This window comes from Bidens hawaiensis, unplaced genomic scaffold (genome assembly GCF_021521415.1).
Source record: "Bidens hawaiensis isolate Kalapana, Puna unplaced genomic scaffold, B.hawaiensis_p1.1 tig00016745_1, whole genome shotgun sequence".
Taxonomy (NCBI): Eukaryota; Viridiplantae; Streptophyta; class Magnoliopsida; order Asterales; family Asteraceae; genus Bidens; species Bidens hawaiensis.
The window spans coordinates 476,674-548,762 of NW_027492535.1; the positions used below are offsets into that span (position 1 = coordinate 476,674).

At 33.0% G+C, this 72,089-nt stretch overlaps 3 protein-coding genes across 3 annotated transcripts; 1 reads left to right on the top strand and 2 right to left on the bottom strand.

Annotated features, from left to right (window-relative positions):
* The first annotated feature begins 20,363 nt into the window (after window positions 1–20,363).
* LOC143551958 (ATP-dependent zinc metalloprotease FTSH 12, chloroplastic-like) lies at window positions 20,364–21,183 on the top strand. Its single transcript, XM_077042289.1, has 4 exons — window positions 20,364–20,408; window positions 20,494–20,601; window positions 20,694–20,774; window positions 20,870–21,183. The coding sequence occupies exons 1-4, from the start codon at window positions 20,364–20,366 to the stop codon at window positions 20,945–20,947; spliced, it is 312 nt and encodes a 103-aa protein (XP_076898404.1). The 3' UTR covers window positions 20,948–21,183.
* Window positions 21,184–34,504: 13,321 nt separating this feature from the next.
* On the bottom strand, window positions 34,505–36,678 carry LOC143551948 (uncharacterized). The gene has a single exon (XM_077042284.1). It carries the CDS (start codon window positions 36,673–36,675, stop codon window positions 34,708–34,710), a length of 1,968 nt encoding a protein of 655 aa, XP_076898399.1. The 5' UTR covers window positions 36,676–36,678; the 3' UTR covers window positions 34,505–34,707.
* Window positions 36,679–65,778: 29,100 nt separating this feature from the next.
* LOC143551950 (putative WRKY transcription factor 48) lies at window positions 65,779–68,950 on the bottom strand. The gene is made up of 3 exons (XM_077042285.1): window positions 68,299–68,950; window positions 67,148–67,291; window positions 65,779–66,696 (listed from the first exon to the last, which is right to left on the bottom strand). The coding sequence occupies exons 1-3, from the start codon at window positions 68,676–68,678 to the stop codon at window positions 66,195–66,197; spliced, it is 1,026 nt and encodes a 341-aa protein (XP_076898400.1). The 5' UTR covers window positions 68,679–68,950; the 3' UTR covers window positions 65,779–66,194.
* Window positions 68,951–72,089: the final 3,139 nt, after the last annotated feature.

Sequence of the window (72,089 nt, forward strand, 5' to 3'; positions counted from 1 at the left end):
AACCCCTGCAACAAATTGCAAATGTGAGTTCCACATCCGGTATCAAGTACCCATGTATTTGAAGAAATAACATTCAGTTCAACATATATAGTAAAGATAATACCTGAGGTATGCCCCGCATCCCTCTTATCTTTTAATGCATTGAGATAGGTCGGACAATTCCTTTTCCAATGACCTATCTCTCCACACTCAAAGCATGGATCTTGCGTCGCAACCTTTTGCTTCTTTTCCTTCGGTTTGTAGGGCGTGATGGCTTTCCTCTTTCCCTTTCCTTGGACGTGGCCCTTGCCCTTAGCAACACTTGCTTTGGGTTTGGAGTTATGTCCCCTTTTCCCTTCATCGATTGTTAGAACGGGTAAAACCTTTTTACCCATTCCCGCTTCGGCCGTTCTTAGCATTGCGTGAAGCTCACCAATGCTTTTGTCCCATCCATTCATGTTATAATTCATGACAAAGGTTTCAAACCTTTTGGTCAAAGAGTTGAGGATCAAATCCGTAGCCAACTCATTAGACACGGGACAATTCAACCTACGAAGCTTTTCGATGTAGCTTTTCATCTTTAGGACATAAGATGAGACGCTTTGGGTTTCCTCCATACGACATGCATGAAACGCTCGAACCGTTTCGAAACGTTCGGCTCTAGCTTGTTGAAGGAACATTTCCTTCAATTGAGTTATCATGTCGTATGCCCCATGATGCTCGAAATCCTTTTGGATTTCGGGAATCATAGTCGCTAACATGAGGCAAGAGGCTTGCACCGAATCTTTGGTGTAGTTGACCCAATCGTTATAAGCCTCCTCATCTTCCACGTTAGGCTCGTCGGGAATGGGATCGTCTAAGACATATAATATCTCTTCTTGTTTGAGAACTATTCTCAAGTTGCGATACCAATCCATAAAGTTATTATGGTTTAGACGATCCTTTTCAAGGATGGTTCTTAAGGATAGGTTACGGGTGTTATGGGTAGAGGTGTTAGCATTGTTAGCGGCCATCTACAAAATTTAACAAAGTTTTATTTTAGTATTATAAACAATTTAATTATTAATACCCTTTTATTCCAAATTTTAAAATAATAATTAAATTCTAGAATCCAACGATAAATCAAATTTCGGTTAGGTGACCTTTATCCCGTTATTTGATTTAACAAGGTAGTCAATCTTGACAATTGCAACCCTTTGCAACTTCTAGAGGTATGGGACCATTCGAAATCCTTATTTCGTGTTGGCATGTTTATCCCATCAACACCATTGGACCCCATGCTTAGGTGACCTTTATCACATGGTTTCCAATTCAAGTCGTCCTACTTGTATAAACATGTAAGATTAACATACAAGTGGTTAGGTGACCTTTATCCCACAAATATGTTAATATTACCCTAAGTATATTAGTTTGCTCAAAATGGTTAGGTGACCTTTATCCCATTTAAAGTTCCCTAATACGTTAAGTGTCATACAAAAGGATGGTGTTAGACTTGTTTCCTTGGTAATTATGAAAAAGGGATTTTTAAGTTTTCCAATATTCTAGTTTGAAAAACATTATGCCATATCCTAACATGCATTTAGTAATATGGCGATTTTGAAAACCAATTTTCAAGGTTCAAGTTATAATAAAACCAATTTTATTATATGTGAGTAATCGCTTAGTTTTAATAAACCCATTTAATTAAACTAATTGACGCGATATTACCAAATATATATTAGAACCCGTTTCATGCTTGTTGTCGTTCCTATGTGACGGTTTGGATATCCTAATATCTATCAACCACACATTACATAAAGTAAAACAAACAACCAAGCATACATATGCAAAATATAGTCATAACCGAGAACCGCTAAGTTTGACCATACTTGTTAGCCGAAACAAGTATAGGTCATAAGTCACACCTAAGGGACAAAACATGACACAAGGATGGAATGTTGACTCCCACTTGACCTTGCATCCAAATGCTTCAAGTATCCTTTCCAAGTTGTTGTGTTCTTGTTGGGCTTGTTAATGGGCTCCAAACTTCCAAAAGTCTTCTTGGGCCCAAGAGTGAAATTTATGGGCCTAATGGGCTTGAATCCCATGATGGGCCGGTGAGGCCCAACAAGCCCAAAATTTCGGTCCAAGGCCCAAATCCACCAATTCTTGCATCTTCAATTTTTACAAAATGTATCCTAATACATATTTTTCTAAAAAAAAGAAAATGCAACTAATCTATTTATTACAAACCAACTTATGAATAAATAAATTACACAAGCCTAAGATTATGAATTATTACAACCATATTGAATAATAAACATAATCAACACATCCAAGGTCTAGGTTTCGGTTATGACACATCCAAACATACCAAATGTTCTAAGCATGCAACCTAAGCAACCAATGCCCAAAATCACCAAATAAAATCGGCCCCCCCCCCCCAAGAGGCTACGGCCCAAAATTTTTTTATTATTTTTTTTTTATTTTCAACATCCAAATGTTAATAATGGTTTCCTAAGATCTTTCCATGCATGTCAAGATCTTACAAATCCATGAGGGGTAAAATCCACCAAAATTTCGGACCCCTTTTTCACCCATGAAAAACCCGAAATCTATGAACATGTAAGAAGCATAAGTCCTTGTAACCGGCTCTTGATGCCATTGTTGGTTTTTATACAAGATTATCAAAGTTCAAGTTAACCATATTTAACATGAAAACGCAACGGAAGCTTAGATTTTAAAACTTGTTATGAACATACCATTATGTTAAAACTAAAACCCAAAGAACAAGGATCAAAATTACAAGAACAAGATGCTCACAAATGTAAATTGTACCTTCTTCTACCTTTAGAAGAACAAGTGATTTGTTGAAGGAGATGGTGGATGAATGACAAGCCTCCAAAGAAGAAGACCTCAAGAGTGTGATACCCCAAGCTATTTGTGACAACACCAAGTAATTGCTAGGATTTATGAACACTATATGAGCTCCCAAAGACTCCCAATTTTCTGCCCAAAAGGGGCCGTGAGTTTTGAGAGGGAGAGAGAGAGTATGAACTTAATTCAACACTTGAAAAATTCAAAATTTAAAGATACAATTGCATGTCTTGGATGTGGAGATAAATCAACTTGTCATCACATGGAGACAAGGCATTTGATTGGGTAAAACCACCACCCCACATGGGTGGCCGGTTTTGTTTTTTTTTTTTTTTTTTGTTTTTGTTTTAACAATTAAAACATCTCCATCTCCATCTTATACTTTATAAAAATAATTTTATAAATCATGCATGCTATCTTAATTATTTAACCAATTAAATAATTAATTTATATAAATAAATTATCCAGATAATTTATTTAAATTATCAAGTGTGTTTGTTTAGAAAACCAATTTTCTAAACACGTAGTGTTCGGTATTCGTTTAAATGATCAAATCATTAAAGAATACATTTGGTGTTGTCTAGCTTGTTATTGGGTATGACCCGACTTGGATCAAACACAGTTAGCCACATTAGTATAAGTATGTGTCTCGGGCATACGTAATTCCAACACATTATTCATTAAATAATATTTTCATAACAAAGAGCATACATATATAGTTACACACACACATATATACGTATTCACAATATTCAATATCTTATCTTTCATTCATTTCTTTGTTATGTTTTCTTTTCTTTTCTTTTATCGAGGTATCGAGTCTAACCTCGACTTAAGGCTTAAGCCTTGAATATAATATTATATTCAATTGACATTACGCCTAACCTTATTGGCGTTTAGAAACCCTAGGAACTTAGGCACACTACAACGCCACTCGATTAATTGTTCCTCCTTGTTGTTGAACACCAAACTTTCAACACTCAACGGCACGCTTTACGAGATTCATCGCCATTATAACAAACACTTTCTTGATCGTATGTGGGTGGGGGTGGCACGAACTTCGAGGAAACGTCGACATGGAAATCGAGGTTCGGGACACGTTTAACGAGGAATTATAGCACGTTTATCCAGGTGGATCTAATATACGATTGTGGTATTCTAGTGAGATGTTAGAGAGAGAAAAAAGGCTGAGTTTTGGTGTGCCAAGAATGAATTCCGGACCCCATCTCGCTACGCGATGGGCTCCTGGGCATCCATCACGTATCGCGATGTAGCCCAGGTGAGTCAGCCCGTAGTCCTGCCACGTGTCGACACGTGGCAGGCGTTGAGACGCGTGGCGGCACGTGGCACAAGTTGTGCCATCGCTTGCCACGTGGCACACGTGTCACAACGTGTCAGGCCACGTCATCGCGTGTTGCGATGACATTGGCTCAACAGCGACCTCGTATCGGCGTTTACTTTATCCAGAAGGTTTGACCAAGCCCCATCGCGGTACGCGATGGGCCTGTCTTTTGTCCCGTCGCGTATCGCGATGGACAAGAAACCAGAATTTTCATTTTAAACCCTAAGGTTTGGAATTTGGCATTTTCAATCCCTTAACTTTGGAAAGTTGATATTTTGAACTCGAAATTTCCACGATGTTACACAATATTAGAATATGCCTTTTAAAATGTTTGCAAAACTATTGATTATAATTACCAAGCCGAGTTAAATAAATTTCATAATTGAATTTGTTAAACGAGTAAAAATGTTAAAAGACCTAACTCACTTTCGTAGGAATCACGATTGCATTTAGCATAATGCAACAAGCCCTTTAAACCCCCCGGTAGCCCGGGTGGACGAGTAAGGTCTCGTGAGGGTTTATAGTGAACTATACCCACAAAGTTCAAATATAACAAAAATATACACGTACCTGAATCAAATGTAGCAAAAGGAACATGAAAGCACGTAGGATATCTGAAACCTCGTAACTTAAAATTCTTTCACCGAAACACTATAAAACTCCGCCTTTTCCGTGTGGCATCCCCACACTTGAATTTTGCTACAGTGGTACACTTGAAATAAAACGGTTAAACAAACTAAAAAAAATAAAATAAAATAAAATACAAATTGAAAATAAAATCCGAGTTGCCTCCCGATTAGCGCTAAGTTTTTGTTAAGGTCTTCAGCTAGACCGTTACCTGGTATGACGTTTATGGTGGTCTAAGCGGACACTTTCCTACCGAATTCCCTATAAAAGCTCGGTTGTTGACACATCTCGACTCCGCTTCTTCCTTCATGTTCAAGATGTCTAATAAACAATTATGAGTCGGTGTGAATGAACATTACCTTCAACGTTCCCACATATGCCCGGTAATTCACACATCGAGCCCGCACCCTCTTTCTTGAGATTAATACACTAGGATTCGATCGTGGTCGAACTGAACATTTTCCCACCGAATTTCCCGTGTATGCTCGATAATTAAAATTTTGTGCCCAAACCTTCTTCTCTGTGGCGGACATGTGTGTAAACTGAATACAAGGCCACTTCACCATATTTTGTTCAAGGTCTTCCAAACTCATTTTCCTCTTCTTTAAACTTGCACCATCACCCCAATCTTCATTTATATGCGTGACCAAAATAGGAGAACGACTGAGATTCAACTGGGTTACTTCAGTCACCGGTTCTTTAAAGGTTACTATGTCTTCAATCGGGTCTAAACATTCAACTTCATGCCCTAAAATATCCGAACTCTCCCCCTTTATATCCTCATCATCAACCACAACTGATGCATTCATTGGCTCTTCAGTAACTAGAGGAATTGGTGTGGTATTATTCTCCAAAACCAGATCCTCAAATTCATTCTCTGAAAGATTAAGAGCCTCTTCTATCACTTCCTCATCAACCATGGCACCACTAGCCAACTTTTCTTGTTATCGTTCAATTTGAGCCACCTCTTCTAATAGTTGACTCACCATTTTATCTTGAGCGTCATTAAACGTCTCCTGGAGTTCTAACCTCTGATTTAAAGCCTGATTGTGAGCTTCTTGATCTCTCTTCATCTCCTTCAGAAAATCCATAATATCTTTCCAAGACACTTCTTTGTTACTCGAAAAATCTTCTTGATCTTGTTGATAATTTCTTTGATATGTACCACCATGATTATAATGTTTAGGGACTTCCTCGTATATTGGTTGAGGATGTTCATGGTAGTAGTAGTCATCTTCCTCTTGATAACTTACAAAAGTTGGCGTATTGGACCTTTCACTATCATACTCTGAATCATCCTCAAACTGGTAACAATTAATTCTCTTCTGAGATTGAGAACTGCTTTGATACGAGTTTTCATGGTTACCTGTTGTTGACCCAAAATAACCCTTATAATCAGATTGAGGCGATGAATAATTTTGGTGCCGCATGTTGCGACCCTGCTGGTTGAAGCTCCTTTTGTTACCTGACTCATAGAATACTTAAGAGTTTGCTGAAGGTGGGCCATGATACGAATGTGTATGGTAGGAGTCATCGTCCTCCACAGCCTTATATCCTTCATGTGGGTGATAGACCCAACACCACATCATCTTGAGTTACCTACACACATAAGACACACAAATACCAAGCGTAAAATCAACGAAGAAATAATTAAAAACAAAAACTAAAAACTAAGCTAAACTAGCACTTTGCGCGTTGATTCCCCGGCAACGGCGCCATTTTGATGTAGATGTCGTGCTCTAATCAAAAACAAGTATTTATGAAGCTTAAATACCTATAACTAGTATGGGTAAGTAACGTCGTCTCCACAGGGAATCAGTGGAAAGTGCAAGTAAAGTTCATTATTATTAAATATTATTCTAGGCGGACAGTCGATGTCAAGCAGTTTATAAAGTTGATTATAAGAAAACACGGTTACTTGGAAAAGTTTGTAAACAATAATGAGAAAACGATTCACTTCAGGTTCAGGTAATGTGATGACCGACTAATCACAGATTCATAAGATTAATTGCGCAGTAATTACTAAACTTAACAGTTGGGTTGTGAGGACAAACGATACCCTAACCGAATTGTTGACACAACTGAACTCCAGTTTACCCAATTACCAGTTTAAAATATGAAAACCAATATTAAGCAATGACTAACGATTACTGGTTCAATTACATAAGAGCTAACCCTACATGTGATGAACACAGCCAGAAAAGTGATGCAAAGTTTGATAATCAAAATCATAAACTGTTTAAACAATCAATTCATAATGTAAAACAAGATTAAAGACATTCAATCAAGTTTATAATCATTCAAAACATAGAATCTGATCAAAGTTAGTTTGCACAAAACCCTAGCCTAAAGTGAATACAATGGTTAGCCTGACATCGGCATCACGAAGGATTCGCTTATCTGATGAGAGGATGAAAGCATGTGATGAACGGACGAACCGAGGCTTCAGAATGATGCAAAATCGTCCTAGGGCTTGTACTTGGTTGCTAGAATAGATATCTCGAATGGGGGCTGAAAAACTGATTATATCAAAGTTAGGGTAATTTTTCCCGTCAGGAGGATGTTAGCGCGACGCCAACATCCCAGGGGTGAGACTTTCGCGCCGCGCTAAAGACTCAAAATTCTGATGATCTTAGAGATACGCTGACATCACCATCAGGACCCTTTAGCACCGCGCTAAATGCGTCTGACAGAATTTTCTTCATTTATTTTGCATAGAAAAGTGTGCCAATCGTCATGAGTCTTCTACATCTTCGCCCGTAATTCATCCTGATAAGCGTTCTTAACGTCAAGTATCCTGAAGCACATAAACACGCTTGAAGTACCCAAACTCACATAATATTTAAACTAAAAGTAAATACCTATAACTAGTATGGGTAAGTAAGGTCGTCTCCACAGGGAATCAGTGGAAAGTTCAAGTAAAGTTCATTATTATTACTCTTAACTCTTGGTGAGCAGTATTCATCAAAACCCATACCCAACCATATTTTCACGATCGTTGCAAAAACCACATACTCACACACAACCACATCCACGAGACACCGTTGCGGTATTCCCGTGATTGTGGCACATTCTCACCTATGCTCCCATAACCAATGTTTTTATAATTGGATGAGGCGAACTGGTCAGACTGGCCAAACGGCTTTTACTTAAAAAAATGTTTGGAAAAAAATTCAAAAAAAAATATTATTTGTAATAGAAAAACCGGTACAACTGGTCCGATTTTCTGATCAGACCGGCCGGTTTTACAGGAATCGATCGAACTGCATAGAACCGAACCAATCAGTAGACCGTATCCCGGTCTCAACAACATTGCCCGTAACACAATACACGTTCTAACTAATGCAATGCTACATTCGAAGCTAAAATGTTGTAATTAAAATTCAGACAAGTGTATAAATAATTTCTTTCCAATAGTAGTCCAATGATCTTTATTCAATTTTGTTATTTGTCTTCTAACATAGTAAATGTCATCAATATTATAAAGAAGACGGGTCAGCGATTAACTAACCAAACAATAGACACAGAACAATTATGTGCAAATGAGAAGATTTTTCAACGACTCCATCCAAATACCATTAAAACTTTTTATTCCTACTTGTGAACCATATAAATATGAGTAATGAGCGACCAAATCACATAAAGTTTCTTCTGTTCTCTTTAAACACTATATTGATTCTATGCCTCCAAATGACCTGCCAAATAGTGACGCAACCGTCTCCAATTAATATTTCTTTTAATTGTACATGTTACTAGACTCCACGCGGTACGTTAACTTTTCAATGAGATTACACAACCAATTAAGAAGCAATAGCAAATTTTCCAAACACGTGAGAGGTATTCTCATTGCTTCATGAGCACATAAAAGATCTACCAATCTACCATTATGAAAATAATAGTAATTAACTGTCGTATGTCGACCTTTCGATAAAAAAAATTCGATATAGAAACTGAAATTCGAAATCAATTTCGATCGATAAAAGAAAACATGAATTTAAGATTATACAGAATTGTTTAGTTTCCAAACAACTAATTGGCATAGAGGCAAATTATATGGCAATTAGTGTTGTTGAGACCACTCGCGGCTCAAACTCGCTCGAAAAATGTTCGCTCGATTGTAAACGGGCTGCTTTGCTCGGTTAGGTTTGTAACGAGCAAAAGTATGCTAAGTTCGGCTCGAATATTTTTAATTTGTTTTATATATAATTAGATATGAACAAATATATAATTATATATGAATAAACATACAAATATACAGAGTACACAAATAAAACATAAGTATACGACTTTTTCCACTCTAAATTTTTCATATTCCGTCAATTGTATAGTTTCATCAGTTCCATTCAAGTTTTCAAAATATTAGAAGTTTATTTACATGTTCATTATATCTCACTTTAAACTTGTTTCTCCTAATAATTTACAACATGTTACACGTTTGTCTAAAACTACTAATTTGTTTACAAAATATATTATTTACAACATTCAAACTTGTTTCTTATTGAAAATTTTAGATTGAAAAAAAAAATAATGCTCGATATCGCTCGATATTCGATTGAAAAATGCTCGATTCAATTTTCGATTGGTTCGAATTTCAGCCGATCGGTTCGGTTGTAAACGAGCCAAACAACGAGCAAGGCAGCAAGCCTTGGCTCGGTTTGGCTCGGCTCGTGAACAACCTTAATGGGGCAATGGGGACTCATTGCTATACATTTTCAAAGAAGATATCGGTCAAGAGAGAGGCATGACTTGTTTAACATGAGTAACTAGATACAATGTGAGTAACGATATCGAGGAATGACCCCTACCATAATAGTAGTAGGACGTGACGACTCAAATTAAACCTTCTTTTAAGGTGAAATGAATGCCGTGTGTAAATGTTGTAGCATACTTGAATTAAATCTTCTACATTCAAATCTATCTACTCAAGATAAGAACCTCGACGCATGTATTCAACATCTTTCAATCGCACCCATGTATTCAAAGCTAAATTACACATACCAAAATACATGATCTACCGATTCCACTTCTTTGTCACAAAAAATAACAACTTTTTGGTCTCTTAACTTGTATAAGCGAAGAAACCAATTCCGCTAAGTAGCATTTTTCACCCAATATTCATACCAAAAGAAGTTAATAATCATATTCCCACCCTCTTTAATAAATTAGAAAAAGAAATAACACCATTATCGTTTTACTTGGTTATGGTTAATACAATTCCAAACTCCTTTCCCTCTCTCCATGAGTAGCTTTAACAAACACCAAAAATCCGATGGATTCCAAATCCATAAACGGCATAATCCTCTCCAAGTACTCCCTAGAAATTAATAGTCTCAAACGTTTTCTCAAAATTAATCTTTAATAAAACAGACCATTTTTCCATTGCTTATACGAATCCATACCTCGTTCAAGATATGGGACCGCCTAAAATTCCTTTGGTACTGGTTCGATTCGTTATGATACGCTGGTAATAAGGTACTTACATACGAGATAGCTACCGAGAAAGAAAAGTAAAATAAAGTCGTAGCATGATCAAAACAATATCTAAAAAAGTTGTTTACTATATGTACGTCATTCTTTTGTAACATCAGTCATTTCGTCTGTTAAACAAGTATATAGATCGAATATTTAACTATCGTATACCTACGTATAGTCATGTTATACAGACATATTTCTTGTATATAGAAATAGTCATCATACATGTACTCACACTTCTCAAACTCGGAAAGCATGCATGTTCTTTTAGACAACTTATCATATAACTTTATGAACACCAACCCTCACAATTTGTTATCCCAACACTAACTTGGACCACCAAAAATTACTAAACTATCTTTAACCATGGTTGTTCATAAATCATAATCAACTAACCCTAGTTACCTCTCCCTCCATTTTCCTTTTTAAGCACCTCACCCTAGCCACACCCAACACAATCTCTAAGAATAGTAACCCTAGCAAACACACTTGATCATTAACCATCACCCATGGCCTTTTACATGGACGAAGAGCAAGCATTCAAGTGCCACAAACACTCGTCTAGACGACGAAAGACCGGAATATGCCCTAAATGCCTCCGTGACCGCCTCCTCACACTTTGCCCGGAGTGCGCAAACACCCGCCCTTGCGCATGTTCCCCTATTCCCACGGACACGTCATCGTCCTCGTCTTCGTCTCCCGCTCGGTTTTCGCTCTTTTCGTTCTCTCGAGGGGGCAGCCGGCATGTTACCGGAACAACCAACTGCTCCGGCGATGCGTGCCCGTTACCAAGCCATCATGAAGGTGATCCATCGTTGCGTAAATCAAGATCGGTTGCTATATCTTTCCTCCGGTCAAGATCTCGACATGTTGAAACCGCTATGAATAATAATAATATTAATATTAACAATAATTATAACCCTTTGCCGCCGAAGGTTAGCAGGGGTAAGATTAATTTCTGGTCTATGTTTAGTAAGAGTAAAAGAAGTGATATTGTTCATGATGATGGAGTAGTTGAGGGTATGAATATTAAGTGTGATGATATGATGGTTGTGGATGAAGAAGATGATGATGATGATAATAATAATAATAATAATAGTTCGATGAAGATGCGGTCAAGATCGGTGGCTGTCGGTGGCGGAAACCGGTTAGCTCCGGCGAGTTCGAAGCATAAAGGGTGGTACTTTCCAAGTCCGATCAACGCATTTCGTCATTCCAAGTCTCCATTAGATGTCACTGTTACGTAACAGTCTTGATTTTTTTTTCAAACTTAAACTTGGTTAATATTCTAAAGAGTTGTCCCAATTATTATTATTATTATTATTATTATTATTATTATTATTATTATTATTATTATTATCAAATTAATAAAATATAACACATTAATTATATTTACTTTCTTTTTTTTTTAATTTTAATTTCTAGTTCTAAATAAGTTTTGATCCATAATTACTTATGTATACAATAATTACCACCTTAAAATTATCCCCTACGTCTTGCTTTGAGATGTTTCAAGCTTACGTGAAGAAGAGAGGGAAAATGAACGTTCGTGTGTTAGATCGTCTTCGAACAAGTTACGTGAGAGGTATAAAAGGGGGAAACAGGAGCGTTCACATGGTAAATTTTTTATGAATATTATTGTAACAAGTTTGTAACTATGTATATATTATTGTAATGTCATGTAAATCCGTAACTATACATTATTGCAATGACACATAAAAGTTTTGTAATATTGTAATTGGCTGCTAATTCTTGTCAAGAATGAAAGAGGACAATAGTTTTGGTGTTTGTGATGTCACGTTTCTTGATCAGGATTAGGAAGCAGTTAGATTAATTTGAGATGGAATTCGTTGACACATTAGTTTGAATATATTCAACTTATATATGATTATGGCTTTTTGTATTATTGTGCCTAGGATATATATTTTTATTTAATATTATATTAACATGTGGGCTGTGGCAACATAAATTATGTAACATGTTACAATCATTGAGTATATCATATGTTATAGTGCAGATTAGACATTAGTTTGAATATATTCAACTTATATATGATTATGGCTTTTTGTATTATTGTGCCTAGGATATATATTTTTATTTAATATTATATTAACATGTGGGCTATGGCAACATAAATTATGTAACATGTTACAATCATTGAGTATATCATATGTTATAGTGCAGATTAGACATTAGTTTGAATATATTCAACTTATATATGATTATGGCTTTTTGTATTATTGTGCCTAGGATATATATTTTTATTTAATATTATATTAACATGTGGGCTGTGGCAACATAAATTATGTAACATGTTACAATCATTGAGTATATCATATGTTATAGTGCAGATTAGGTTTTCCATGTGTTTAATATTTTTTTAACCACATTATATTATCAAGGTGGTACTTGTACAAATAATCTTAAACTATTATAAAGATTTGATGTGATCTTGTCGCTTTTTGTTTTTCTTTACACCAAGTGTTCATCATATTCCCTCTGTAATTTATTTATTAAAAATAGTATATATGAGTTTGATTGTTAAATAATATAGGAGATTAGGAGTTGATGATATATATAGTACTAGCTTTAGAAACCCGTGTATTACACGGGATAAATTAATGAATAAATTGTAATGAATAATTTAATATAAATAAAAAAAATATAATTAAATCTCTTTATATTATGTAAAAAAATGTATTACAAATATAGTCGTTTTATATCATCAAGAATGAGTTGTTCTACTATCGGTATACAATAATGAAGCAATGTCACTGAAAGCAACATTTAAAATAATGAGGTCTTTCGATGTGAAAGATGTAGCAAAGGTCTTTCACAAAAATGTTATACGTTTCATACCCGGCCATAGACAAAAAAGAAACCAGATTTTCCTTTTTAAACAGCTTTAATGTTGTCCTTATAAACGCATTGTTGTTCAACTATCACAATAGTTTTATAATGAATATAAAAAATGAAAGATTTGTCTATGATTTTTAAGACTAAATGTTTGTTTAAAAATAAAAAAAAGTTTATTATAGCTTTCTTCAATATGTATATGTCTCAAAAAATAAAATGTGAATGTACTTTCTAAAAATAAACTCTTTTATATATGCATTTTATTCTTTAAAAAAATATATTCACAATTATTATATTAATATATTTTTATATTAAGTATGTTTATTATATAATTTATTGCATTAATAATTTAATCAATGGAGATTAATACTATATTTAGAATCAAGATTTTTTTTTCTTTTCCATCAATAGAAAGTGATTTTGGAGGGAATTTGATATTGAGAATCAACCTCAGAATAACATGTGTCAGAATTATTTTCTTTTATTAGTATGATTTAACAAATAGAACAACTAATTTTACTTACTTCTATACTACTTTAAAAGTGTCTCATGTTAACTTTTAATGATCTCGTAATACTTTAGAATACTTAATAGTGCCTATGTATGTTACAAGAAACATGCATGGTTTAAACTGGATTGGATTGATTGTTCGACACAAGAACTCGATCTCTAACCGGTTCCATTGGTACGTCTAGGATGACCCGCATGGCCACACTCAGGACTTCGATCAGCCGGTTTTATCTATGAGTGTGCCTGTTCAGTACGTTGGAACAATTTAAAGTAAACAAAGGCTATTAAAATATGTGTTTTTTTTAATATAAGATTTGAATTTAAGCCTCTTGTTCACACATGAAAAGCGTCTATTAACTAACATAATGAAGAGGTAGGTCCCAGCAGAGCCCAGTTGGACCCGCAAGACTCACCTCAAACAGAGACGTCTGCGCAGTTGAACCCGCAAGACTCACCTGCAACAGGGACGTCTGCGCAAAGGCTAAACTCGCAAAGACTCACCTTGAAGAGAGACGTCTGCGCAGAAACCAACTGGATCCGCAGGACCCACCATGCTCAGAGACGTGACGTCCTTACGCGCAGTACGCAAGTTGTTCCCGCAGGAAAAGCCTCCCAATGGTCGACGTACTCCGCCTGTTTCCGCAGCAACGGATACTAGCCATCAGGGAAGGCTACCCGCGCAGCAAGGCTACACGCACAAGGCACTTAACTCTTAAATAATTCAGTAATGTCACCTGAAGAAGGAGTGAGCAAGCCGGGAACACTCCCGCACAAAGCCGGGAACACTCCTGCACAAAGCCGGGAAAACTCCCGCCCAAATGAGCCAGTCCGTACGATACTGGAGGATCTTTTGTACTGTACCTGACGAGGTATTGACAAAAGATCTGACCAAAGATACGACAGCTCACTGACAACAGTATGACGAGCAGCACGCTCTTGTACTCTATGTCACTATCAGCCGCTGCCTACTCACCAACCTGTCGGAGGACGTGCATAGCCTGCAGTTGGTGGAACAGGAATAGTACACAGCCGGCCTGGTCACTATCAGCCGCTGCCTACCCACCAACCACCAGCATGGCACGTGCGTAGCCCACAGTTGGCAGAGCAGGAATACTATTCAGCCGGCTGTACCTGCTTGGAAACCTACCTTCGGCTATAAATACTCCAACACCTTGGAACGGTATTATCATCTCATCTCATACCATCATATCTGCTCTAGTCATTTCTCTTAATATACACTTATATTCAAGAGCAATCTAGTCTGATTCTCACGCCGGAGGGTGGTCACAAGGAGGTACCCCCCCCCCTTCTCAGTGACGAGCTCACGGTGTCTGTTTTGCAGGTCATCTGAAGAACCATCTTTGGCGGACCTAACCCCTCGTGGGAAACATCTATTTAACCCCCAGATTATCCGTAATCTGCCCGGGGTCAATTAGTGTTTCTTCACATAAGATGTTTATGTTGTATCTCTAATTATATATCTAAATTATATATTCTTAAACAAATTATTCTTTTGATCATTTAAACAATAAGTTTCTTCTATGTTAAATATAAAACACTTATGTATAAACACTTTCCGAAGTTAATTACTTATGGTGTCGCTGGTTGGCCAACTAACGAACCCGTGATATGGTTGGTTCGATAACGGATTCAAATTTCAAAACGTTGGTTGCAAAGTTTTATAATGAGTTATTATGGTACATAAAACTAAATTAGGGTAAAGTTCTCTAAACTATATGATTTACTATATTTAGGGTGCATCGTTCTATGTTGATCATGGGAGCAATATCTTTTGGTCAGAAGCTCAAGAAAATTTCTAGGACTATGTGTGTTACATGCACCTCTATATTTGAACTCTTAATTGATCACCCTTTCAACAAGTATTACAACATTCATTGTCCCAAACTCCCAATCTACTTTACACATGTAATTATTATGGTATCTTACTTGAAACTTGAAAGGTAAGGTGAGTCAATTTATGTATGATTGTGTAGCCATACATGTATAAGGGAAAATTCCAAAAATAAGCATTTATGAAAATAAATTTCAAATTTTAGGTGTTATTTGTTAGAAATTTCGAAAATATGTATTATAAACTAGTCGTGATTAGTATATTATGTTAACACATGGAGTAATTTGTAGAACCAATTAAAATTTGTCACATGCACTTAAACTAACCGTAACGAGCATATTTACTAATCATTTACTTGTCACGACTAAATAAGTTTCATGTCTCGTAATCAACGTCCATGAGTAATTGATAAGTCCTTTAGTCGCGACGACTAGTTTACCTGGTTTACATTCCCTACATGAATACTTTATTAGTAGTTAACTCGTAGCAACTAGTTTAACCTTACAATCTTCGCGACTAAATGACTTATGAATTACTCGTAAGCGTTGATTACGAGACATGAAACTTATTTAGTCGTGACGAGTAAATGATTAGTGAACGTGCTCGTTACGGTTAGTTTAAGGACACGTGACAAGTTTCAATTGGTTATACAAACTGTTCGTCACGACTAGATTATAATATATATTTCTGGAATTTCTTGTAAATTACACCTAAAACTTGAAATTTGTTTTCATAAACGCTTATTTTCGAAATGTTATGTTCCCAATGTATAAACCTATAATATATATATATATATATATATATATATATATATATATATATATATATATTGTCACACCCCGACCAAAGGTGAAACATGCCGGGGCGTAACGTATTGATTGGACAGTAGCTCGAAAGACACTAATTAAAGTGACAATAGTTATTCAATTCATTAATATCAAAACAAGTACACAAATTCAATAAACAGAACAACAATTACATCATGTTTTGTATTTTGAATAATATCCTAAGGTAAAACTAAATTCTTCGATCTTGAACTATGTAAATTACTTGTACCTGTAGCATGTATAAAAATAGAGTTTGTCAACACGAATGTTGGTGAGAATACACAAGTTTTAGTTGAGATACATATATAGATAAAAACTACAATTCATATGTAAATGATGAGTATTACTATTTCTATGAAAATGTAAACAACTAAATAGATGTGGACCCGTTCTTATTGATACGAAATCAATGTACTTGGGTAAATGTATGATCATACTAGATGAGGATAGACGAGGATGAGATACCAACCACCAAACATGAAATAAACAATTAAGTACATAGAGCATTATCATAGAGTATGCAATAATCACACATAAACATATATTGAATTGTGTTTTGAATAGATGTGTAAATAAAAAAAGGTGTAATTTAAATAGGGAATACATGCCACCCCCAAAATATAAAAGATGAAAAAGGGGGATATGTAAACTCACCTCGAGAACAAGGATAAATGATACACAAGTCGGGTGAATGGTTAGGTGATTCGCAAACCAATATTCCTAGACAAATATATATAGACTAAAATAAATCAGTAACGAAAATTAAAGCAACTTGGTGTCCGCTCGCAAATCGTAACAATTGATATTTAATGACCCATTTATGTAATTGACATAACAATATATTAGATTAAAACAAGTATTTCCGAGATGTTGTACACAATTAAAAAAATGTAAAATTTTCTTTTACTGCTTGTCCATATATAATATTATAGTGTAAAGCGGTTATAAATTTAATTCAAAAGACTTGGTTTGACACATTCTTAACAATCTTATATATTAGTTACATTTTGCAAGTAGGTTTTAGTTGTTTAATAATTTCCAAAATGAAATATTAATAATAATAATAATTTCATTTATTTATTTAGTTTTCCTTTTTATTATTAAGACAAATAATAATGAAACATTTAGTAAATTAATGTAATAAATGTTGATAGAAAAATATATATTATAACCTTACCCAGTTGTCAAATAAATTGAACGAGCTAGGTGGAAAACATCTTTAAAAAAAAGAATAAGTAAAAGACACTTTGTCTTCTTCGTTTAAACCCCAAAAGCCGATATATAAGTCAAAAATCAAGTTTGATAATAACAAATTAACAATCAATACATTTGGGCTATAAATCGGTGTGTTATAAAAAGAAACAGAGTTATATATTTAAAACTTCGGATTGGGTCGATTTGACGACGGTAAACCTGGCCGGAGTTCAATTGCGGAGGCGGAGGATGCTATTAAACACAGCAGAAGTGATTGCTAATGACGAACAGAGAGCGGTGAGTGACGGTGTGTCCAATATAGGCGGAAATCATTTTTAATTTATAGGGGTTAAAAACGCTTTGCCATTTTTGGTAACCGAGATCTTCGCTCGATTACTTGGAGGCTAAAAAAAAGAATACGAATTAGATCCCAATAATGTTGGCGAAATGGTCGGTGGAAGATCCCGAGTCAAAAGGGTGTAAATCAATTCGTTGGTTTGGTCCTTAATTTGATGCTTGAAGACGGCCGGAAAACACGGGCCGGTGGCCGAAGTTTTTGTAGTGAAGGCGTTGAGATGGGTCAAGGTATTAAGGGGGTGTTTGGTACAGAGAATTGGGGGGTGAGAAATGGAAATGGAAACAATTCTCTTGTTTGTTTACGAAAGAAAGAGGTGAAAAATGGAAATAAACCATTTCCATTTCCCTGATTTCTTTTCTCTAAAAAAAGCGGAGAAATCATTTCTCTAGGGTTTCATTTCTCACTTCCATTCTCTTCCTTTTCACTTCTATCACCAGCTTCCTCTTTCAGAGCACCGCAACCCAAAACAAGGTATGGTTCAAATTTCCGATTAACAGATCCATAAGCATTCAATCTATATATATCAGCTTCCTTTTCACTTTATTATTATTAATCGTACGAACTGGGTTTTGAGATGTTGAGTTCTGTGTAGTTTGTCTGTGCTTGCTGTATCAAGTTGGTTTTTCTTCCATCTGTGTTTACCCACCGCTTTCCCACAAAACCTTAATCATAATCAGAAATGCTCTTTTTCTCTCCCTCTATGTGCGATGTGATGGTCGTTTGTCGCCCCTGTTTGCCTACTGTTGTCGGGTTCAATTTCTGAACCCTAGGTGACGGTGGTGTGGTGGCCTGGTTAGGGTTTCTGATGTAAAGCCCCGTGACTGACGGCTGTGGGTCTTGTTTGCTGTTTGTTAAACCCTCATGGTGGCTAGCGGCCATGTTCAACAATTCAGAGGGTTTGGTTAATTATTTAGGGGATTCGTTGAAGAAAGAAACTGGGGTTGATTTGAAAGATGCAAGTTCTAAGGTTTATGGGTTTATGGATGAGTTTCAAGATTCTGTATTGAAGTCTCAAGCTGAATTCAAGAATTGGAATGAATGAGAGCGTTGGAAGGTAGTTGTAATCCTAAATTGTGCTTAAACAGTGTTGTAGAAATCGCTAGGCGCTAGTCGGGCGGTGGGATAGGGACTAGTGATTAATCAGGATTAATAGATATTAGTCAAGATTGATCGGATTGGAATATATATTTAAATTTGTGTAAAATTTTCAATTTTGACCGATTTTGGACAAATGGGGATTAATCGGCGCCTAGTCGGGATATTTATAACATTGTGCTTAAATGAGTTTATTGGTGTTCGGGGTTACCCACATTTGGGAAATATGTTGTCTTTTTGCAGGATGTTAATAATTGGGATCCCACAAGAGTAGGTGCGTTGGCAATTTATCTGTTGGTGACGGTTGTTTCGTGTCAAAGGATATTCGTGGCGGTTCGAGCTCCGTTTATTAATAGACAGATAATAGACAGATATAAGAAATCTTGTCAATGAAGCTGGAATAATGGCTGTAAGTGTTACTTTTTATATAATTTACTTAATATTGTTCATATGAATTAATTGGTTAAATGATAAAATTTATGAAGGTGAGAAAAGGACATACAAAAATATACCAGCAAGATATTGTTGATGTGTTAGATAAGCAGTTGCTTGAGGGAATGGGTGTGCTTTTGACAGAGGAAGAGCAACAAAAATGTGAAGAAAGAGTATGCCCTTTTTGCCCTCTTGACATTTGAGAATCTTACATCTTTGTAAGGGTAGTATAGTCATTAATCATGTTGTTAAAACGTGAAAGGTATCTATTGAAAAGAAGAGGCTGTTGGCAGTACATGAAGCCGGTCATATTTTGTTAGCACATTTATTTCCTCGATACGATTGGCACGCGTTTTCTCAGTTATTACCCGGTGGTAAGGTATGGTTATAATATCGGAATTTTGACTTTTAAAGTGTTCGTTTAAATTTTATATTTTTATGTTTGTTAATATCTAACATATTTGAGCAGGAAACTGCAATATCTGTTTTTTACCCTAGAGAAGATATGGTGGACCAAGGTTACACAACATTTGGGTACATGATGATGCAAATGGTTGTTGCACATGGTGGACGATGTGCCGAACGTGTTGTTTATGGTGATGATATAACGGATGGTGGAGCTGATGATCTAGAAAAGATCACAAAGGTGTATATGTTTTCACTTGTTTTATTTTGCTTTCAAATTAATAATCACATTGGTTTTAACATGTGATTGATTATTATCTGTTAGATTGCTCGAGAAATGGTGATAAGCCCTAGAAATGCAAGATTAGCGTATGCAACATTGACACACTGAGTCGGATTGGCCAATAGAGCAGATAGTACTGATGGAGAACTTATAAAATATAGGGTATATAATATTTAATTATTTATCATCGCCTTTAATCCATTCTTATCGTTGATTAATTCATCTGCTTTGGAATTATATTTCAGTGGGATGACCCGCATGTAATTCTTGCTGATATGACAGTAGAAGTTTCAGAGCTCTTCACTCGTGAATTGACAAGAGTACGCATAACTTTTTATTTAATATAATTCGTTAATATACTCGACTTATATTTGTTACCTAATGTTATTCTGATGTGGGTTTCAGTATATCGAAGAGACTGAAGAGCTTGCAATGAAGGGACTGATGGATAATAGGCACATACTGGATTTGATTACAAATGAACTACTAAAGAACTCAAGAATTACCGGGCTGGTAAGTTTTACATGTTACATTTTACATATCATTAACAGATTAGTTGAAATTAGGTCATGTTTACATTTTAAAGTTTGATTGGATGATTTCAGGAAGTTAAAGATAAGATAAGCGGATTATCCCCACGGATGTTTGAAGATTTCGTTAAGCCCTTCCAAATAAATCCAGATGACGTACGTGTTATATATTTTTAAGTTAAAATATTAATAATATCACTTCAGTAGTTTGTGAAATGTAGTTGACGGGTTTGGTTTGTTTGTTTTTACAGGAAGGACCGATACCTCACAATGACCGTTTGAGATACCAACCACTCGATGTTTACCCTGCACCTCTTCATAGATGTTGACCAACAAAAAGTCAAATTTGTATCACCAAAAGAACATGCTTTTCTATTTTTTGTTTTCTTATATTTATTGTATTTTTGACCGATAAACAGCTAGAATGATCACAAATGTTTTCAAGAAAATTACATCAATACCAAAAGTTGTTATCACCAAATATGCATATTAATCAGATTTCCGGTAGGCTAGAGTTTGCTAGAAGGTACCCCGGTGGGTGCAGCTCGAGAACGTTTTTCCACAATTCTAGAAAGCGTTTTCACTTCCTCTTTTCGCCCTGGTCTCGGCTTTTATTTCATCTGACCCGAGTTTTCTCATGCCAGCAGTGTCATTTATCGGCCCAGGCGCAATCCCGTTGACTCGTATGTCATAATCAGTACCCCATTCCAATGCCAGATTCCTTGTAATAGCATCTACTGCAGCCTATAATATTACACATTAAAGAAACATACATACATGAATGTATATAAACATAATGTTTACTTAAATTTAGAATCTTTTTGTATAACCTTAGCAGTAGCTACATGAATTTGGTACCAACCAGCTGTGTAATGCAGAGTAGCACTGATATTCAATATTATTCCACCACTCTCATCTGAGCTTCTTCCAGGTCCTCCTTTCTTCAGATACTTGACTGCTTCATGGCACATAGTAAACGTACCTATTGTTCAAGTAATGTCACCACCACTCTCATCTGACTGTTTTTTATTTTTTAATAAATATTTGTTATGAAAAAAATACTTGTGCTAATGATAAAGTTGATATAATTCTCTGTTTATTTTCTATGTACCAAACAAGAGAAATGATTCTCAGCTATATTTCTCTACTGAAATCTCTGTACTACCAAACAGAACAGTCAATTCTCATTCTCCAGACCAATTCCATTTCTCTGCAATTCCATTTCTCTATTCTATTTCTCTATAATTCTATTCTCTGTACCAAACACCCCCTAAATTTTTTATAGTCAAAGGGTCAACATGGTCATTAATTCTCGTGAGTAATTGGCGGCGAGATTCCAAAAATGAAGCACGTCAACAAGAGATTGGAAGTAAATTACTATCAATAATAATATGTATTATTTAATATAACGTTGACTAATAGTAATTGATTTATTCTGTAATTATATATATTACAAATAGATAGTTTTAAAGGTTTATAAAATTACGTTAAATAGTTTACGGTGACGCTCACTTATAAACGTAGGAATATATGTACTCTCATGAACATCAATAGTTTGGTGAAGTGAAGATTAATGACATTAGTTGTTATAAAAGATAAATTTGGAACTTAAAAGAATTACAAATGAAATCAAAGCCAAATGTGATCATGAAAAGTTTAGAATGTCGCAACACGAGAATAAATCAATAGTTTCATTACTAATTGAGGATCTGAATTATATCGAAAATAAAAACGGGTCGGGTTTTGGGTTTGAAATTTGATGAATGTTACAGTATTCACAAGTTTTTGGAAATTTCGTCCCGAAATTAAAGGAAAAACATAAAATAAAGAAAATTATTAAGAGATATTTTTATTTATTTATCTTTATAAAAAAAATATAACACAGATCTTCGAGTGGCCGGATGTTACATATGTGTGTGTGTGTGTGTGATATATATATATGTGTGTGTGTGTGTGCGCGCGTCTAGATGAGGGTTATCCTAAAAATTAGTAGTTTTCTAGGAAGACTGGGAATAAATTATAGTTATTGAATCATGTTAATTAATGGTTGAGATTTATAATTATCATAACCTGACATAGTTTCCTATAACTGTTCTTTTACCAAAATTTGTAATGCCACATATCAAAATCTGTTGGTTCTTACCATTCTTGTGAAACTCTGTATTTTTATTTGAACCTTTATATATATATATACAGGTTGTGTATGCAATTTTCAATATATGTATTCAAGAGGGTTGGGAGGGCGACGGTATCATTAGGTAGTATGTGATCTTATTGTTTACCCCAAATTACTAAATTCATAATTAAACTCCTTTTTATTAAAAAAAACATGTAATACCATAACCCAATAAGTCCATTATAAATTTAATTGTTTAAAGTTTAAACCCAATAAAAAACATTTTTACTCAAGGTATACAATTTTTCTCACCCTTAGTCCAAATATTTATAACTGTGTCTGCGCGCACACATAAAATTAAGAATAAAAAACATAGTTCCAAACACTATGATAGGTATAAAGTAAGATAATCTTTTAGTGGTTGAGGTTGATATTATCAATTATCATAACGGTGATACATAAGTAAATAGAATTAAATGATAAAATTACAATAATTAAATTCTAGTGATGACCAAATTGTATTGGGTTAAACTTTAAGACATCATTATTGACGGGTGACGATAGACTCTCTAGTATATCTTCAGGAACCCATATGTATTTCATAGCGTGATATTAATTTACAGGCTCCGTACTCGAAGGTGGCTAAATGAGAACCTGTCGATTTTTGGTCTCTAGCCTCCCCAAACGGGGGCATAATTAAAGTAAACATGACTGTATAATAAGAAAGATTTTAACTTAACTGAATAGAAATCTTATCACCCATTAATATGTGTAAACAGTTGCTGTTATATTGGTTCTACTAGGACGTTCACACATATACACTATTGTGATATCGTGATCAAGGAGAGAGAAATTTAATTACCATTGATGAGATTTGTCTCATAATGCAATGGTGAGAGTGTATGTTTCTTTTAAGCGTGCAAACTTTTCATATTAAAAAATCAATTCATACAAATCACACAAATGATAACCAAATACTTCAACAATATATATATAATTTGAACTTGATTCGTTGTTACTGTCATTCATCCCATTGTATTTGAACTACAGGTTAATTCACATCCATTATTCTTTGTATACAACAAAAAATTAAGTTGTTGGTAAATAAATAAGAACAAATGTTTTATCATATTTCTCTTGTGTTGTGAGAAGAAAATGATAAGCCAACTAAAAATGTATAGAGTTCATGTCTCCTTAAAGCTTAGAAAAATGTTATATGTGTCATGAATTCAAATTTTATAAAAAAACAAAAGTTAAAAAATCAAAGCCGGTGAGTGAAGTTTGAGAGTTATTCCACAATGGCACCCATCATATATTAGTATCAATAAACATAATCACCAAGCATACACATACGTACATATCGTACACATACATACACATACCATATATACACATAAGGCGTTCCTTGTCTTCATCATCGAGCTTGTCGAAGAACTGCCTGTACATCACTGTCGACGATGCGCCATTGTCAACGAGGGTGCGGGAGGTGATGTAGTGCCCCAGCTGGCTTTTAATGACAATGGGGCCTTCTTTGTTTGGGCCTCCCGGCACTCGCGGGAAGCGCACTTCTGCTTCCTTCCATGCGCATGGTTCGGTCATTGGTCTCTTTCTTCCTCTGACCTTACCATGGACCATGTTGATGCTAATGTCGACGGGCTTCCGTCCGTTACCCCTGTACCTGTTGTCGTTCCTTCCTCCCTTCTTGATAGATGCCACGAGGTGTGCGAGCCTCCCATCCTTGACGAATGTCTCGACGATGTCCCTCAAGGATGTGCACTCCTCAGTGCTATGGCCCTTTGTCCCATGGAAGTCACAAGACTTGCTTTGATCCGCATTGGGTTTCTGTCGGATCACTGGGGCTTTTGGCCATGGCAGTTTTTCCGTGGCAAATATCTCCGTGACGCTCTTGGTGAGTGGCGTCCAACGGTTTTTCCGGTTCAAAGGGTGCGTTTTGTCCCTTCCGCCAACCAGAGGGCGAGAGCTTGAGGGGGCGTCAAAGTTTATCCTTGACTGCCAAATACCTTGCCGCCTCTTTTTGTTTAGCCGGGCGGTTCTCACATTGTTCTCCCTTGTCCTCTGCGTGTAGAGGTTTGTATTCTGGGGGAGATCTCTTCCCAGCTGTTTCTCTGTTTCGGCAAAGCGCTTGGCTGCCGTCATTATGGCATCCCACGTGGATGGCATGCCGTCTTTACCCGTCAGAGTGCGGATGAGTTCTGGGTATTCGGCGCCCTGAATGAAAGCGGCGCGAACGAGGTCTTCACTGATGTTGCCCAGACTCACCTTCTTGGAGTTGAAGCGGGTGATGAAGTCCAGTAAGGATTCATCCTCTTCTCTGACACAGTTGAGGATCGTCCACTGCTCCTCAGTGTGCTTCCTCTGTTGACTAAACTGTTGACTGAACTTGTTCTGGAAGTCTGCCCAGTCATAAATGTGGTGGACCGGTAAACGGTCGAACCATGCTCTGGCTGCTCCTACCAGAGTCATCTGGAACATGTAGCACCACGTGGGTTCCGTCCAGTTACTGACGGTTGCCCCCGCAATGAACCTGTTCAGATGGTCATCTGGGTCGGATAGACCATCGTATGTGCCAATGTTGGACATTTGTTTGGCACTCCTCGGGGCGATTGCCTCTGCAATGTCCCTTGCAAATTTTGACCTTCCTGCGTTTGTAGCAGTAGGTCTAAAGGCCTTGGAGAAGTCACGCTCGCTTTTTTCCGTGACTGGTTGGAATGCTTCCCCAAAATTCCTTTTTGGCTGGGGATCCGTTTCCTTACGCTTCCCTTTCGCCCTATGGCGAGGGTTCGCGTCGGTGTCGGAGTCTTCCCCCTCGCCGTCTGAGTACTCGTACTCACTACTCATGTTGAGGTGCTGGCGAGTACTACCGAATTCCTCAGCTTGTTGGACTGAACGCAAGCGTTCGTCCAACTCAGCCTGAAATTCTCTTTGACGTGCTTCGGCCCATGCCTTCACTTGATCAAGTGTTTGGCGAGGGGCTCGAGTTCGTTTTTCCAGCTGGGCATCAGTGAATCCCAGTGGAATATTTACTCCACTTGCCCCTACATGAGTGACTGGGGTAGTGTTCGTAAAATGTATTTCACTTGCCCCAGCTTGGGTGGCTGGGGTAGTGTTTGTAAACATTGTGTTGCCGGTGTTTACCCCAGTGGCTGGGGTTGTGGTTACCGGAATTTCTCTAGTCATCTTGGAAGTTTTGAAAAACTGGAGAAAGATGTAGTTCTAGCTTTATGCACGGATGGCGCCAATGAAGAAACACTAAGTGACCCCGGGCAGATTATGGGTAATCTGGGGGCTAGGTAATGTTTCCCACGAAGGTAGGTCCAGCAGAGTAAGTTGTACTTCAGGGAACCTGCAAAACAGACACCGTAAGCTCGTCACTGAGAAGGGGGGGGTTCCTCCTTGTGACCACCCTCCGGCGTGAGAATCAGTCTATATTGCTCTTTGAATATAAAAGTATATGAATACTATTAGAGCAGTTATCAAGTAAGTTATACGAGATAGTAGATGATCTTACCATTCCAAGATATTGGAGTATTTATAGCCGAAGGTAGGTTTTCTAGAAGGTACAGCCGGCTGAATAGTATTCCTGTTCAACCAACAGTGGATTACGCACAGGCCATACTGGTTGGTGGGTAGGTTACAGCCAACAGTAATAAAGTCGGCTGCACTATTCCACCAACTGTAGACTATGCACGTCCCACTGACTGTGGATTGTACGCAGGCCATGCTGGTTGGTGAATAGGTTACGGCCAACAGTAATACTATTCCACCAACTGTAGGCTGCGCATGCTCCACAGTGAGGGTTGGTGAGTAGGCAGCGGCTAATAGTGACAAACAGTACTAGAGGGTGCTCCTCCTCGCACTGTTGTCGGTGAGCTGTCACCCTGTGATTGGCTCATGGGCTGTTCTGGTCGGATCGTCTGTCGTATCCATACCTTGGTAGGTATGGTACAAAAGATCTTTCAGAATCAGACTGGCTCATTTGGGCGGGATTGTTCCCGCCTTGCTCATGCCTTCACGTGACTGCTGAAGTAGCTAGTGTCTTGTACGTGTAGCCCTGCTGTCTGCGGGTAGCCTTCCCTGATGGCTTGTATCCGCAACTGCGGGAACAGGCGGGGTACTTCACCATTGGGAGGCTTTCCCTGCGTGTACAGGTTGCGTACTGCGCGTAAGATTCTATGAGCATGGTGGGTCCTGCGGGAGCAGATGGCCTTTGCGCAGACGTCCATGTTCAAGGTGAGTCTTGCGGGACCAACTGGTCTCTGCTGGGACCTACCTCTTCACATACATGTACCATACAGAGATTATACATACATACATACATACACATAAATTTTTCATACATACCCATTCACACATACATATTGTGATCATACATCCTAGGTGAATCTCACATCGGCCGCGAACACGAGGGATTATTGGTTCATAAAGAATGCCTCGCCTCTAATATCACCAACGCTTTTTGGGCTTAATGTTACTCGATGAGAGGAGAAATCTGTAGTTAAATATGCTCAGGTGAGAGTAGTATCAGAATTGACGACCTTATGAAAAAACTTCACTTGGGCAAGAAAAAAACAAATTTGCGAGTTCTTTATTGGCAAAGCGGACAATATTAATAGTATGAGAGGCTGGATATTACAAATGGTATGTGAGCCATTCCTATTCCGTTTGGAATGGTGGGGCAAACCTCATCAAAGATGGTGAGTCCCCGAGGTGTCAAGAGACCTTTGGCGAATCCCGCATCCTGGATTAGGTGGTGGGGGCAAACCACATCAACGATGATGAGTCAATAAGAGGTTGGGGGGGGGGGTGATTGTAACACCATAGGTGAATCTCACATCGACCGTGAACATGAGAGATTTTAGATTCATAAGGAATGTTCCGCCTTAAATATCACCAACGCATTTTAGGCTTAATGGGAGAACTCCACAATAAACATTTTCATGTAGTGACCTCCTGGGAAGTTTCTACTTAAACAACCAAAAACAAATCCATGAGCTCTTTGTGCACAAAGTGTTTCCGAAAAATGAAGAAAACATGGCGGGTGCAGGCACAATTCCTCTAATTTTTTGTTCAACAATTGTGTTCAAGAATTTTAGTATGAAATCAAAAAATTAAACAAATTCATCACAATTTTACAGAACTCTTAGCTTCCAAGTGCTTGGCTGATCCCTTGCTGAGCAACGGTTATGTTGTATTGGTTTGATTAACACGTAACTATCAATTTAGTGTTTTGTTTGATAGCTTTGAGAATATTGTCCATATATACTACCTTTATATATATATACAATCTTATTCATGCAAGTCAACTCAATGTTGTCTACCTACCAAACAGTCGGTGCATATGTCGAATTTTACCTTTGAAATGATGGGCACACACTTATCTTTAAGCAAGAACGTGCTAAGTTTACGCAAGCTAGGGTGTGAATTTCAAGCATGACAACAATTCAGAGTTTTGGTTCAGTTTAATCAATAGTTCGAGTTAGTTTTGGGATTGAATATACAAACCTATTTAACAAAATGGGTATATCACATCTTAACATGATGGTTTGATAGGTTGATATGTTTTGTCTATAATTTGTTAAGAGGCAACATCTCTGGTTTAGAGTCAATTATCTATAAATAAACAAATGCAACTTTATTGTAAATTTATGATTTAAAAATAGTAACATGCTAATACGCAACTAACGTTTAAGTTTATATTTAGTTTGATATGTTAATTCATAAACACTATACATTAACATTTTAGTGACACTTAATATCATTACTAGACGGGTGCCCGCGCGATGCAGCGGGTGTTTGAACTTGTTAATCACCTATCAAATATAAGTGTTTATGGTTCGGTTAAAACCTTAAAAGCGTTTTAAACCGGTCATTGGTTTGACTTTTTTTTTTCTTTTTCTTTTTTTACTTTCGGTTTGTTGGTAGGTTTCAAAATTTTCAAAACGTAGTGAACGGTTGGTTCGCGGTTTATACTGGCAACCGGCCATATGAAACCAGACCAGACTGTAAATGTTGAATGCATTTTAATGTTTTTTATTATTAATTATTAGATATGTTTTGTAATACATATTAGATATAGTTAAAATTAAGTTGAACATAATATTTTTATTACAAATAACTTGGCTATACAACTTCAAATTAACCTAATTGCAGTATGATTCATTTTGTGATCTTTTTTTGTTATTATTTCATGTCTTATATATTACATTAATATTTACTATTTATGTGGCTAAAATTATCATTATTTATGATTCTCTCAAATATCATATTATGTTGATGTTTAGTTAAATTTGATGGTACATTTAAATTAATAATTATTTTAAACTAAATTTATTATTAGAGTTCAAACTGTGAAACCAAACTGGAACCAGGCCGTTAGTAACTATTCGATTTCAACTTTCAATGGTTGAGTTTGGTTTTGGACGACAAAAAAATCAGTATTAACGGTTTGACTCACAAGTTTAACTTAAAAATCATCAAAACTGACATTGAACACTCCTACGTAACATATTAATTTATTTAAAATGAAAAAAATTATAACAATATCATATCCAAATTAAAGAGAATAAAATGCTCATTTTTATGGTGTAATTTTTTTTATAAAAATATTAACGTTTGAAAAGGCTATAGTCATTTAAAAAACATGAGTGGGAAGTTAGTTTACAACTTAAATTAAAAACATAATATGGTTAAAGATGAGGTACCAAACTTGTAAGTTGAATAAATTGTGTTTAAAAGACAAGTTTACCCTTACTAACACATATACATCATGCTTTAAGTGTTGTAAATTATTTAAAAATGGATGTCTTAATACGCAACTAACGTTTAAGTTTATATTTAGTTTGATATGCTAATTCATAAACACTATACATTAACATTTTAGTGACACTTAATATCATTACTAGACGGGTGCCCGCGCGATGCAGCGGGTGTTTGAACTTGTTAATCACGTAACAAATATAAGTGTTTATGGTTCGGTTAAAACCTTAAAAGCGTTTTAAACCGGTCATTGGTTTGACTTTTTTTTTCTTTTTCTTTTTTTACTTTCGGTTTGTTGGTAGGTTTCAAAATTTTCAAAACGTAGTGAACGGTTGGTTCGCGGTTTATACTGGCAACCGGCCATATTAAACCAGACCAGACTGTAAATGTTGAATGCATTTTAATGTTTTTTATTATTAATTATTAGATATGTTTTGTAATACATATTAGATATAGTTAAAATTAAGTTGAACATAATATTTTTATTACAAATAACTTGGCTATACAACTTCAAATTAACCTAATTGCAGTATGATTCATTTTGTGATCTTTTTTTGTTATTATTTCATGTCCTATATATTACATTAATATTTACTATTTATGTGGCTAAAATTATCATTATTTATGATTCTCTCAAATATCATATTATGTTGATGTTTAGTTAAATTTGATGATACATTTAAATTAATAATTATTTTAAACTAAATTTATTATTAGAGTTCAAACAGTGAAACCAAACTGGAACCAGGCCGTTAGTAACTATTCGATTTCAACTTTCAATGGTTGAGTTTGGTTTTGGACGACAAAAAAATCAGTATTAACGGTTTGACTCACAAGTTTAACTTAAAAATCATCAAAACTGACATTGAACACTCCTACGTAACATATTAATTTATTTAAAATGAAAAAAATTATAACAATATCATATCCAAATTAAAGAGAATAAAATGCTCATTTTTATGGTGTAATTTTTTTTATAAAAATATTAACGTTTGAAAAGGCTATAGTCATTTAAAAAACATGAGTGGGAAGTTAGTTTACAACTTAAATTAAAAACATAATATGGTTAAAGATGAGGTACCAAACTTGTAAGTTGAATAAATTGTGTTTAAAAGACAAGTTTACCCTTACTAACACATATACATCATGCTTTAAGTGTTGTAAATTATTTAAAAATGGATGTCTTAATACGCAACTAACGTTTAAGTTTATATTTAGTTTGATATGCTAATTCATAAACACTATACATTAACATTTTAGTGACACTTAATATCATTACTAGACGGGTGCCCGCGCGATGCAGCGGGTGTTTGAACTTGTTAATCACGTAACAAATATAAGTGTTTATGGTTCGGTTAAAACCTTAAAAGCGTTTTAAACCGGTCATTGGTTTGACTTTTTTTTTTCTTTTTCTTTTTTTACTTTCGGTTTGTTGGTAGGTTTCAAAATTTTCAAAACGTAGTGAACGGTTGGTTCGCGGTTTATACTGGCAACCGGCCATATGAAACCAGACCAGACTGTAAATGTTGAATGCATTTTAATGTTTTTTATTATTAATTATTAGATATGTTTTGTAATACATATTAGATATAGTTAAAATTAAGTTGAACATAATATTTTTATTACAAATAACTTGGCTATACAACTTCAAATTAACCTAATTGCAGTATGATTCATTTTGTGATCTTTTTTTGTTATTATTTCATGTCCTATATATTACATTAATATTTACTATTTATGTGGCTAAAATTATCATTATTTATGATTCTCTCAAATATCATATTATGTTGATGTTTAGTTAAATTTGATGGTACATTTAAATTAATAATTATTTTAAACTAAATTTATTATTAGAGTTCAAACTGTGAAACCAAACTGGAACCAGGCCGTTAGTAACTATTCGATTTCAACTTTCAATGGTTGAGTTTGGTTTTGGACGACAAAAAAATCAGTATTAACGGTTTGACTCACAAGTTTAACTTAAAAATCATCAAAACTGACATTGAACACTCCTACGTAACATATTAATTTATTTAAAATGAAAAAAATTATAACAATATCATATCCAAATTAAAGAGAATAAAATGCTCATTTTTATGGTGTAATTTTTTTTATAAAAATATTAACGTTTGAAAAGGCTATAGTCATTTAAAAAACATGAGTGGGAAGTTAGTTTACAACTTAAATTAAAAACATAATATGGTTAAAGATGAGGTACCAAACTTGTAAGTTGAATAAATTGTGTTTAAAAGACAAGTTTACCCTTACTAACACATATACATCATGCTTTAAGTGTTGTAAATTATTTAAAAATGGATGTCTTAATACGCAACTAACGTTTAAGTTTATATTTAGTTTGATATGCTAATTCATAAACACTATACATTAACATTTTAGTGACACTTAATATCATTACTAGACGGGTGCCCGCGCGATGCAGCGGGTGTTTGAACTTGTTAATCACGTAACAAATATAAGTGTTTATGGTTCGGTTAAAACCTTAAAAGCGTTTTAAACCGGTCATTGGTTTGACTTTTTTTTTTCTTTTTCTTTTTTTACTTTCGGTTTGTTGGTAGGTTTCAAAATTTTCAAAACGTAGTGAACGGTTGGTTCGCGGTTTATACTGGCAACCGGCCATATGAAACCAGACCAGACTGTAAATGTTGAATGCATTTTAATGTTTTTTATTATTAATTATTAGATATGTTTTGTAATACATATTAGATATAGTTAAAATTAAGTTGAACATAATATTTTTATTACAAATAACTTGGCTATACAACTTCAAATTAACCTAATTGCAGTATGATTCATTTTGTGATCTTTTTTTGTTATTATTTCATGTCCTATATATTACATTAATATTTACTATTTATGTGGCTAAAATTATCATTATTTATGATTCTCTCAAATATCATATTATGTTGATGTTTAGTTAAATTTGATGGTACATTTAAATTAATAATTATTTTAAACTAAATTTATTATTAGAGTTCAAACTGTGAAACCAAACTGGAACCAGGCCGTTAGTAACTATTCGATTTCAACTTTCAATGGTTGAGTTTGGTTTTGGACGACAAAAAAATCAGTATTAACGGTTTGACTCACAAGTTTAACTTAAAAATCATCAAAACTGACATTGAACACTCCTACGTAACATATTAATTTATTTAAAATGAAAAAAATTATAACAATATCATATCCAAATTAAAGAGAATAAAATGCTCATTTTTATGGTGTAATTTTTTTTATAAAAATATTAACGTTTGAAAAGGCTATAGTCGTTTAAAAAACATGAGTGGGAAGTTAGTTTACAACTTAAATTAAAAACATAATATGGTTAAAGATGAGGTACCAAACTTGTAAGTTGAATAAATTGTGTTTAAAAGACAAGTTTCCTCTTACTAACACATATACATCACGCTTTAAGTGTTGTAAATTATTTAAAAATTGATGTCTTAATTTGCCCTTGTTTGATGTAGTATATATAGTATAGATATACATCAATTGGTAAATTTTGAAGTTTCCTACTTGTTAAGGTTGACTTAATGAGAGAATTATAAATTAATAATATGACTTTGTGCAAAATACCAATCCATCATGTGACCGGGGCCATGAAACTTACGTTGACTATACAAAAGGAAGTTTGATATAAGTCCAGTGATGGTACATGTAGTGAGTTTTCACTATTTAATGCATGAAAAACACCGATCTAAACCGGAGTCTAGATGAGTAGTCCCATAGGGTGAAAACCATCACGAATAAAAAAAATGTTAAAGAAAATGTGATTCTTAGCCGAATGGGATTGATATATTGTGTCAAATACGGAATTAGTTTTGAGATAAAGAACCCGAAGAATCATATGAATATTATGTTTTTAAGCATTGTGTACATACTGTGCAAATATGTATAGAATTTTGATTTGAGGAGGTTCACCATATTTGATTATCCTTTCAATTTAGTTTCCAAATTACTCGATACAATTTTATAGGTCTCAATTAGTTTGATACTCGTATTCATTTTTAAATCAGGGTTGTAGTGAGTTTTCTAAAAAGTGGCTCAGAAGATTGATTTTAATATTGGAATATTTAGGTTTGCTTTTGTGATTTCTGGAAATTAATTATTGCTAAAGTTATATACTCTGCATGTGGCTTTGCCCGAATAAAAACAAGTTTGTAATAAATACTTTTTGTTTCTTAGTTTGAACTCAAATAATGCTTTTGTTTTTGTATATTTTAATTCAAGATCTTTTAAATCAACTGATTAATTCTATTCTTAACAATAATCTTTCCCCAATAATTATAAAGTTCTCTTTTAGAAAAAACTATGGTAGTAACTGTTTTCTAGTTTTGTCTAAAAAATCATAGGACACTTACATTTTTTAATTAAAAGAATTATTTGCCACAAGTTAAAGATGTTTAATAAGGTGTACGAGAAATACAAAATTGCGACGATATTAGCCACCATAATGATTTTAAAATGACTTAAACATGGCAGCCTGCAAAAAGTATTGATCCGCATGCAGCCGAATTTTCCTAATGAAGACACTATGTTTGCGTTTGATTATTAATAATCACTCATACTTAACGACGATCATAGAAATAGAAGATCAGTGGCCACCTCAGATTTTCTGATTATCAGACAACTAATGTAAAGGGGTATTTAAAACTCTGGCTAGTCTGCTGAATTAGTAAAGTTTAATTACCTCAGAATCTGTCGATGAATTATACTTGGCTCTTTTTTTTTAACAGCATAGTACTTATCGGCAGTTTTGATCCCAGGGTTCGATTTTGGGCTGATATGAACTTAAAAAGGAATCTTATGGGTCGTTTTGGGTATGATATATACTTGGCGGTTAGAATGGGCATATAAAAATCTAAATTTAAGGACCCGTCAGGATGGGCTAACTTAAAAGAAATGCGGGTTAGGGTGGGTAATACCCTAAAAAACATACAGTCACCGTGGCCTGTGGGTTCCAGTCGGAGTGAAACTTGCGAGTGCTTTGTCAATTGGCAATCGGTATGAGACTATATCATAAAACCATCTCTTTGTTTAATCAAGTTTTGTAAAAAGCATGTAATGTTAAATTGTTAGGTGCTCATTTTTTCTCAATACAAGTATTGATAACAAGATTTAACAAACTAAATGCATCACCAAATTGTAATCCAGTGTAGTTTTTTTATAACTTTCACATATTTAACTAACTAAAATCCTATCCACCAAATCTATAGTACCATCATACCCAGTTTTACTCATCAAACACCTAACCAAAACACTCCATATCCCCTTATCAGGACCAACCCCATCATTCACCATTCTCCAAACCCACTCCTCCCCTCTTTCCACCTCACCCAACCCACACACTCCATACACAACACTCGTATATGTCACCAAATCGGCCCGTAAACCACATCGGCTCATAGATTCCAAAAGTTGACTTGCAAGGTCAACCATACCATACTTGCAACACCCGTTAATAATCACGTTAAACGTAACCACATCCGGTTTCACCCCTTTCACCACCATCTTTCCCATAACCTTTAAACCATCATTTACCATATTGTTACTACAATACATGTGAATAATCGTGTTGTATGTCGCTAAATTTAGCCCGACGCCACTTTGTTCCATCTCGTGTATGAGGTCAAATGCGGCCTTAAAGTCGTTGACTTTCGAAAACCCCGTTAAAAGTTCGTTGTATGTGGTCAAATTAGCCAAGTTTCCCATCTGATGGAATAACCTCATTGCTGAATCAATCTTTCCACATGAACAAAGACTTTTGATAAATACATTGAAAGTTGCAGCATTTGGTGCTAAGTTTATATTATTCATAAGGTCATATGCTTCCTCAAACATGAAATTATTACAGAAAACATCCGCCATTGATGTGTACACCACCACATTCGGGTCACATCCTTGTGTTATCATCTTGTTCCATGTTTCTGATGCACCTAAAACGTCCCTACACTTTGCATAACCGTTTATCAAAGTTCCATAAGTTGTCACATTCGGAGGGCAATTTCGTTTTTCCATATCAAGAACCAAAGACTTAGCTTTCTCCATATTCCCAATCGAGCAAAACCCGTTTATTAACGTGTTGTAGGTCACAACATTTGGAAAAACTCCCTCTCGGGTCATTTTGTTGTAAACTTCACACGCGTCTTTCATTTTCCCGTTTGCACAAAAACCCTTTACCAAAGAACTGTAAGTGAACACGTTCGGTTTGATATTCTTCAACAACATTTTCGCTAATATAGCTAACGAGAGCTTAACTTCACCAACAACCGAGAGGGCATTTACAACAGTCGTAAACGTTATAACATTTGGCGTAATCCCATTACCATCCATCGTTTGTAACAACCGAAACACCTCACCAAAATCACCTTCTCTACACACTCCCATCACCAACGCGTTATAAACCGAAACCATTGAAAAACCACCCACAACACTCACCACAAGCTCCTTCGCTTCTCGTACCATACCAAAATCACACATGGAAGACACAACCGTAGTGTAACTCACTTCATTGGGCGGACACCCTCTCTTAGACATTTCAACAAGCACCTTGCGTGCGCCATCAATCCGGTTATTCTTACACAACGCCTTCAACAAAATGTTATACGTATACTTATCGGGTTCGATCCCATCTCTCTTCATGTTAGTATAAATAGGGTTAATCATATGAAACCTGTTCTCATTCAACAAAGCATCTAGTAAATGATTATATATTTTAACAGTAGCGTTCAACCCAAAATCTTGAATCCTGTAGAACGTTTTCAAAGCTTGTTCAGCTAATTCAAGTCTTCTGTAACAAGTGATTAGGCTAATGAATAGGTCTTCTGGGCAATTAATGCCGTCCAATTTCATCTGGTTAAGAAGGTATTGTACGCCGTGTAAGTCGTGTTGGTGGGCTAGCTTTTGGATTAATGTTTGGTAAGTGAGAGGTGTGTGTTTGAAGGAGTTGGATATGGATTTGAAGTAATGGACTGCGAGATTGATGTCTTGTTCATGGTGTAATCTGTTTAAGACGTCTGATTCTGTGAGTTTTGAATTAGGGTTTTGAGGGTTTTGGGGGTTTTGTGAATTGGTGTTTGTGTTGAGGATTAAAGGGATTGAGGGTTTGTGGACTTTGAGTAGTAAGGAGCATTGGGTTCTCAAATGCATATTGTTGTTCTATATTGAAACTGAAGATCAGCATTTGATAGTAGTAGACTAGTAGTAAAACCCCCAAATTTCATGTTTGATGGAACCAGGAGAGTGAAAGAAGTTACTCATAACACCATGCATAGTCAAAACTTTTTACAATTTGACGTTTTATGATACGTGACGGTCTCATCAGTATAGAACATTTTTATAAAAGATGGTATATTGGTAAAATTTTATAACTCTCATAAATCATTACTTTTTTCTTTCACAAAACACCATTGTTCAAAATTTCAAATACTTTTTTCTTTCACAAAACACCATTGTTCAAAGTTTCAAAGTTATATACATAACTATGAAACTTATAACTTTGAGAGGGCTGTGTAGGAGAGACTTATTGGTCATAATTTTACCTATAACTCTTTCACTACACGTGCTCTAATAAAGATGTTATCAAGTTTCATGTCCAAATGAACGAAAGATTTTGATATACTTATCGTGTCAAAGGGGTTATGAAGTGATGTTATAACATCGATATCTATAGATGTAATTTTTAAACGACTTGGTTTTGTGATTCAAAAATGACAAGTTCCACAACTCGTTCATTTACCTTTCATTTTGATGTAAACACCACTCTTTAAATATCAAATTTAGGTTTTATTTGTTTTTGCTTAAAAGGTCTGCAATGGGCTTATGTCTGCGAGTGCTCAGACATAAGCCTTTGGAGACAATTTGTTTTTTTAAAGACCTAAAAAGTGTTTTTATGGTCTTAAAATATAAGCTCATATCTAACATCTTCAAACTTCTTCACATCCTACCAAAACTCATTGTCCACCACCACCACCACCCACCGTTTTCCACCACCACCACCACCCATCGCCTGCCACCACCACGAATCGATTGATGTAAAACTTAGCTCGAAACAGTAATCCAAACGGCTTGATTTTTGTTAGTTGTAAGTTCAAACACTCGAATTGAAACATTGTTTCATCGTTTTGGAGCATTGTTTTAAACTAAGTTTTATATCAAGCGACTCGTATCCTCTTTCCGATCAAAAGTCTTAAAACATTAGTTTGAAATTCTGAAAAAAGTATAACGCCGTTAAGTCATTTTTAACAATGAACCACTGAGGGCAACATTTTATAATTTGGGGCCGCCAGTGTCGATAAATTGAATATGGATTATTATCGGTCTATATTATTCATAGGGATTATTTTAAAATCCAATAAACCTTTTTATATCACATGTGTTATTTAGAAGTTGTTTATTAAAGTATAGTAATTTACCTTCATTTGAGGGTAAATTTTATATTAAATTATGATACATGTTTGATGATTCTTCAATAAGAACAACTCGTGTAAGAACATAAGCTATAGGAAGTTTAATACTCACTTAACAATTGTTTGGGTGTTAGGGATGTTCCTCACTGTAATCGGGGTATCAAATCAAACCAACAATTAATACACATCCACTTTGTTGGTAGCCAATTAAACCCCAATTCATTGACGACAGTATCAAAAAGTACCTGAATACACAAATAAGTACCTGATCATCTACCCACCCCATTATTCTTTGGTCTCCATCATCGGGTTCACATACCCAAAACCCTTAGCCGAGAGCCATAGCCAAAGGATTGACGCTGGTGTAGCCAAACAATGCGAGTAACCCGATCAGAATCAATTGAGAATAGAATTAATTAACTATTCTTATCAAAATAAATAAATACATAAAAATACGCAAATGTGGAATAAAGTGTTTGCACCCTACCTTGGTAAACATTAAAATTCTCTTGACAACAAAAAAAATCATGGTAATTATTAAATACTCAAGATGGGTAAATAATTAAAATTCACATCATCATTCACAAGGGATGGCTTTAACCAGTCATGTCATTTATTAAATACTCAAGAGTCAAGATGCATAAACTTATTGTTTATGATCATATATGTTGTAGTTGTACTGATGTTTGTTTAATATATAACAAGAAGTATGAGATAGTGTGTCATTATTTCAAACATTCATGTCATAACACTTTTTGCATTTTAATCTCGTATTATAGCTCTCGGGTATACCACTCCTTATGGTGAAATTCATTATTAACATTAACATGATTGATCACATTATTAGTATAAACACTTTATTTTAAATATACAAATTAAAAGAGTAAATGGAAACTAGAAATTGCTTTTATGGTAAAGGTTGACATGTTTAATCAAACTTGAGCCACATGCATATTGCATACACATTCATGCTAGTTGGGCTATTTCTTAAAGGCCCATTAGAAACTCAAAATCCACAAAATTTTGTTATTGAATCACACAACCGCAATGTAATTAACAAACAAAATTCTATCATATAAATATGATTCTTGAATCTACAACTTAATCCTAGTCTCTAAAGATATTTTGATAGTTGTTCAAAGTCTAATGTTCATAAACCCGTTTACGGTAAATATTATTATGTCTATCTATTTAGACACATAGACAACTATAGACACCATATGGACTTTCTTAACAAAACGAGTAAAGAAACAGTTTATTTCTTGGTCATTTTTTAGTTGATTTGTAGGTGGAATTTCTTTGAAATAAAAGGGAAAGATTGAGAGAAATTTTGTTCTCAAAATAATTTAAAAAGTATCTTCTGTTCTGGAAGGCATATATAAAGGATCAATACTTTTGACATAATTGTAAAATGGAGAATTAGGATCAATATGTTGAGTCTCTATTTTATTTTAATTTATTTTTCAGCTAACATAAATTCCCATTTAAAGCAAATTTACATAACAAGCAAAAATATTCGATTTCATCCAAATAAACTCCCATAATAATAATAATAATAATTTTTTGACATGATTTATATAAAAAATTAAAACTTAATTTAGTTTTTCTAAAATAATTAGTTTATGTATATCATTCAAAAGGGGTGATGGCATAACTTTTTGCTTGGTTACTTGCCAACTACTCTATTGTAGTTTGATCATTTTCATGTTGCTAACAAAAAAAATCATTATCCATGAAAAAGTCTCTCAACAAATACCCAAACAATTACAAAAACAAGATAGTGTCCATTAATCCAATTTTATTATACTAAAGTCCTTACACTTGTGTAAGTGTAAATTGCATGTATTTGTGAATAAAATATTGAAAATCATGAGTTGTTTTTTTTAACTTAATTTTTATGCTACCTATTTTATCCAATGTCTTAAGTAAGGCTAGAATTCATAACTATTTGATTGTGAGTCATACATCTTTGTTACTAGACTAAGCTATAGTGGTCTCTTATATTTTTACACAAAAAGTTTATATAATCTTATTTTGACAAATTCAAGGGGCAACAAATGATTGTTTAAAATGAGTATTTACATGCTTTAAACATGTAGATAGATAACAAAATTAGGTTAAAAGATTTTGTGATTTCTTTGACGTGTTTTAAGATTTTAATATATTAAAATTATATTGAATAACTTTTTTCGTGAAAATGAGAAAAGGTGTTGATTTTTATGATATTGGCTCTTTAAATTACTTTAAATTTATCATTATTATAACCCTATAGAATTTCTTCACTACATCATGAATATATAATTAGGTTTAAAAAATTTAATGAAAACAAAATGATGATATTAATCCACAACTGCAATACACTTTCAAAATGAATGGCTGGAAAAGTCGACGAAATAATATCCTTAGCATGTGATAGATTAGATACTCTATGAAACAAAATTATTTTAAGTTAAAACAATTTTGGCTTGTTTGATTAATTTCTAGGCCAATCATCTTAAAAGTAGAAGAATATTCAGTTGCATGAAAGAAGAAAGTTTTCATAAGATTTGTGGTCTTTTCATGCTTTTTAACTTTTGATTTCGATGGCCAATCTTTCTCCATACAACTTCTTATTTAATAATAATAATTATTATTATTATTATTATTATTATTTGAAAAATTGGATTCAAATAGTCCCAACTATATACTATTGCCAAATACAAGTTGGTTGTGGCTCAATGGTAGAGCACTCACTTTACAAGTGAGAGGTAGGGTCACTACCACCAACTTATATGGGAGATATGAGGGATGACCCTGGTTTGCCAGGGTTCGAGTCCTGATCTCACCCGGTTTTACCGACTCCTCGTTGTCGTGCCGTTTGACGGGCGTGAGGGTCGGGTTTTATCCGGTGAATCCCTCAACAGGTGGACCGCTAGGGGCTCCGTCCGTCCGGACTAGTGGCCGGCTCAGGCTACCTTTAGCCAATGGGGTCGCGTACGGGGTACCCGGCGTTACTTAGTTGGCCGTTCAAATATATATATATATATATATATATATATATATATATATATATATATATATATATACATACTATTGCCAAATAACAATTCCAACTAACGAGTTAACTGTTGACAATCTCATCTTTTAACATATTTGTTTTCTATGAGCTGTGACTAACAGGAGCCTAACTCCGATAGTCTCCAGTCGCTGCAAAAACGTTTTTGACCGAAAATTATTTTCCGACCAAAAAACTCAACATTTTTGTCCCATAAATCTTACTAACTTTAGAGTTTATATTTGGTCTTTAGGAACCTTTTGATAGTATGATCCCCAATTATCGAGGTTGTCGTAACCTAGAACCACCGTCGGGACTAGTAGCGATAGAAGAAGAGTGTCACACCAGCTCTGTGACGGTGGCGGACGATGGTTTGAGACAAATTCGGAGAGCACCCAACCACTTAGACGGCGAACTAGTGCTCTGACGATAGGGATGATCTTTGTTGGTCTAATCGATTGAGAATCAAGCAAATTCCTAACACGCAGAAGGTTTCCAGCAACAGTGGTGGTGGCCGTGGTCACCAGTGGTGTTCAAGTGGTGGTGGTGGTGGTGGTGTTTAGGTTGAGTTTTCCAGTAAAATCGTTTTTCATGCGATCGAAGACTAACAAATTTAAGTTTCCGTTAGTCGTAACTCATTGCGAACAAATATGATAAAAGATGTGATCGTCAGCATACAAGCCTTTAATTAGAATTGTTATTTGTCAATAGACCATAGTTTTGAAGCATACAAATGAATTCAAAAAAATTAAAATTTCATGAAGTTAAGACATTTTCAGCTTTTCAAAAGCTTCAAACCAACACAAACATAACACTGCTTGATGCCTTGATAGGAGATTAGTTAGGAACAAAGCCTATAATAGATTATCCTAATTATCCATACATGATAGCTTGAGAAGATTAATAAAATTGAATAAGAAGATGAAAATTTTGAAGTGAAACCAGGACAACTTGACTTAAAAAGATAAGTTGAATCTTTAGCCTATGTATTTAATAAAAATCAGTTAAAGCATAATATAGTGTATATATACACTTAAAAATGGTTTCCTTTCGCAACCAGTCTAACTTTAATATGCATGATTGTCTCATTTTTGAAATCATATATATTAGGATCCTAAAAAGAAAGAGACATTTTTTACGAAAAGGCCCAGGTTTCAGATACCACTTCAAGCAAAAAATAAATAAAATAATAATAATAATAATAATAATAATAATAATAATAATAATAATAAATAAATAAATAGGCACACCGAGTGAAACTGCAACTTTTTTTTATTCATGAGTGAAACTGTAACCATCTTAAATATATATAAACGAAATCTTTAAAGCTTTTCGGTTATTTTTTATATTCTTTCAATCCATCAGATTGTTTTATTTGTAGATATGGGCTTCTTATGCATTTGACATGAATTCACGGGTATGAGTATCACCAAACCCAGATAGCCCTTAAACGGGTTATAACATCTTAAGAAATTGAAAATTAATCTCACTAAATATTTGATATGAAAATCCTATATAATAGTTATATACTAAAAATTAATATCAAGATATTATTTATAATTAAGAAACAATTTTATAGTAAAATAAAATAAGCGGGTCGTATGTCTCACCAAAGCCAAATAACTTTTAAATCAAGTTATAACATCTCATTTATTTGTAAAACCATTTTATTATCAAATCATACATATATTATTAATCTTCTTACAATAAATAAAATTAAAATTCAAAAAATATATAAATATAAGAAGCGAATTATATAAAACAGACCCGTAATACGAAGGATAAAAACTAGTACTATATATTTCTGTGTATATAAAGCCTCAAGCTAGATTTATAGCTTTGCGTCTGGCATATATATTATTGGGTATTCTTTTTCATATATGATTGTATCTTTTCTAATATTCTTGCTTCTCAAGGTCTCCCACTCTATGTTTTGAATCCGACAAAGAACTCGGTTTCACACTCTCTTTCACGTGTAGTGTACGTTTTCTAAATGGGGTTGTATTATGGATATTATTATCACAATAATTCTTAATCTATATAGGCTGAGAACTAATTAACATATTAATATAATGAAACTAGTGGTTCCACGTGTGGCGGGCATTTGATCGGTGCTTTGCAGAATCGAATTTCGCTTTGTGGCGGTTTTAGCGTTAATTTCACCCTTTTTGCTATTCAAAAGGGGGTTGAGGCGCAGCTTGTTGTCCATTTGCTTGCCACTTTATTGTAATCGTTTTATAGTAAATTATATCTTTCAAAATATAAAAAAAATTGTATCAAATATATGATGTATGAAACAAACATAGCTAATACGAACTATTTTCTTTGAAGGACATATTTAATTAATTATATCCTTATTCTTCTATAGTTCTTTGGTTTTGTCTTCTCTTTTTACCTAGCTATATTACCAAAGCAAGTTCAAATTGATATTTAAGAGATCAGTGGTACATATAAACAAATTCCGCTGATGAATCTGAATGATTTTAACCTAACAAATCATCCATAAATTTGACTTATTTAAGTCCAAATTACCAAAAGTAACATAATACCATGTGTGCTAAAACAAAAGGACACTTATACTCTATTTAGCAGAAGCATTACCCACAACATCAGGGGCTAAAACATACTTTTAAGAAAAACAAAGGTTTGAACATGTGAATACCTAATGTTTTACTGTAGCCATTCATTTTGTTTTGATATACAGAATAATCATATATGATGTTCTAATTTATTACACACTACTTGTGATTTTATTTGTTTGGATCATTTATTATAACCAAGTATTTAAAATAACTAATATTTACACCCTCGTGTTGCGACGGAGGTGTAAAACCGTGTATTTACATATCCATTCCACTCGAAAGCATGAAGTTACCACCACCGTCTTTGTTGGCCGTCCTCTCTCCCGCAGCCCGTAAATAACGTTAACCATTAAGAAAAGTGAACAAAAAGTAGATGTAAAAACGTTAAACCACACACGCTCGTTGCATCGTGTTAACACACAAAAATTAAACCGAAACATAAAATATAGAAAAAAAATAACTAAGTCAACTTAACATCTACGCGTTGCGATGGGGCCGTTAACTTGTTAAATTCAAACGTTAACGTTAAACAAAAAAGTTGTAAAAGATGAAAAGTATAGGGGACAAATTTGAAAGTGGAAAAATGTTGACGACTAAAACTAAAATATATTTTATAATATATTTGTAAACTATGAAAAGTATATGGACCAAAAGTAAAAATATAAAAGTTAGATAAAAATGAATATTACATTATACAAACTTAAATACACAATGTACGAAAGACTAATGCATAGTTATTCTACTTTTGGTATTATATAAATTAAAGCTGAACCAACGGTCAGTTTGTCAAAAAATTAAAAAACAGTAGAACGGAACATTAACACCCCTAACTAAAACAGGAGTTAAATACACAAATAATCCTATGATTTAGCCTTCATCATACTTTTGCGATCTAATTAATTTCAAAAGTTGGGTAAGCTATTTACGGACACAATTTAAAATTCTGTCTTTTATAATTTTATAACTTGTTTCATGTCTGACACTAAATTTTGTTAAAAAATTGTTAAGGTTTTATTTGAGATGAACCGATCTCACAAGAACTAACGGATTAGAAAAGAAACATAAGACATTTTTTTATTATTTCATCATTTCTCAAGTTCCTATTAGAAGACTATATATACTAAAAGAAAACAATAATGGAAAATATGAGCATTAAGTGAAAGACTAGTATTAAATGAAATATTTATAAGTTAAATGTTTAACCGTTGAATTATACATCAATTATTTGACTTGAGGTTGTTATTTAACATTGTTTCGACAAGGGCTTAAGACTCTTTGAGGTTGCTATTTAACATTGTTTCGACAAGGGCTTAAGACTTTTTGATGGAACCTCGTTATGGGTCAACTAATGGATTATTGTGGTATGTTGGGTATAAAGGCGCAAAAAAAAAAACTCGAACCCGAAAAAAAATCCGGAACCCGTTTTTTTATATTCGGGTTTTTAATACCCGAACCCGTACAAGACCTACTCATAGGGTACAGATAGGGTATGTATTTCAGTGCCAAAACTCGTACCCGAACCGGACTTGATTTGTACCCGGTAATACCGGAGAACCGGAACCAGTTCCATACCTGGAACCGTGTTTTTCCAATACCCGAACCGGTTTTTCAAATAACCGAAACAAGTTTTTCAAATACTCATATAAATGTCCGGTTCTATACCCGACCTGAACCCGATACATATGATACGGTTTTTAGAGGCAATACTCGAACCCGAACCCGACCCGGGTATTGCCAGTACCCGATTTTTCAATACCCGGGCATACTCGAACCTGGTTTCATACCCGAACCCGGGTATTTGAAAAACCCAATTTGTGCACATCTAGTTGGGCTATGTTGCACGGGAACTGGTACGGGAACGGGAAACGAGCACGGGTACGGGAACAAGAAACGGAAAAACTCAAAAAATCAGGAAACAGGTACGGCATGGGTACATCAATAAATACATATAAAAAATATATATATATATTACAGGTAATTAATTATTAGTAACAAATAAATAAATATATAATTTTTATTTATATATAATGTCATTTAAACATTTTATGTATAAAATTACAAGTTGAGGACCAAATGTAAGCTAGTCTAGATAGTGAGGGTTAAATGTTAAAATGCATAACCTAATTTATTACTATTTATGTAAATATTAACAAAGTTTAGGGACTAGATGTAAACAATTAAAAGATAAGAGGGGTTTATTGTTTAACCTAAACTTATATTATTACTCGTATAACCTAAATAGCCGCCAGCCACCTTGTAACATCCTAAATATTATAATGTTAAATAAAGAAAGTTACGTTTAGTGATTTCGCGTTATTAATTAAATTAATATCGAGTAAAGAACGGATCATGGACTTAGATTAATTAAGATGAGTTAAATGAGAATGAGCCTTAGGTCCATGGGCTTTAAGGGATATAAATATCCCCTAAACCACCATAAAACCCTAAACCTCATTTCATTCCATCCTAATCTCTACACACTCAAAAACACACAAATACACTTACACCTATATACGGCCGAGAGCGAGAGTGAGATCCAAGGCCAAGTAAACGAGATTCTTGATAGATCCTTCATTTCACAAGATAAACACAAGATCTATGGTCCGTGACTAAGCCAAACAAACACGAAAAGGTACGTTTTGATCTTAAAGTTTACGTTTTTATAAACGTTTAGCATTGAAACTTAGAACGAGAGTGTATCGGGTATAAACGAAACATAAAGTTGTAAACTTGATGATAAATACGGGTGTAATGAACCCGAAAATGGAAACGGCTCGGTTAATGAACCCTTAACACTAGTATTGAACGTTTTTGAACTTAAAGGTCCAAACTTTACGTGTTTTCGGGTCAAACCATATCCAAAAACGACCATAGAATTGATCGCGAGTTGGTTAAATATCGTATCCAAGAGTTTCACGTTAAAACGATGATGATTTTAGGGATTAAGGATGAACAGCGGGGCTGCTGCACAACTTCGCCTACGAGCGAACTTCGCCTGCAAGCAAGTTCGCTTGCAGGCAAGTTCGCCTAACTGGACAACTTCGCCTGGCATAAGTTCGCTTAAGGTGTAACTTCGCCAAGTTAACTTCGCCTGGTGTTAAGTTCGCTTAATGTTAAGTTCGCTTACAGTAAGTTCGCTCAATGTTAAGTTTGCTTATTGTTAAGTTCGCTTAACACTAAGTTCGCTTACAGTAAGTTCGCTTAATGTTAAGTTCGCTTATTGTTAAGTTCGTTTAATGATAAGTTCGCTTGAGTTAGCAAATTAGAAAATAAATGAAAAACCTAATGAAAAATGTGATAAGACAGTTAATAGAAATAAAATTTTTCCAAGCTGACCTGGCAGCTCGACCCCAGCCAGGGGCTCTGCCCCTTGGACCCTGCTAGGGGCTGCCGCCCCTAGACCCCGCTGCCAGAGGCGCTGCCCCCGGACCCCCGTTCGTTGTGGGTTATATAAAGATAGAAATACAACATTAGTAGTAGTAGTTAATTGATACATGTAAATATTATACAGTTAGCCGTGCACAGCTCAAGAAGGGGATAACGATTAACGGAGAGCGTAACAGGATTCAGGTAAGTTTCTAGCCCCATTTATGTGTTATGTTTTCGGGGCTGTGTGCATACTCAATATGTTTGTTAATACGCTTATCCTAAGAGATAAGTGTATGCCTTATGTGAATAATGTGAAATGTATGAATGATTGCTTGATGGTACGTGAACAATCTTCGGATATTGCACGTACTGTCAGGTTGTAACGCTATATATAAGGTAAGTAAGATATGTATGCTTATGTGTATGATCGTGATAAGTTAATAAAAGAAGGAAAGGATGGGTGTATGGTTGTATGGTTACAAAAAGGGTACCGAGCCCTAATAATACTCGAGGTATGATGTATGGTTGTATGGTAACGAAGAGGGAATCGAACCCTACTAATATTCGAGAACTAGGGAACCGAACCCTACTAATATTCGAGGAAAGAGGGTACCGAGCCCTAATAATACTCGAGGAAAGAGGGTACCGAGCCCTAATAACACTCGAGGAAGGAGGGTACCGAGCCCTAATAATACTCGAGGAAGGAGGGTACCGAGCCCTAATAATACTCGAGGAAGGAGGGTACCGAGCCCTAATAATACTCGAGGAATGTAGGGCGTAATGCTCTTTATAACGTAAGATATGAAAGCAAGTTAATACAAAAGAAAGTATGAAAGTATGAAAGTATGAATGAAAGAATATAGGTTTATGTGTATTGTATAATGTATGATTAACTAGAACTCACTCAGGGTAGCTGACTTTTAGTATGCACGCAGGTGAGTAGGATGAGGCAGCTCGCTTGAGGAGACACGTGGCACTGAATAAGAGGCTGGCATCGGAAGACTCAAGACGTTTAAGTTTAACGTTTTGTTTATTTTGAAAGACAAGATGTTGTTTTAAGACAAGATGTGTTTTGTTATGAAATGTTTTATGAAAGCTTTTATATTCCGCGAATGTTTTAATTAACTCTGATATTAGAACTGCGTTTATGAGTAAATCCAACACGAAAGTAGGGCTACCAGTAACGTGGCCTTACACACCTAAAACAGCCGCCCAGCCCTTCTTCTTCTTCTTCATCCGTTTTTCGGCGCCCGAATACTGTATGTAGCGCCGGAATTCATCGGATACGGTCTGGAAACACCCTTTGACTACTGGAAACCTTTAAAAATCGTCCCCAAAGTTCTGGAAACGTATCGAAACACCGTTTGACTTTTTGAAACGGTCAACGACTGTCCCCAACTTTAAGGAAACGGTTAAGAAACGATTCCGGCCGTACCCGTCGGCGTTTCCGTCCCCGGCGAGTTTTCGGGACGGGTCACGGCAGGTTAGTCGCGTTTCCGTGCATCAGAGTAGTTGGGTATGCTCGATTACGAGCCCAATATCGTATCAATTAGTTCGATACTTAAACATGCTTGCTGTAAAATAAAAATCAATGACCCGAATACAATTTTGACATTTAGGCTAAAGTTATTACTCGATTGAAAACAAAACGACAAATTTGTTTAATTAACTTTTAACTAGTATTATGTTCCTCTAAGCTAAAATTAAGAATCCGGTGCTACTCTGTTTATCATATTGTTGAACTAGGTTATTGACACTTGTACGACACAGGTGGAAATATATAAAATGTTTAACAACAACACTCGAGAAGACAATAACATGATATATAGTTGTTTTGCTTCAACACAAGTACAACCAAAATAACATTGGTTCTACAATTACTATATACATAATACTTTTCATAAACAACAAAGTAACTTTCCACATTTGTAGTTTTATTTGTAACATTACCCTCCTTATCTAATATAAGCATTTTAACACTAGCTCTACTCTTCACTCGTGATAAAGCCACATATAGCTGACCATGTGTTAACACCGGCTATCGAATAAGATGAAATGGCTTTTGAAAATTGAGGAGTTGATATTAGCTAGATAGTATGGTTATAAATTTATTATAGTAATATTATAATATTATTATGTTAACTTTCTAGACTTTAATTTGTAAGAAATTCTTTAATATGAATTACAAATATAGATTGTATATTTTCATATACGATGAGATATTTTTTTTATGATATGACGTTTTTAAAATTAAGTAGTTTGTTTTTATGAAACATTTATAATTGCAGGTATTGTTATATGCTTGTTTAACGTTTAAAGTAAAAACGGTTCAAAAAGACATCTCAAATTTATAACTCGTTTGTAAATTTGTAGTTTGATAATGTTAGGTTTCAAGAAACAGGAAGTCAGTGGTGAAAAAACACGCGTTTTTGTTGGTTTTACAAATCTAAATGTTACATTTTTACATTCAAAATAGTAAAGCAAAGATGTTTAAATATTGATATGTTAAAACTTTATTTTTTATAATATTAAAGGATTAATAAACTTATAGTTATATTAATTTTAATAAGTTTAAAAAATAAATAAATAAACAAATAGTTGTATCTCGTATATAAACGTTGGTGTTGCGTATAGGTATTGTAATAAATATTCTTTGACTTACTTTTATTTCCTTTCAACTTATTTGGTAACTAATACATAGAATTATAGGAAATACATCATTTCCTTTTAAATTTTTTGTAACATTAAACTATATATTATTAATGGCTTTCATCAAATTTTGTAAAATTATGTGTTTTGTTATGTGTGGTTGTTAAATAATTATTAGTGGCTTTCACCATAAAGTGTAATGTAGTATTTAATGGTATGAAGCTAAATAAAGTTGATTATTTATCCTAATAACATTATAATTCATCTTAACTTAAATACATACATTAAATTTATAAAGTTACAATTGTATGTTGAAGAGTGAAAGTGTAATAAAAAATAAGTTTAGGTATTTAAGTTTAGGAAAAGAGTACAACATAAGTTATATTTAAAAGATATGTCATGATGAATATTGTACATGTAGATGTCTAAAATGGGTGTATCATTATTCAAATTGCATGTTGGTAGTACCAATGTAAAAAAGTAATGTTAGTAAGATCACGATGATGAAGATTCCCTAATTTAAAGTTTTATAAAAAGTATGTTATTTTTAAACTAACATTAGAAAGAATAAATATAGAAGTTGGTGTGAACTATAAACCAAGGAGAATAGAGAATACAAATATAAAACAACACATAACATTAGGAAAACACAAATTCATTGCTATCCATATGAAATTCAAACACGACAAATAAAACCAAATTGATAATCTATGTATTCTAATAAAAGACTACCTATTTTTGACACTTGTAACTCTCATAGCCCTCATCACATTTTTCACTTATTTCAATATATGGTCTTTATCTTTTAAGCAATGTCAATATATGAATTCAAGTTTGTTTTTATTATATGTAAATCCTAATCGATTCATTCATTAACATTAATGGTGAAATAAGAAAATAAAGAATGTTAAAATTGACGTTGCAGGTTTGTTAGAATATAGTTTAAAGTCACGGGTAATTACAAATTAAAACAAATAAAGGTGCATCATTGTCGAAAAATTTGGATATGTATGGTAAACTACAAATTATTTTTTAAACTGGGATTCAAGCAAGAGTACATAACTTTTTATATAAGATTGGTTTTAAAATCGGATTTAAAATCTTCCATATGTATCTTGAACTCGGGAAAATGTGTATTTTCTTAATTTTCTCTAAGCGTTTTGAATAAATATTGCAAACATAGAGAATATCTATTATATTTATTTTGGTGTTTAGCATTAAATTATTGAAGTTGAATATTATAATTATAATCTATATGTATATCGATTTACTATATGAAGTATATGCCATTTATTTATATGATTTTTTTGTGTATTATAAAGGGTTTTAGCAATAAGAAAATCACTATTTAGTTTTCAATATTTTCTTGTATAATTTAAACCAAAATGCTTCAGAACATATATTTTCACATTAACTAAAAAATAGTTTAATCCGGTTAAAAATCATTTACCATGCTTCCAACAAATCTGAAATCTTTGCTTTTTTTTTCTATAGGTTTTTAAAATATATATATAAATTAATTTAATATTCCGACAACTCCCATAATATTAACTAATAACACGGGGTTAGTGTTCAAAATTTAAACATTCCATATCCAATTATTTCGACTATTATAAATAAGAATCACTACATTCACTTTATGTAACTTTAAATCTTCTATTATTATGCTAACTTAGAATAATCACTTTTATTTGAACATGACTTTAAGGTTAATATGTCTTTGTCATTTTCTATTAATGTTAAATGAAAAAAAAATCATTTTGTTATATTTTAATTTTCGGTTTTATATGTTGTTTGATTATACAATTGTTAATTGTAAAATATAAAATCAATTAAAATTTTGTCATACACAGAATATTAATGACATCAAATTTATCATGATCAATCAAATTCAAGTTTTAAAAATTATAAGGATGACTATATCATCAAAGTTCAGGTAATCTGGTTTTTTGGATAATCATGTTTTTTGGATAAATATGGGCACACGATCTCAAATGACATTATATATATTAATTGATTAAAAAGTACGATATTTTATGTGTATGGATATTTTTATTTGTTAGTTTCATTGATATATTATCATTTATCTATGGTTGTATGTACTTGAAGAATCTTATTTATCACATGAACAATTATACGTGGCTATATCAAGAGTTATAAGTATAATTATATGTTACTTTATCAAGAGTTACAAGCAGACATGGACTAAAGATTTTGATTTGTGATAAACAATGTATACTAACCAATACAATCACATGTATTGTACAAGGACTGTTTTACTTATTTGTACATATTTTTGTAAACTTAGTCATGTAACTTTTGTAATTTTAATATAAATTGTAACTGTATAAAATATATGATCTTTTTATTAGCTATATTTCACTTAATGGTTAAAGTACAAACTTTTCATCAATTACCCGTGTGATACACGGGTCTCAAACTAGTGCCAAATAAAGGACAATAAACACAAAAACATCCAATCTCAAACCAAAAAAATAAAGTAAACATGCATGCAAAACGTTGCATTTATTATGAAAATTTCAAATCCGTCCATTTTATATCTTTTGCATTCCAACGGTATCTCCCTCACCAACATTAGCATCAACAATTGGTTCTTCGTCAACCTTCGTCTTGTTTGCAGACATACAAGTGTCATCATGAACATCATAAGTGTCATCCAACTTGCGCTTGAGTTTTGCATCAACAATAGGTAAAAATATAACCTTTTCGTCAAGCGATGAAAGACGGTCAGGAATAACATCTTCAGAAATTGAAATCAGAGTGAACTGGTTGGACGAAGGCGTACATATATCCTACGAAGAAGTTTAAAAAAAATGTTTTTTGTCTACACATTTAAATTTCATGAAATATTATATTTAGACAAACTGATACATATTCCATTATTATTTTTAATGGCAATAACTGTAATATTTATTACTGTAATATAGTTAGTCTTTATCTAGGACATTTATTACACATCAATAACTGTAATATTTATTACTCTAAGATAGTACCCGTGTATTTTTGTACATCAATTTAAAACATTTATTGTAAACCATGTTTGTAAATATTACAATCTTGAAAAAATTATAGTTAGTAACGTACTATCTTAAAAAAAATAAACACGCCATGTTTGAATTAAAAAGTCTAACTTTTAATTTAAAATGTCATATTTTGACTTCAAAATATCAACATAATATATGTGCATTTTTTAAAATCCAAAATGTGTCTACTGTTTTTTCTTTTGCTTGAAGCAAACTTAATACAATTAATAGTAACTCTTAATAACATAATAATGGATTTTAAGAGAATATTTAATTAAAAATGTTACAATAGTCAAAATAAATGTATGTTAATTTTTATATGGACATAATTAGTGAGTGCAAATCTTAAATTTAAAAGTACTTAAATCATGTTGATATGTTTCAAGAAAGTTATATTTACTATGTAAATGTTATTTAAAATTTAAAACAATTTAATATGAATGGTCAAAAATGATTTAATGTGAATAGTCAAATACTTAAATCGGTCGGAAATTTATTTAGTTTATAACTTCTTCATTAGGGTTTTTTAACAAATAAAGAAAGTCAAACCATATAAATTGTAATAATGAGATAATTATGGTATTATTTTGGTCAAACCATATTAAGGAATGAGTTTATAAAAATGGAAAAAAATTAAAAACTATATACAATTAGGGTAAACAAAAATAAAGAATTGAAGTTCTGAGTTGTTTTAACATTGATTACAAATTTGAATTTGTAATAGTATGAATGGTAACTTGTAATTTTATAACAAAAATAAAAATAATAGTCTGAATGGTAACTTTCTAAGGTAGTACTTTTTGAAATTTATAAAACAAAAAATAGTAAAAGTAATAACATACTTGTAAAGTATAATTTTAATAATTTGTAACATCCTAAAAATTTTAATGATGAATAAAGGAAGTTATGTTTAGTGATTTCGCGTAATTAATTAGTATCGGGTAGGGAGCGGGTCTTGGACGTGGATTAATTGAGATGGGTTAAATAAGAATGGGATTTCAGGGATATAAATACCCCCAAAATCCCAAAAATATCTTCATTTACATCTATTTCTTCACACACTCAAAACACACACATTCTAACCGATCAAGATTCGAAGTCGAGACCCGAGATTTTGTTGATAGATCTGAGTTGGTAAGGTAAGAACAAATCCAACAAAGCTAATATTACTGAAAATGGTTAGGATTGGATGGGTTAACCGGACCCGAAACCCAAACTGCCCAAATCGGACCCCTAAAACGTCGATTTTAGGCCGATTTGATGGTTGGGATTTGTAGGCGCCGATCATACGATTCCGTGGGTACCAAAATCGAGTTTTTTGGCTAAGAAACGAAGGATTTATGGGCAAACAGATCTGCAGCGCGATAACTTCGCCTGCAAGATTAAGTTCGCCTGATGAACTTCGCCTTCAAGCGTAACTTCGCCTTCAAGCGTAACTTCGCCTAAGGATAACTTCGCCTACGGCCAAGTTCGCCTAAGGATAACTTCGCCTGAAGCCAAGTTCGCCTAAGGTTTAACTTCGCCTGAAGCCAAGTTCGCCCGAGGTTTAACTTCGCCTAAAGTGAAGTTCGTTTAGAAAATAAATTAAAAACCTAATGGAAAATGTGTTAAGACAGTTAATGGAAATAAAATTTTTCCAAGCTGACCTGGCAGCTCGACCCCAGCCAGGGGCTCTGCCCCTTGGACCCTGCTAGGGGCTGCCGCCCCTAGACCCCGCTGCCAGGGGCGCTGCCCCCCGGACCCCCGTTCGTTGTGGGTAGTAATTAAGACTAGAAAGATGTTATAAGTAGTGATAGTTAAATTGATATGTATACTTGTTATACAGTCAGCCGTGCACAACTGAAGAAAGGGATTACGATCAACGGAGAACGTAACCGTGTTCAGGTGAGTTTCTAGCCCCATTTATGTGTTATGTTTTCGGGGCTGTGTGCATACTCAACATGTTTGTTAATGCACTTATCCTAAGAGATAAGTGTATGCCTTATGTGGATAATGTGAAATGTATGAATAATTGCTTGATGGTACGTGAACGATCTTCGGATATTGCACGTACTGTCAGGTTGTAACGCTATGTACAAGGTAAGTATGTTATGTATGTTTATGTGTATGAACATGATAGAGATAGTAGAAGAAAGAAGTGATAATGTATGGTTGTATGGTTACGAAAAGGGTACCGAGCCCTAATAATACTCGAGGTATGATGTATGGTTGTATGGTAACGAAGAGGGAATCGAACCCTACTAATATTCGAGAACTAGGGAACCGAACCCTACTAATATTCGAGGAAGAAGGGTACCGAGCCCTAATAATACTCGAGGAAAGAGGGTACCGAGCCCTAATAATACTCGAGGAAAGAGGGTACCGAGCCCTAATAATACTCGAGGAAAGAGGGTACCGAGCCCTAATAATGCTCGAGGAAAGAGGGTACCGAGCCCTAATAATACTCGAGGAATGTAGGGCGTAATGCTCTTTATAACATAAGATATGAAAGTAAGTTAATACAAAAGAAAGTAAGAAAGTATGAAAGTAAGAAAGTATGAATGTAAGAAAGTATGAAAGTATGAAAGTATAAAAGTATGAATGAAAGAATATAATGTTATGTGAATGGTATGATTATGTGATTATCTAGAACTCACTCAGCATAGCTGACTTTTAGTATGCACGCAGGTGAGTAGGATGAGGCAGCTCGCTTGAGGAGACACATGGCACTGAACAAGAATCTGGCATCTGAAGACTTATGATGTTTTAATTTAATGCTTTAATGTTGAAAGACAAAGGATGTTTTGAGACAAGTTATGAATTATGTAAAGTTTTACGAAAGTTTTATTTTCCGCGTAAATGTTTTACTTAACTCTGATATTTAGAACTGTGTTTATGAGTAAATCTAACACGAAAGTAGGGCTACCGGTAACGGGGCCTTACATAATTTAACATAATCTGAATTATAATTTTTGGTAATTATTAAGATACGGTTATAGATAATATAATAATGGAAAACATATATAGAAACAGTTATGTTTGACAAAAAATTATTATGGACATTAAATAGGAATTCAAATTTAAATCATATACCAAAAATGTATACTACAGAGAAAATCGAGACCTTCGTTTAATTATTTATGTAAAATAGTAAACTTATTATTATCTATCGATTATGGACCATTAATTTTAAAGAACTTATTATGTAAATTATGGATAATTAATTTCAAATTAATTTTTTATGATATACCAAAACTATAAACAATTACGGTAAACAAAAATAAAGAATTGAAGTTATGAGTTGTTTTAACATTTAGAACGAATTTTGAATTTGTAATGGTATGAATGGTAACTTGTAATCTTATAACAAAAATAAAAATAATAACATACTTGTAAAGTATAATTTTAATATGTTACTTTAAACATAATCTGAATGTTGGTATATATTCCACGTAAATGTTGGTTAAACCATTATTATGAACATTAATTAGAAATTCAAATTTATGGGAACTTATTATTATGTAAATTATGTATAATTAAAGTATATAAATTATGGGATAATTAAAGTATTAAAGTATATAAATTACAATATTGATGTTAATTCGGTTATATATACAAAATGAAGGAACGAATAAACATTAATTAGAAATTCAAATGTTAGTCAAACAATTAAAGGAAACCTGTTAAATAGGAAACATGTTAATATTTCGTGTAAATGTTAGTCAAATAATTAGTATTAGGTTATTAACCCGTGTACGACACGGGTGGAAATATTGATTTTTTCGAACAAACACATGTCATTTGAAAGAACAACATAAGTTGTCATATGTTATTCGGGACGACAACATACTTAAAGTTGTAAATGATATATGTACGAAAATAAATGATTGTGAAACACAAAGATAAACCCAAATAACATTCAAATTACAATCTTTGAAAACATAATCAAATGTTAGAAATGTAAAATTTATAAGCTACAAAAAAGACATCCTTATAAACCATATGTATTCTTTATTTGTAACTTTGTCTTCCTTGTTTAATTTAAGAATTTTAACACCACTTTTCGCTCTTGATAAATCTACATAGAGTTGTCTATATGTAAACATCGGGTCTTTGAGATATATGTCAACTCTTGCTAGAGATTGACTTTGAATTTTGTTAATGTTCATTGCAAAACAGACTACAACTGGAAAAAACTACATTCTCTTCAATTTAAACGAAAGTTTCTTATATGAAGGTGTTAGACCACAACAAATTATATAAGTGCGATAACCATTATTAGTACCTGAAATAACTTTTACTTCAACAAAACGCCTACCCAAATTAATTACTCGCAATTTAGTTTCATTACACAAACCATTATTCTAATCCATATTGCTTAGTAACATTATTGGCACACCGACTTTTAGAACCAATCTATGAGTCAAAATAGTTTCGGTCGTTTTGATTTTATTTAGCATAATGTGTTTATGAAAGTTTTAGTTCAAATTAAAATATAAAAATTGGTATGATCTTACTTAAAAACCAAAAAACTGTTTTATTTATATATATCACAACTAAATCTGTGAATTTTGTTGCTAAATATGGAAACAATATAAAATGAGTAAACCAAATATAAGTTAAAAAAATAATGGAGAAATATCTTTGCGCCTCTAATTAACATAAACTGATTTGTATACACATCTTAATTAAAACACATATTTTAATTGGTTTTTAAGAAAATAAAATAGTATTTGATAACTGAAAATTATGTTTCGTATCATTTTCAAAAAAAAAATAGAAAAAAGAAATTTGTAAACATACATTCAGTGTTATTAAAACTTTCAAAATGCTAATAAGTAGTTCTCTTGGCGTTGAAGCTGCACGCTTAAAAAAATGCATTCTTAAAAAACAATTAAAAGGGTAACTAAAAAATATAAAAATGATTAACCATTTGAATAACTCCTCTTATTGGAAGACGTTGATTGACCCCAAAAATTCGGTTTCCATTAATTTTGAAAAAATCTATAATGTAATATAATATGGTTAGCATATGGGAACGATGAACAACATAAATATAAAAACAGAATTTTATAGAGCATGATGTTTCAATTTTGCTGACTTAATGAAGGATTTTAATACATAATTAAAACAGAAAAATTAGAAAAGTTGGAAACCAAATACTATTAACTTTAGTGACAGTTGTAGGTTATTTATATTTGGTGTTCATAAGATATTAAAAACATGGAAATTAAAAATATTGCATAGGAAACAACAATAACACAACTTACTCTACTGGATATGTAGACTATCGGCTAATTGAATCGACATAAATGATCAGAAATTCATTTATATAAAAGTATCTAACCCACTAATATATTTCTAGAATATTAATTAGCCATGTTAAACATGGGTTGAAAACATATAAACAACCATAAAATTTAATAACTAACATTTTAAACCAACACAAATAGTTAACATAAGTTTGTAACCAAAATATTAAGCATTTAACTTGTGTACATAAAAAGTTAATACTTACACAAACTTACTATACACCTAAATTAAAACCAAACGAAGACATGAACATGTTATAATCATATTAGCCCACCATCAACTTCTTCGACATTTCACCAAAAAAAAAAGTCATTTTGCTTCACAATCTAAAAGACAAAATAAACCATAGCAGTCTGATTAAATATACAATTAAAGTCTTAAGGTGTTATGAGTTTCATTTCAACATTAATAAATAAACAAATGTATATTTTATTATAAATTATTTCGTAATTAAAATTTTTTTTATTTCGATTCAAAAGACTTTTTAGTTAAATCGAAGCAATAAAGTTTTATTCTACTATTTTCACTAATTAAATATAATTAAAATAATATATAGATAATTAAAATTAAACCGGTTAATTTTAATTTTATTACATAGAGGTCATTCCCTAATTAAAATTTAATTAAAGTGACTGCAATCTGCAGTAAATTATGTTTCAAACTCTTTAACATCATTACTTTATTTAAAATCAATTTCATTATATAATTCTTTTTTCAATTGTATACATTAATCTTGACATTTATGCATAATATAAAATTGGTTAAATATAAAAGATGGAAAAATTTTTTGACACTGAATACTATTAAGAACTACAAAAGATTGTTACAAAAGTCGTCAATTTTGGTTTTGTATAAATAAAAATAAATAAATGTAAATATTATTATAAAAAACTTTCCATTATTCTTGAAAATTCATTAACTAAACAATATACTATTAATTTTTTTAATTATCATGAAATTATTGTCATCACTTTAGCACAATTACCTTATTTAACAATAAATTCATTAGATTATTCTTTTTTTCAATTTTATACATTAATCTTGACATTTATTTCTAATTAAAAATTTGGTTAAATATAAAAGATGGAAAGTTTTTATTTTCTATTTAGTTTATTAGTTTTTTTAATTTGGCCGGAATAATTTAGACGAATCAGTAATTCTTGACATTTATGCCTAATTAAAAATTGGTCAAATATATAAGATGTAACGTTTATTGATATTGAAGAATATTAAAACTAAAAAAGAGTGGTCAAATTCGGTTCTTAAAAACGAAAATAAATTAATGTATAAATGATTGGAATGTATCAGTAAAATTAAAGATGATGAATATTTTAAAATAAATAAGCAATTATAGTAAATATTTAAGATTTTTTTTAATGTAAAATTGAAATAAGTAATACAACACATATTAAATAGGTTAAATAAATTAATGAGTTTTTAATATAAAACTTATTAACTTTCAAGTATAATCAAAAGCAAATTATTTAAAATTTCCAGCTACATTAAATTTGTCATTTATGGTAATTAAAATTTGGTCGAATATAAAAGATGGAAAGTTTGTTGAGGTTGAATACTACTAAAAACTACAAAAAGATTGTTGCAATAGTAGTCAACTTTGAATTTTAAAAACAGAAATATATAATTGTAAATATTATTATAAAAAACGTTCCATTTTTTGAAAGTTCAATAACTAATTGTTAAAACTATCAAGATAAGATTCAAAAAATTTAACACATGAAATAAAGATTGTTGTTCATATAAAAATGAATTAATCTACATTAATTGTCTAAGCTACATAAAATAAAAAATGATAGAAAATTAACAACTAAAATACATTCGTGACCTAGTCCTACCATAATAATTATCAATGGATGTAATCGGAATAATTATCATAATAATTTCGATAAGGAAATAAATCAACAATATTTTCGCATATCTCAAAACCTTCAGCATGTCTATTGAATCTTGGAAGGAGTAGGTGGAACTTTGGTGACCTAGTCCTACCATGGCTAGAGTTAATCTCCAAATGTTTATTAAACTGTAAATATGAATAGAGGGAGCTCTCAACATATAAAAATAAAACTGTAAATATGAATTTCAAGAAATCTTACATCAATAAGAACACAAATTTGGTGACCAGGTTCTACCATGGCTCGAGCTAGTCTCTAAATGGTCGTCAAACTTCATGATTTGACCTACCTAAGTAGCAGCAAGATGTGTGCAACATATAAGATGAACCGCAAATAATACCAACAATTCAAATAATTAAGTTTCATTCAAGGTACATCAACAATAAGAACAAAAGAAATATTTTTAAGTAGAACTGACAATACAGAAATTTTAACATGAATCATTCACCTAACCAGTTTGCATACATCTAATTCCCAATCAAACCTGCCCGCATAACAACCAAAAGACCAAATAAGAACAACATAATTAAATTAATATGTGAATTTCACTTACAAACAATAACAAACAATAGAAATTTGAATACAAAGTCGTAGTTATAAGTTATAACAGCTTCAGAAGAGTGAAAAGGATGATATAAACAAATGAATATGGAATAGCGAATTTATAGAAATGATTGTTGAAAGGGTTTTCGAAGTATAAGATGAGGTCAAATACGTAGTGAAAATTTGAAATTTTAAAAATTGGACATCTAATACTTGAGGGTTTGACAATAGTTATTACACGGTTTTATATTTAGATGATTTAGATTTAAAGTAAATACATTTAGTAAGGTTATGAATTAATTATGTTGTTAGTTTTGATCTAAATTTGAATATTAAAATTGAACATTTATTGTGTTAGTTTCGGTTTAAGTTTGAAATTTAATTTGAATATTAAAATTTTCGGTTTAAGCTAAAAATTAGTTTATAGATGATTTAAATATCTTAGTATGTGAATTAATTGTGGGTTGTTGATTAATTTAATTAATATTTGAATTATTTAATTGTTAAGAAAATCATAGAAGTAATTGTTATATATGGAAACAATAGAGTTTGTTCAATAAAACTCAATTGTTTTAATATATATATATATATATATATATATATATATATGGAAATTAATTAGAAATTCAAATTCAAATTTAAATAATATACCAAAAATTTAGAGAGATACCATAAATAAATTCGATATCTTGATTTACTTATTTATGTAAATTAGTAAACCTGTTATTATGTATTATTATTTACAAATTATGGACATTTAATATTATTATGTAAATTATGGATAATTAATTTAAAATTAAGTTTTTATGATACACCAAAACTATATACAATTACGGTAAACTCATATTAACTTTGAGTTGGGTGAAATGATTGCAAATTAATTTGTATTTCGTTAAGATTTAAATTTTTATATAAAAGGGAATACAATAATTATATTATAAAAGGTAGTAACAAAGTTCTATGTATGTGTAAATGTTATTTTATAATTATCATTGATATGGCCAAATAGTAAATGAGAAACAAAATTTGAAGTTAATTTGTAAAATCGGTTTCTTTAAAAATTAAGGAAAGAAATTGTGTATAAAATGTGAATGAAATAAATTGTATTAAGCAACAAAATTAGGAAATAGTTAATTAAGAAAGTCAATGCATATAAAATGAGAATCCTGTTATGACCATAAATTAGGAAAGTCAAACTAAATAATTTGAATTAATGGAATAGTTAATTGTGTCATTTATTAAGGCGCCGGAAAACAAAATATACATTAAGGTATAGATTAATATTTAGTTTTAACTAAAATTTATGAAATTGAAATATTGAAATACATGAATATTCAAAAAAGAAAATCTATACATGATAATATAATAATAATAAATACATCTTATAAAGTCTTGATCAATCGTGAAATCATATTATATGAGTCGGAAAATAACCTGAAACAATAAAAACGAAAATTAATATTGATATTATGGTTTTTCGAATTATAGTTAATAACCGGAAATTTTAAAAGATGTAACCGGAAAAACGATATTGTGACAATGACCATGGTATGTCGGATTTTTTTGTAGAATTTCCAGAGAAATGAACATCTATTAGTCTTGGCATTGACTTGAAATTAGAAAATATAATATTAATTTTGATATTATGGAATATTTGATTTTTAATTTGTAACCGAAAAAATTGAATGTCTTGCCGGAAAATAAGAAATATGGTTTTTAACCATGGAATCTCCGATTTTGATACCGTCGACGGATGAACATAATTTTAATCTAGAACATAGATTAACAGCATGTCAAACAAAAGAACACGAAAAATTAAAAAAAATACTAATAAATATAAAACAATCATCATTGTTATAAGTATAACACATAACTGGAAAAAATTACCGTCACTACTTACCGGAAAAACGTAAACACGTCCAAAAATTATAGACATCGCCTTTCTTTATTAAAAACCTAAACTGATGTTAATAAAATTAGTTAACAATTAAAAGAAACATAAAAATATTAGAGGAAACAATAACCGGAAGAAATATAATATTGCCGGAAATACATATATTAACAATCGGAATTTAATATATAATAGAAACTTACCGGAAAATAATTAATAAAGGTAAAGATTTGGATTGGCCGGAATATGGGAGAGGATGAAAGAAGATCCGGCTATTAGAGAAGAAAGAAAAACATGATTAGGATAAAAAATTAAGAAATGTTATTGTTTAAATATATGTTAGAGAATGAGTTGGCATTAGTATGAAAAGAATTTGTGACATGGTATTAAGGTGGCATTGATGTGGTATAGATTAATTTTATTTTTGATTTATTTAATTGGTAAGAAAAATAGAGAAGTGCAAGATATATTTGGAAAGAAAGGAAATCATCCAATACAAAAGGGGCATGTGGAGGCAAACTAATTTGTTTTAATAGTATAGTAGGATATTGGGCATTCAACTAATCAAGTGCGTTTATGTCATTATTTGAACTCGCTACTACAAAGAAAGTACACATAACTGTAGGTCCTATGGATGGATCAAACAACGACAAACTAGTTTACTTGCATTAATCTCAACACTAGCTAGCGGAAATCACTAGTGAGGAACTGAGATTTCGAATATTGCTTGGGTTATTATTTACCCAAAGTAGGAAGGAAAGGGAGAGAAGAGTTAGTGAATGGATAAGATTATGACCAAAGGTTGTTTATGCATGAATATGCTTCACCTTATATAGGTGGAAGCATATCATGCATTCTTCCATTAATGGGCCCAAATGGGCTTTGTTTACATGGCCTTGCCCAAACATATAAGAAAATAAACCGACGCGCTAACTAAGATATATCATTTACAGTAAAAGTAAATACAAAAGACTAATAAACAAATGGGCCTTACAATAACCATTAATCTTGTGGTGCCACCGAGAGCATCGTTTTTGGAGTTGCATGATCATCTGATATACAATATACTGACTGCGCCATGTATGTAACTGATTACTCCACTCAAATTTTACATCTTCATTATTACGTGATTCGTTAGCTTTAACCTTAAAATTATCATCAATACAAATTCTTTATCAAGCTACAACTACATATAAGGATTTGAATTTTCACGTGAGACAAGGTTGATAATTTCTGGTACTACCAATGCCTCTATTGTGAGGATGTTGGATAACAACATTGTAATCACCTTTTTTTGTCTTTATGGATGTTATCGCTAGTTGCGATCACAACACACAATTCTCAGGGACCGAGTTTTGTTAGCCTTGGGGAACAAACCCAAACCATCCATGGTTTCATCCACATGAACAAGGTTTTGTATTTATTCCCAACTGGTGTGTCATCGGGATACTAGAGCTTTGATAAATGTCACATGGCAGAAACATATGATGGTAGATATGGTCTATCAAACGTTACAATTTACTAGAGGAACTTTATTATCATATTAAAATGTTCTATTTAATATGACAAATCACCCTTTATTTATTCCAAGTAAAAATTGAATTCGGTCAAATTAATCAACACATTGATTATAGACTTAAAATGAAATAAAAAATATAACCAAAATCAAAATCTGAATTTCAATTTCAACTCCAAACCTAACTAAGATAGCTAAATAAAATAACGTACAAACAGTCAAAACTAAAACCAAGTATTAGAAAACTTTTAAGTTGTCTAGTTCGAAACCGATTTAAGAAGGTTTTTCATATATAGTAGTGGATTTTAATCTTGATGGTGTTAATCTTGAATGAGTCAAGTTTAAAGTGTCAAAATCAGTACGGACTGTTGATATTTTGTCTCAGATAAACTCATCCGGATATTGAGAACTGTTCCAAAGTTTGTTAAAAAAAAGAGAAAGGAAACTTTAATTATGTTTTCTAGGTGTTATGGAGAACTCCTTTCTTCATCCTTCTTCCGTATTTTTATTTTTTATTGACTCGTATATGAGTCAGTCTTTGGATATTTATAATTAATGACTTTTAAAATGGAACAACGTACTCAATAAGATCTAAAAAGTCAATCGGAGACATAATAAAATAAACGAAAAATTAAATTAGAGAGTGTGAATGGATTTTTAATGTGCATGGAGTCCATATCGATAGCATCAAGGATATGAGCAGGCAAAATGTGTGGGGACAAGTTTACGTGTTGTGCATAACCACGGATATGGCTTATATGCTGTGTCTTAAGAATGGGATAAAGTCACAATGGTACAATTCGTCCCCTACCTTTTTCGTGACAAATCACTGATATAAGTAAATATACATATTAATATGTATTTCATTTTATGTTATGTATTGACAAAAACTTCTCGTCAGCAATTATGAAACATATGATTAGTGTAATGTTCTATTATTTTTTCTCATTGCATTAGTTATACAGTTAATTGTTTTATTGTGTAGAGTTTACTGTTAAATTGTTGATATTTTGATCAAAGGCTTGCTAACTGCTTGTGACACCCTTATTCATAGTCATCGTGTTTGTTTAGCTTAAATGGCATATTAGTTTAGTTATCTCTTATAGCTAGATTAGTTATATTTATGTTTGTAATCTTATAGAACTCCTATCATACTATAAGACCATCCGCTATGGGGCTTGGTGGGGGCGATTTTTTGGGCGCCGAGGGCGGCAAACACTGCAGTGGGGCGCGGTTGGAGGGTGGGCGCCAACAATCCGGTTGTTGTGTTGGCCGGCGCGGATGAAAGATTTTGGTGGGCCCCCTCTCAGCAGCTCTCTCCATCTCTCTCTCACACACATACATACATATGCATATATATGTATATAATAGGGGCGCCCTTGGGCATTAAACCATAGCGGGGCATCTTTGGGGTGGGGCTTCGATGCCCTCGTTGTTTACGTGGCGCTGATGTGGCACGGTGGAGGGGCTTCGAAGCCCCCACCATAGCGGATGGTCTAAGGCTTCCACCGTTATATTCATTTGAGATGATCACAATACAAAATACACCTACCTTTTCTCTAATAAAGTGTAGTGGTACTTTCTTTTGTCTACTTTGCCTTTAAACGTATAAGTTTCCACATGTTTGAGTTGAGAGAGACACTAGTGATGATAATCAATGAGGCTACTTTATGTAACAGGAATTAATGCCGTGTTTTAAGTTTTGAAATTGACTTATTCTTAAAAACTCGGCAATTTATGTACACATTCACTTTCATTTATATATGGTGTGTGTGTTTAAGAAAATTCTTGATGCATACGAATTCGTGTTAACATGGTACCACCCTGAAGGCAACAAATTCCTAGCATTAATCTCTAAAACTGAGACGAAAAGTTGCATACATGCAGTTATCGTCCATCTCAACGTGCTTATTAGATCACCGTTTATGCATGTATCGCATATGTATCTTGCAAAGATGTACATATGTGTGTGTATTGTATGCATGCATTATACACGCACATACTTGGCGCTAGCTATGTATATATTCTAAATTGTGACACAAAATTAATCAGCCAACTAAAACTATATATAAACAAATAGCTAATTTGACAACTGTACGCTATAAGAACTTGTAAGTGCTAATAAGATGTACAAATTCATATATTCTAAGATCCCCATAGTAAAATATGGGGAATGTCTGGCAAGTACAACGAACAAACGAAAGAACCAACATCAACAAAGCCATCCCCTCCATAATTAGCTAGCTAAAAAACCAAAAGGAAAAAAGAAAAAGAAAAAACCCTAGTCATTGTACACCAATCCATGATCGAAATTACCTACGCAACAATGAAATGGGTGTTGCTAATTACCTAAGACCAGGCAATTAACATGTAAAATCTGATCATCATACATTGTTAGTGCATAAGATAACAAGGATCGCCAAAAAGCACTTAACTTTTACCGAATCCCTCTTTAATTCGGTTATGCTCTTCTTTGGGCTCATCTTTCCAGAACTTGAATGGGATGACGTCCTCAAGTAGTCCATTATCTCTAATCAATGCAGCAGCAGCAGCAGAAGAAGAAGTAGAAGGGCAAAAACGTCTTTCTTGAAGGAGATGTGAGTATGATGATGAATGGGCACTAGCATTAGTGGTGTTAAAGCTTAGAGAAGATGATGGTATTGTCTGGTTATGGAAATAGGGTAAAAGTTGTGGTTGTAGGTGTTGATAGTGAGGTTGTGTTAAGAGAAAAGAAGAAACACCACCGCCACCATTAAATCCACCATGGCCGGTGGTGGTTTCCGACAAGATCTCGATGTTTCCCTGAGGCGTCATTGGATAAGGGTGAGTGTGGGTACCTTCATAAGTTGTGATCACTATTGACGGATCATCGGATGACCTTTCCACTCGCTTCTTCACTCCACAAGCCACACTTGTGCACCTATGGTAACTCCTATTTTGTACAAAAATAAAATCGGTTCAATCTAACAAATATATGTATGTGTGTTTATATTGATACCATGCCAACGATTCATGGATGCAATTAAAAGTAACCCACCCCTACTTTATCTATGAAACAAAACACTATATATATATAGGGTTTGAATCAAGCAGAAATGAAATTAACGTGCTAAACGTGAAAATCAAGTAGAGTAATTATATATACAAGTAGAGTAATTATGTAATTACTGTATAATGTAATTACATAATTACTCTACTTGTATATATAATTAATCTACTTAATTCTCATGTTTAGCACGTTAATTTCATTTGTACGTTAACATTATATATATATATACCAACTATCTTTAATCACATGGCATGAATGCATAGTATATGTTAGGGTAACAAAAAAGATGAGTGTAGAGAGAGAAAGAGATGGAATCTAGAGAGAGAGAGTATACCTAGGAAAAGGGCTGTTTTTCACAGCTTTCTGACCGTACTTTCTCCATCTATAACCATCATCCAAGTGATCAATATCAGTTTTCGTCAAGAATGCAAAACTTGGTTCTCTTTGCCTTTTTGGGTTCTTCTTTTTGGGTTTTAACCTACGCAACACAATGAAACCACCACATTTTAGTCCAAGAATAAACCATATCAAATAAAGAATACTCTTGTAAGAAACAAACAATAAAGATATAAAAAAAGAATAAAGATTCATCAAATCTAGAAAACTGGTGCATAATAAAAGACTTGTTCATCTAATCCACCTTTGTGTGTGTATGTGTGTGTGAAAAGGGCCTAACTTTTCCTGGTCAAACAAAGATCTTGAATATAAAAACACCGAGTATGTGTGAAACTAGAAAGTGGTTTTCTTTCCTTTTTAGTTGGTCAGAAACCACCGAATTAATACCTGGAAATTACACATAAGCATCGGTCTTGAGGAATACGTTTTCTTGATATTATTTAGCAATGAAAGGACTGAAGAATTCATAGAAAGTCATGTGTAGTGTGATAAACAGATAATTAGAAAATGAAAGGTGGATTATCAATAGTCAATAATACCCACTCAAGATGCACCATAACTGTATGCTAGTTTTGAATAAAGATGTTTTCTTGATATTCCAAAAATACATGCAAACTCATAAAAACCGTGTATTGATTATCAATACGCACACAAAACACCATAAGTGTGTGCTAGTTTTGAAGAAAGATGTTTTCTTGATATTTATTTAGCAATGATCATAGATCTGTAATCTGTTGAAGAGCACACAAAAACTCATTAAAACTTATGAGTGTGAAAAATAAACAATTTGTACAAAGTGAAAAATTAGTTACCAAGAACACACACACACACACAAGAAATACCCAGAAGTGTGTGCTAGTTTTGAAAAAAATGTTTTCTTGATATTTATTTTAGTAATGATCATGGATTTGATGAAGAACACATACAAGCTTGTGTGTAAAAAGCACATAGTTAGCAGGAACACATGAATATATGTGTACCAGGATCTTGATTTCCTTAAATGTTTTCAAAAAATAAAGATTAATAATCAAGAATAAAAACACACATAAGTGTTTTATAAAGTGAAAGAAAAAAGGGTTCTTTTCTTACAGCTTGTCAGTAGTAGTACTCTTTTCTTGATCATCAGCATCAGCATCAGCATCATGATGATCATGTTGTTCTTCATCAGATCTTTTATTCTCCTGATCAACAATATTCGCAGCCTCATTTGAAGACCATGAGATGGAAGACGAGTTCTGCGTTGGCGTATTCGCCATCTTAGCCGTCTCCGGCACGGTGGAGATCGGTGGAGGAGCAGGCTGTTGAAGCAAATCAAAGAGAGATGCCACACCATAGTCCTGATTATAAGCTAACATATCAAAAAGGCCACCATCATAGACAGCCGGAATATTCTGATCTGAAAATATTGTGCTAGCCATTATGTTTGAATTCTCTGAGGTATTCTTTGACTCTGGTTTCTTTTGATCCATGGACTGATCAAAGGCATCTATTCTTCACTTGCAGGCTCTCCAAATAATATAGAGAGAGAGGAGAGGTGGTTGGTTTTGAGTATAGTGTGAAGAGGGCTTTTTGGATAGTTGTAGTACAAAAGTGGAGTTATAGAATACAAAAAGAGGAGAGGGGTGTGGGTGACTGTTTAGGAATTTAGGTAGCTAGGGTCAATTACACCTTGCTTCCCTAATTTTTATTAGTAAGTTTTATTTGACCCCCGTATTACTTATTATAGTCTTCAATTCAATCACTCAATGTATAAAATTATGAAGTTGTTTCATCTAAAACATAGTTGTATTGATTTATGTTTTTTAATGTATGATGGGTATATGCATTTAATTTTAGAAACAATTGTTGTTCATGATCATCTTCTAAAATGTTATTTTATTTATTCAAATAATAACTACTTATTGATTTATGCATGATTGAAATCAAAGGCTATCATGGAATTTATAAGAGAGTGTTATCTATGTATTCCTTATTTTTCAAATAATATACTATATACAGATAAGTAGTTAAATAAAAAATAACTAAATAGAGAGATTTAAACCTAAGCCTAGCTGCTAGCTAAAAGAGGGGGGGGGGGGGGCGTCGTTTAGGTTCCCTCACAGATTTAAATCTAAGCCTACTACATTGGTACAAAAAAATTCATTTTAGAACGTTTAAATGTGGTTTACAGAACGGTTTCAAAATCGTTTTAAACGTTGCGTTGCAAAATAAACGGTATAGAAACCAATGTAAAATGATACATTAAAACAATGCTTCAAAAACCGTTGTAAAATGGTATTAATAACAACGTTTCAATAACAAAAAATAATGTTTCTTTGTAATATAAAAATATTGAAAAGACCGTTTTAATAAATTTTGGCCGTTCTGAATAAATGTGATGCAATTTCAATTATAGAAAAATTTAGAGATTTATGAACTATGTAGTTATTATTACTTTATCCATATGAAAGTGCTAACCTCTCGATCGTATATAAGATTTTATTTTATCACTAGTGATATGATAAATACTTATTTAAGAATTAAAATATAGTTTTCTATTTTTCAAATGCATCACGCGTTTTGATATTGTTAAAATTGAATTGAGATCTAAATGTATGCGCCGGAAGGAAACACATGTGCATACACATGTATATACCTAGCTTTAAGAACCTTTTTTTTTACATATCCATAGGACATAGGTAGTGTCCATACGTAGACGGTAGTGTGGTTCAACTTGTGTATTGTGGTATGGACGTAACTCTATCAGTGTTGATTTGATTTGTTACAGTGTGTAAAAAACAAAAAGCGAACAAAACGTTTGAAACTTTTTAAAAAGACATTTAGTTAAATTTTACTTAAATGATGCGACGGGCGTAAAGTTTATGATTTTAAATATACTAAAGAAAGAAAACCCAAAAATATAGTGGTGGTGCGAACAAAATGGATCGAAACATGTTTGTCTTGTTTTTTATCACGTAACGTCTAAACTCACGCTACCAAACCAGCCGGCCCGTGTCTACCAAATAAAAACCCAAAAAATATGACGTGCCCTGTTAATAACTTAGTTAAATATGTAAATTTACTAAAACAAATTAACCACGTGGACCAATGAGGTTAAGTTATGGTTGTAAAAGAATCAAAATGAGACAAAGCATTGTTTATATTCGTTCGTTAAACTTTTATCGGACAAGCAAACGGTTCATAAATAACTAACCGAACGAGATTTTTGGTCTGTTTTCATTCGTTAAGGAAATGAATTTGTTCGTGGACGATTCACGAACACAAAAATGTTTTATTGACTTCACTAACTGAGAATTGTCAATATCAACGCTTTAGTAACTTAGTCCTACTATCAAGTTTGTGTCTGTAATTTTTTAACGTTCATATTTATATGTTAATTTTATACATTTTTTGGTTTTTAGTTAATAATTTGCTTAATCTATAAGATAAGATTAAAAAGTCATTAAAAAGTATTTAAACCGTTAACGAACAAACAAAAAGTTACTAATCGGACGTAGAACAAACACTATTACCGAACGTTTATGAACACAATTAAACGAACATGGCATTTGCTCGTGTTCGTTCATTTAGTTAATCAACATAAATCCGTATTCATGTACGTTCATATGTTAAATCAATTGACGTAAATGAACTTTCCACAAACAGTTTACCAAACATTCGGATCGTTTCCAACCCTACCATATGCTAGAATATATTATTGTCGTTAAATAGAAGTTATTTGTAGAAAAAATAGAACATATATAATACTCTTAAGTAACATAATAGGATTAAACATGTCGACATATGAAAAAAAGGAAAAAAAGGAAAATATCTTATGTGTGAAAAGATAGTGATATTGCTACAGAAGGAAGCGTGTGAAACAAGATACAGCTGGCACGTGTGGTCCGACAGTATGACATGTGGGTTAAATTACAGGCGTCATTTCCACGTCACCTTATTACCATATTCTTTTGCACATTACGTTCACTCGTTTAATTACCTTATATTTCAATTACCCTTTTTGGATTTATATTGATGATGGTTCTCATGATTAGCAATTGCGAGTTTTCTCCAACTTGGGTTTTGTGACAGGCACATGTGACCACATTGGGGATATGCTATTTGTAAAATTATTATAGTTTTAACAGCTTGGTTTGGTATTTGAAAATAATATATAATCTATAAGTATGTAAGTATGTGAGGATCGATATAAGGGTTACATCTGCGCAACCTCAAGCTTGTCTTCACTAAAGTATTATCTTTTAAGTTAGTTGAGCTCAATGTTACGTCTTACTAAGAAGATAGTGACCATCTTTTCACGTCTCAATGATAATGGAGATGATCATCAATATTGCTCACTAACTTTTTGTAATAATCACCACTATCGTCTCATATCACTAATTGCACGTTACACCTTGCTTTAGGGCCTTTAGTTATTACGCAGAGTGAAACATTTATTCATCTTAAACATAAACATATTGATCAACTACTTTATAATAGAGAGGCTTAGCGGGTGTTTGGGATTCCTTATTTTCATCAGCTTATAACTTATAAACTTTTTGAAAAGTTAATAAGGTGTATAAGGTGTTTGGCAAACCATAAGGCCTTATGAATTTTAACATATGGTAAAGGCAAAATAAAGGGGTTTTGAAAAGTTAGGAATATGCAACTTATTAACTTAATGAGTTTGATTTACCTATTACACCCCTCTTACCCTTAAACCCCATTACATTCCTTTTAAAAAAGAGTGTCCATTTTGGTCATTTTGGTTTTCCCCAACACATAAGTTAATCCAGACATTCTTTTAGAAACTTCTTTTCAAAATTTTATAAGTTTATAAGTCCTTTTAATTAAAAGTCATTTTTCACCTTAATAAGCAATCTCAAACACACCCTTAAATA

Coding starts and splice junctions, on each gene's coding strand:
- LOC143551958 (XM_077042289.1), top strand. CDS start 20,364: ATGACAGTAGAAGTTTCAGAGCTCTTCACTCGTGAATTGACAAGA. Junction 20,602..20,693: donor ACTCAAGAATTACCGGGCTG/GTAAGTTTTACA, acceptor GGATGATTTCAG/GAAGTTAAAGATAAGATAAG. Junction 20,775..20,869: donor TCCAAATAAATCCAGATGAC/GTACGTGTTATA, acceptor TTGTTTTTACAG/GAAGGACCGATACCTCACAA.
- LOC143551948 (XM_077042284.1), bottom strand. CDS start 36,675: ATGCATTTGAGAACCCAATGCTCCTTACTACTCAAAGTCCACAAACCC.
- LOC143551950 (XM_077042285.1), bottom strand. CDS start 68,678: ATGGATCAAAAGAAACCAGAGTCAAAGAATACCTCAGAGAATTCAAAC. Junction 67,292..68,298: donor AGTACTACTACTGACAAGCT/GTAAGAAAAGAA, acceptor TGTGTTGCGTAG/GTTAAAACCCAAAAAGAAGA. Junction 66,697..67,147: donor AAAAACAGCCCTTTTCCTAG/GTATACTCTCTC, acceptor TGTACAAAATAG/GAGTTACCATAGGTGCACAA.